General features: G+C 42.7%; 1 protein-coding gene across 1 annotated transcript; it reads right to left on the minus strand.

Annotated features, from left to right (window-relative positions):
* Positions 1-8622: 8622 nt before the first annotated feature.
* Positions 8623-54206, minus strand: trhr2 (thyrotropin releasing hormone receptor 2). The gene is made up of 6 exons (XM_075470770.1): positions 54072-54206; positions 40147-40862; positions 36346-36478; positions 31322-31473; positions 29092-29215; positions 8623-9894 (listed from the first exon to the last, which is right to left on the minus strand). The coding sequence occupies exons 2-6, from the start codon at positions 40527-40529 to the stop codon at positions 9325-9327; spliced, it is 1362 nt and encodes a 453-aa protein (XP_075326885.1). The 5' UTR covers positions 40530-40862; positions 54072-54206; the 3' UTR covers positions 8623-9324.
* Positions 54207-72089: the final 17883 nt, after the last annotated feature.

A 72089-nucleotide genomic window follows, 5' to 3' on the forward strand; every position in this document is an offset into this window, starting at 1 on the left:
GTTGTGATCATTTCCGGAATCACTTTTCCGGTTTAGCTCCTTCCTCTCAGAACAACAACACCGCCATTTCTGAAAGAGTTTACTGTGTGCCGGTCAACATTTGGTCAGAATTATTTGCATTTCAACATCAACGAGCTCCAACTCCAACAACAGTCTTTCTCTCTCGATCGCCATCGTTCGCTGTGAGGAGTGGAACGGAGCCAGAAGGTGAACAATCAATCAACCACTTACATGATAGACGTCGCCAGATTGGGTCGTCTAACGTAGCGCCGCCTACTGATCGGGAGGTGAACTGCCTTGGGTATGCGACAGCCCGACGGAGAACTCTATACTTTCATTACCCCCTACCCGAACCAGGGTTAGCATCCCCACCCCGCTGTGACTGGTGTGCAGTTGGTGAGAGGCTGAGGTAGTTTGTGGCTGTAAAAAGATGGTTGTTGTGGTGTGAGGAGCAGATCTATATAGGGAGTATAGGGAATTACTCACTGAGTCTGGTCCTTTATTTTATTATTTATTTTTTCGTTAGCACAACTTTCTTGTGTTTACCTTGAATAGGGATGGCTCAGGTAATCCTGAAACATCCCATAGTTAAGCTGCTATAGGCCTAGACTGCTGGGGGGCCTCATCTGTCACACCTTTCCTCACTTTACTCTCTTTATGTATATGTGACATTATTGTGGTCATTAACTCGTGTTTCCCTGTTCCAACAGATATCCTTTGAATGGTGTTACAGTGCCGCCGCCGCCGCGGCCCCCTTCCCCCCCTCCCCCCCTTTCTGTCTTCTCAAACCCCAGCTGGTGGAGGCGGATGGCCACCCTTCCTGAGTCTGGTTCTGCCAGAGGTTTCTTCCTGTTCAAAGGGAGTCGTTTCTCTCCACAGTCGCCTCAGGCACGCTCAGGCCGGGAGATTGGACCGAAAAACAAAAAGTTTTCAGTGCAATCTGTTGGTTTTCTTAGCTAGGAAATTGTTTTTGAATTGGCTCTATATGAACGAATTGGATTATTTTATGAATTATGATTATTATTAATTAATTGAATTCCAATTGGCTTGAATTGGACTTACTATCTAAGTGCCTTGAGATGACATTTGTTGTATTTGGCGCTATATAAATAAAAATGAATTGAATTGAATTAGAACTTCGAAAGGTTTAACAGCCTCTGCGTAACCACGGAGACGTATTGGCCGATAGCGACGGAGAAGCATACTGAGGCCTTTAGGCAAAAAGGGTTCCTGGTTCAACTCTGGACCAGGTTCTTTCTGCTTGGAGTTTGTTCCTGCACCTGTGTGTCCAGGTGCTTCCTCTCAGAGTTAAAACAAAGGATTTAACAGCTAAATCCCTTGTTTTAACTCTGATGCACCGGCCACCTGCCACTGCACCCGGCCTCCTGACTACGACTAGGACAGCCGCCTCCTCCCCTCCAGCCCTAAAGAGGATAAAGTGTGTGTAAACAACGAACGGATGGATTAAAAATCACAACAGCCATGAGCAATCTGGCTCGTAGATGAAAGGATTACATTGAATTAAAATGCATGGAATTCGAAACAATTCAATCTACGATAAAGAAAGATTATTACAAAATGTAAATGGCCTACCCAGCATACATATTAATGTAATAATCAGTGACATCCAGAAATAAAAAAGGGTTTTATCACATGGTTCCTGTTTGAAAATGCATCACTATCAATCCAGAAACATTATATCCCAACCTTGAACAGCACAAGAACTGAGAAAAAACTGAGAAATACGTGGACCGGTTCAACAAATGCTTCTTTATTGACTTTTACAAAGATGCTGAAAGAAAGCCACAGCACTGCACATGCACGCCATGAACCCACAGAGCAGCGCACGTTGCATATTTCTTCCAGCGATCAAACATCATCTCACTGCAACAATACAGATAAAAGCTACATTTAAAACCGATGAAAATCTACGATTACAACACACTCAAGAAAACACAAACCAGCAGCTCTCCAGGGCCGAATAATTACAGAACACACACACACACACACACACACACACACACATACATCGAGATGCACATCGCTGCCACGATCAAATCCACAGAGCGTAATTATCCAAAATGAGAACATGTAATATCCAGTGTAAGTCATTTCAGTGTATTTTCAGGGCTATTAACACTTTAAAAATCATTACTTTCATTCCACTGCTGCTGTCAGATGAGCGAACCTTCCCTCTGCTCACGCCTGCTGATCATAAGAGATGCATGCACACACACACACACACACACACACACATCCAGACACACAGTACACCAGCACAAACACATTTAAAAAATACATCGACTAAAGAGTCAGAGATCACGTCACAGTTTACAAAGAAAAGGTTGAAACAGAACGTCGTGTTTAGCTCCACCGTTACATCAAGCAATCATGTCGAAGTGATGAGTTTCCAACCCAAACCTGCAGCTTATACATGTTATCCGGCTCCATTTACAGCCTCCCGCGGCCCCATTCCAGGGTCTGCACGTCCGAATGAGCATGTTAGGCACGGCTGCGTTAAGGCTGCATTTGTTTTCTAAGCGATGGATCAAATCCTTCATGCATCCTTCAACAGTTTCTGTTGCGATTAGGGATGGGAATCGAAAACCGGTTCTTGTTGAGAACCGGTTCCCAGTGTTTCAATTCCTTGGAATCGTTTGGCGATTTTGCAAACGATTCCCTTATCGATCCCAGTGGGCGCGAATGACGTCACCACGCAGCGTTGCGTGGCGAGTCCAGCGCAGCCAGCAGCCAACAGTAAACATGGCGCCCAAGCGGTACAAACGCTCGAAAGTTTGGTTCCACATCCCTAAAAAAGACGACAACAGGGCAACTTGCAAAGTGAATATTTCACCAAAGGGAGGAAATACTACCAACATGCAATAACTATGAATGAATGATTAACGTTGGTGAATCTGAACCCAGCAACGTTAGCAACGTTAGCATGTCCTCGGCTAACACTGCAGGTAACTAACTAACTAACACTGCCTATCATGTTAGCACCATTTGCCTGATTGTAAAAGCTGCTGTTAGTAACGGTTAAGGTTAAATGAATGCCTTCTCAGGCATTACATTTAGATGAAATCATGAGAGACAGAGCCTGACTGGCTCAGAGCCAGAGGCTGGTGGTACTACCCCCAGTTCACCTCTACCTCCAGCTTCTCCTTTCACCAGAGCAGGAAGAGTTCAATTACCCAGGCCAGGATAGACCAATGTGGACCTCACCGTTGTTGGGTTTGTGAGGTCATGACTCGTGTTACTTCTAAATTAAACAAAGTTGATGCTGATCGACCGGTTTGTTGTCCTTTTTCTCCAAATGAGAATCGATAAGGGAACCGACAAAGAACCGAATCGTTAAGCAGAATCGAAAATGGAACTGGCATCGTAAAAATCTTATCAATTCCCATCCCTAGTTGTGATTAAATCAAACCACAAACTCCCAACTCATGAAGCTCATTTCATGTGCAGGCGGCCGCTGCGATAAACAGACATTCAAAGTTCACTCGAAAACAGCTTCACAACCACAAAGCGTTGAAGAAGCGGTTCAAAATCGCAGATTCAGGTTTTAATTTGCCAGTAAATGTTCTTAGAAATATAAATTCCTGCAGCACGTTTCATCCTGGAACTTTCTCAGTTGTGCTAAAGCAAACGTTTGGGAGCATGAAACCACGAATGAAAGGATTTTGCAGCAGGATCAGTGTGTTTCAGATAAACTGAATGAATCAACACCCTGACGCCACAATTCACAGTCAAGTTAACAAAGAAACTCTCCTTAATTAAATATTTACACTCATGAACATCTTCATACTTATAAGATGATTTTCTATCATTTACAAACAAACCAGAAAAGGTGATAAAAAGGTTGTCATAGCGACCGTGATGGCAGAGCCGAGCATCAGTTAAAGGGAAAGCTGACTTACTTAATAATTCCCTTAAATATTTATTTACATAAGTAACTGAACGCCTCATCACACACTGAGATCAAATATGGAAAGTCGAGCGTTCAAGCTGTATTTTATTCAGTGAAATGATCTAAACCGATGGTGGAAATCATCACAAAATAAACACAATAATCTATTGTGCACCATAAACTCAACACAATGAAATACTATATACTGTCACTATCTGCTTCCATGCTAAGTTCCCCAAACATCTGATGTATTCCTCAAAAAAGTTCTGATAAGAATCTAAAACTGGTGTCAGTTCTACACTTTTTAAAGGATATTTACATTCTCAGGCTGCGCAGAACCTGGTCTGTGAAGGTTTGTGTTGCTTGGTTTTAAAATGCAACGCAAAAGAAATCCTAATATATATATCTATACAAATTATTTAAACAAAACGTGTTCATTATTCCTCATCAGTACAAAAACTAAACTATTTCTGGTTATGAGACTGCTTTTCCTTTTCTTTACAATCATTATGTGTTGAAAATGATCAGAACGAACAGTTCAAAGACCATCAGAACATTTAGAAAACCTACCTGAGAGTCTTTTTATCTAAAATATGGACCTTTTTGCTCAAGTATGACATGTGTTGGTGTTCCTTTTCTTAAAGCTGGACAAGGAATGACTGATTATAAAGCATCCGTACAGTCACTGGATTCATGAAGCCCCCTTTTAAAGGAGAGGTTTGGGTTTTTTAAACCTGGACTTTATTTCTGAAGGACGCCGACTTTCACCAAACTGTTATCGGTGAGGAGAGAAATAAGGTCCAGGTTAAAAAAAAAACGAACTTCCCTTTAAGACCTGTAACTGAGACCAAAAGTATGTCTGAATGACTGATTGATGAAGTCATAAATGTTACATGTCACTACGAGTTACGCTGCGTACATCTCCGGCTTGGTCCATCACTGTTGATGAGAACACCAGTTTTAAAATCTTTACACTGGCTTCCAGTCAGTCACAGAATAGATTTTAAAAGCCTGCTGATGGTTTACAAATCCCAGAATGGTTTAGGCCCAAAATACATCTGTGATATGTTCAGAGAATATAAAGCCAGCAGAGCTCTTAGATCCAAGGACTCAGGTCAGCTGGTCCAGTCCAGAGTCCAGACTAAACATGGAGAAGCAGCATTTAGCTGTTATGCTGCAAACAAGTGGAACAAACTGCCAGTGGAGATTAAACTTTCACCAAATGGAGACATTTTTAAATCCAGGTTAAAAACATTTCTGTTCTCATGTGTCTATGCATGAAATATCTTTGAACTTATCTGGACTGTTGCCTGATTTTAAATTCATTTAAATGATTTTGTTTGTTTCTCTTTATATTATTTTATGTATTTTTAATGCTTCTTGCACTCCCTGCTGCAATGCTTTTATTTTATGTAAAGCACTTTGAACTGTTTGTACATGAAATGTGCTACAAATAAATTTGATGTGATGATTTGATTTGAGAAAGCATTGTTTGCTAGCGTCTGCTGCTAGCTTACTGCTACGCTGCTAGCTTACAGCTACGCTGCTGAACTATCTCCCTCTGGGACCAACAGAGGAACTATCTGTATCTGTATATAGAGCTGGAGGGTTGTTGGTCTGACTGCAGGAACAGCTTCATCATGTCTGTGTTTCTGCATAAAGTCACACAGCAGGTGTCCAGGTGTTGATGACAGCTAACATATGTAAACACAGTGGCCCTCATTTATCAAACTTGCGTAAGACGAAAAACATGCGTAGGTCGTGTGTACGTTCTTTTCTGCGCAAAGGTTGGCATTTATCAAATCCATCGTGAGCGCAGGAAAGATGAAATCGCCACGACAGGTCTGAAGCAGTGTACGCACTTTTCCATTTTGACTTGCGGTGACTGCAATAGCATACATAAACAGCACCGTCACTAGTGCGTGCCTCATGAGTCGCAACAAATCCCTAGGTTAAAATTACAGACTTATCACTTCAAAGAAGGCCCATGTTTTATTTGACTTCAACATAAATATAAACATAAACAAATATAAACAAAAAAACATAAAAATATCCTTCCCCAAGTGGAGGAGTTCAAGTATCTCGGGGTCTTGTTCACGAGTGAGGGACGAATGGAACAGGAGATTGACAGATGGATCGGTGCGGCGTCTGCAGTGATGCGGGCTCTGCACCGGCCCGTCGTGGTGAAGAAGGAGCTGAGCCAGAAGGCGACGCTCTCGATTTACCGGTCAATCTATGTTCCTACCCTCACCTATGGTCACGAGCTGTGGGTAGTGACCGAAAGAACGAGATCGCGAATACAAGCGGCCGAAATGAGTTTCCTCCGCAGGGTATCTGGGCTCTCCCTTAGAGATAGGGTGAGAAGCTCGGTCATCCGGGAGGGGCTCGGAGTAGAACCGCTGCTCCTCCGCATCAAGAGGAGTCAGATGAGGTGGCTCGGGCATCTGGTTAGGATGCCTCCTGGACGCCTCCCCGGTGAGGTGTTCCGGGCCCGTCCCACTGGGAGGAGGCCCCGGGGAAGACCCAGGACACGTTGGAGAGACTATGTCTCTCGGCTGGCCTGGGAACGCCTCGGGGTCCCCCCAGAAGAGCTGGAGGAAGTGGCCGGGGACAGGGACGTCTGGGTCTCTTTGCTCAAGCTGCTGCCCCCGCGACCCGATCCCCGGACCAGCGGAAGATGATGAATGGATGGATGGATAAATATAAACATAAACGCAAATTAAATAAATAAAAAAATTAAACAAGTACAACTCCGTAATTGGAAGAGTGATGGCTCATTATTCAACCGCCTATTTAAGAGGTGATTCTAGCGGCGCGGTAATGGCGAAACGATGGCAGATCTGGCTTTGTTAGAGGACCTGAACGCGCATCAGGCGCGAGAGAGTGTTCCGGGACCGGCAGAATTTCTTTCGGGAAAATGATGAGTGGCTTATGAGCCGTACAGGAGAGGCGCTTTAACACTGCGCATACGCAAAGACGTAGCTTCGATCAGGCCAGCCACCCTCTCCTCCAAGGCACTCAAATCCAAACCTGGATCGGAGCTCTCCCCCCCCCCCCCCCCCCGTTTGTGACATGCTGCGTCGGAGAGCTGCAAATTTCATATCGGACCACTTCTTCCTGATCTTATTGGAGAAAAAGTAAAACATCGTTCAATTTTAGATTTCATTTAATCTGGAGTTTATCACATTTTATTGACCATCACAGTAGGGGAAAATACATAACTCGTCCCGTCTGCGATTTACATCGCCAACGCTGTTGACAGCCGTCCCAGCTGTCAACAGTGTTGACAGCGTTTCTTTGCCGCCTTTCGTCTTTCCATGTCGCAAATTCTAGAGGTGCAGCCTTTTGTAGAAGGCGTGGTTAGGATCATTACGATGGGATTGGTGTGGTACGCATGTTCTGTAAATCTCACTTGAGCCTCTGCGTACGACGAGTTCTCCGCTCATATCAACGATGTTTTCTACGACGGCTTGATAAATGAGGGCCATTGTATGGTGTAAACTCGTGTCAGCAAGCAGCATGACAGTGTGGCCTTACGGTGCGTTCAGACCGGAATCTTTCGCGCGACGTGATTACATACAAAGTCAATGCAAAGACGCGAATTGGAGCCGGCGGCGCGATTGACGGTTTTGAGGCGGCGCAAATGAGGCGAATACCGCCTCGCGAGTGACAAGAAATATTCGCGTCACGACAGCCTATCAGCGTTGAGATTCTGGACGACAGTGACGTGGAGACAGATGGACAGGCGCTCCGCAGCTGAAATGGAGCGCCTGTAGTTGGTGTCCTGCCGAGAGATCACGGCATCCTCCCGAGCAGGTCATCAAACTGGGTCCTGGTGAGCCTGAAATACCACTGGAAGCGGCCGTCATCCAGACGCAAATCCTGGAGAAGGCGGTGAAATTCTCCGAGCTGAATGCACCTCCGGATGATGTCACTGACCCAGTCACGACGGCGTGTGCGTTTCCATCAAATCTCGGACTGCCACAGCAGGTACAAGGACGCGATGGTACTTATATCAGCCATGGTTGATGAGAGAATGAAATGGATAGCCCCTTGAGTGAAAATTCGCTCGTTGTTTACTCGCGTGAATAACGCGAGTAAATTCAACTACACCCGCGGCAACACTCGCGCGAGTAACTCGCACCGCGTCCGGTCTGAACGCACCGTTAGGGTTAGGGTTCAAATATTCAGAACAACTAACCCTTCACCAACTTTCTACTGAAGCCTTGATGGTTGTGTTCAGGGTCTGACTCCAGTTCAAACTGATATAGTTGTTCAGAGATGATCTATCTGTAAGTAATCTCAGGCTGTGTACCAAACCGCATACTTCTCCCACTACTCCTACTAACTTTAACTTTTTTTAAGTTCCCGGATGCATACTAGATTCTCCTAAATGTTGGGTATGCATCATGAGGTTACTACTCATACTCAAACTACCCAAGATGCAACGTAACGTGACGTCGCCGATCGTCATTTCCTGTCAAAACGGCAGTTTCAAGCTAGCTACAACGAGGGTAGGTTCACTTCCTGTTTTCAAAACAAAAGCACCAATTGTATCCTAATGCCTTTCCCTATGATAAAAGGCAACGGGTATTTTATTTTGTGAAAATAACCGGAAGTGCGTTGCTCACTGCGGCTAGCTTTAGTAGCGCCGAATTCGTGGGAACAAAATTGTAAACAGCCGGTATTTTGTCAGGTTTTCAACACGTTGGGGATCTAAACGACTACTTTCTCACCTGAAAATGTTTCAAATGTTGCTAAAGTTTACAGAGTTTAGAGCTTAAGAGAAATCAGCTTCAGGGCGGCTGATTTCGGCTCGGGCAGGAGCGAAATGCATTGTGGGTAAAAGCTCTGCATACTGTCTGATCGATGAGTATGCAGTATGTAGTATGCAGTATGCAGTATGCAGTATGTAGTATGTAGTATGCAGTATGCAGTATGCAGTATGCAGTATGCAGTATGTAGAATGTAGTAGGCGATTTCGAACACAGCCTTACTTTCTCAATGCAGCTAGCTTAGCTGTGTCTTAGCTATTATTGTCACGGTGAGGCGAATCCTTTGCATTTGTCAACAACGATCCCAGGAGGGAAAGTAGGACGGCGTTGCCCACAATCTCCACCCCTGAACAGCCTGTTCTCAGCAGAGCTGTTGCACAGAGCCACTGTGCTTAAACCAACAGATATTTGGACCAAAGCTTGTCTCATACGCCTCAGAAAGATGGAAAAAAGGGCATAGTATTTCACATTTAAATTAAACATGTTCACCTCTCTTAAAGAAAACCGTGAAAACATCAAAATTTTTTAAACAACACTCCCAAAGATAATCTATACATGAACTTTCATCTCTGTACATGTGATGTTTTGTCTTTGCGTGTTAATATTTATACAGTGTACAACATGGTAATGTGGAAGTATTTACATGTTTTCCTGCTGGTTGTTTCCTGTATGTTTGTCTGCAACATTGACAGTGGTGTTATGTATCGTTGGCCGATCTAACTCCTCATCAACAGCCTCGTTAGGAAGCTCTCCAGATCTGTGGGCAGATGGGTCAATATCAGCGCCAAAGTCAGCCGTCATGCCGTTAACCATCGCTGCCTCCTGATGTCCGCTTCCCTTCGGCTTTGTGGTTAGATCAGTGGGAGTCCCCAAGGTGGCGCCCCTCGCCTTCTCATCCGTTCCATTGCTATTCGCCTGGGCGGGGCGCAGGTCTCGGATGGTGCCGAAACCAGGTGACAGAGTCCGCTGATTTCCATCCAGGCGCTGGCAGCTGTAGAGGCCACGAAAGGCTGAGCGGAACTTCTGAGACATGGCGTTGTATATCACAGGGTTTATGGCGCTGTTGGCGTAGATGCACATTCGACAAAACAGGAGGAACCAGGCGTCCAGGTAGGGTGTGGCCACAAAAGAGTTGATCAGAACTAAGGTCCGGTAGGGCATCCAGAGCAGAGCGAAGAGGATCACCACCACAGCCAGCATCTTAGTTACCTGCAGGGAAGAAGCAGAGACAAAGCCCATTAAAACTCAGTCTGTGAATCAAACATGGTAGCCTGGCTGACGCGTCCACATCTGGATGAGATGGTGGTCTGGGAACTAGGTGTGCATTTTCTTGTATTTGAGGCGTGGTTTACGAATGCCTAGAGCCGTTTATTGGGCGCTATGAATGTCTATCAAATGGCGTCTGGTTCTTCCCATGCTGCTTTGCGCGCGATTCATAGCCAATTGTATCACTTATACCAGATGACGTGTGTAGAGCGACAGAAATTCAACGAGGAAGAAGAAGAACGTTGCTCTTTTTTAAAAGTAAACTGGCTTTCTAAGCCACTTAAAACACTTTCTAAGGCTGCATCGAACGGTAACGTTGTGTCCGCTGCCATGTTGGATTAACACTCTACAAGCTTCGGTGTCGCGCATAGACGTCGTCATCGTCTTGCTGCCCCTAATGTCAGGTTAGGTGGAGATGCAGATGGAAGAGATGGAAGATTCTCCTGCAAATCAGAGCGACTCACAGAACGACACGTTTTCAGATATATGTTGATGATGTTCATAGTTTTGATGGCTCTGCTGTCTTGTTTCATGCCGTCAGTTATCTTTAAGTATCTCTCTGTGTTGTTGTAGCTACTTCTGCTCTGAGCTGCCTTTCATAGCCAGAACATCCCTGAAAAAGTGGCTTTAATCTCCAGGTTAAGTACAGATTTAATGAGAAAACCAAAATGTTGCAGAAATGTTGAGCTGGGAGGGACTTCAGACTACATCCAAATAAAATGCTCTCAGATCAAAGTGATTTTCCATAATTGGGCTCTTTTAAGTTGAACATAAATCAGGAAACAGCTCATTTACATATTGACAAGAACCCAGAATATGAAATTAGAGCAAAAAGCAGAAATGTAGAGTTAAAGCCCAAAGGAATTACTTTCATGAAAAACTCTAAATATGATATTTTAATTTGAGTTTAATTAATGGCAGAGAAAGACTGAAGGCAGCTGCTCCAACCCCACAGACTGCAGCTGAGAGGATGCTTCCTGCCAGCAGCAGCAGACTTTGACTTGAGCAAATAGCTGGTGATTAAAGCCGAGCATTTATACCAGAAAGTGAGAGGCAGCGATCTTTCAGACCAAAGCTTTTGGAAAGAGGCACTTGTAGCAGGCTTCAGATCCATTCGCTTCACAAATAAGAAGGAAAGCGCATCCTCCATCATCCAGTGACCCACATTAACTCAACCAAAGGAAAGAAAGTGAAAAAATGAATAAATGTGGAAGACACGAACACACAAACAACCAGTGCGAGCCGGAGAGGACGCGGTGGTAGAGTCAAACTTAAATCTAATCAGTTTAATGAAATAATTAGATAGATAGATAGATAGATAGATAGATAGATAGATAGATAGATAGATAGATAGATAGATAGATAGATAGATAGATAGATAGATAGATAGATAGATAGATACTTTATTGATCCCGAAGGAAATTCAAGCATCCAGTAGCAGACATAATAAAGCAATAAAAATGTTTATACACTAAAAAAACTTTAAAAACAATCTAAGAATTTAAAAAACTGTTTAAAAATATAAAATATAAAAATATAAAGTGATCAGTGAAGTGAGACGAAAGTGAAATATAAAGTGATCAGTGAAATTCAGAAGTGCCATCACAGAGCTGTTGCACGGCCTGATGGCCAGAGGAACAATAATTATGGCACGTTTAACATTCTGCACTGGATGAAGCGTTCGCTGCTACAAAGCTGCAGACTGAGTCACTGGGAAACCACTTTGGATCGGTCTGCTCTTTCCGATGGATTACATCATCGCTGAGAAGACACCAGTTTCAGTTTATTGTTGTTAAAAACTGACGAGTCACGCTGCCTCAATCTTTGCAGGTCGGATGAGTTTAAAAGTTGTTTTCAATCCCCTGATGTGCATCAAGTCTTCTCAGATAAAGTCTTTAACGCTTTCCATCCACCGTTTCTTCTTGACATGTTCTAAATCAGAGGTGGGTAGTAACGAGTTACATTTACTTGAGTAAGTTTTTGAAAACATTATACTTCTAGGAGTAGTTTTAAATCTCTATACTTTTTACTTTTACTTGAGTAGATGTGTGCAGCAGAAACTGTCCTCTTACTCCGCTACATTAGGCTACAATGAACTGGTTACTTTTCTTCTTACCTCTTTGGTATTCTACGCCTCATTATTTTTATCCCCCCGCGTACGCCTCATTTTAATGTTTTATTCTGACAGAGAGAGAGACTTCCGCCAAAGGCTCTACCACCTGACTGTGTTCCACCAATCAGACGCAGCCGTGCAGTCTGGTCACGTGACCATACTCGATCTCAGCGGCGGGACGGGTTAGCTTTAGCATTAGCAGTCGTAGCAAACAAAGAAAGAAACAGATGAAAAATGTCAGAACCAACGGTGGGAAATGAAGACGCAGACGAGGCCTCATACTGAAAGCATGTTTACCTTACAAAGAGTGAGAAACAGCAGCTACATTATGTGTCTTCTGTGTCAACCAAAACAAACGCACATTTCAGCAGAAACTCAACATCTAACCTGAGGAAACATGTAGCGCTAAGTTTCCTAAACTCGTTTTTTCCCCCATGGATAGGTGAATGTTTGTTTTTTAGGTTACATATGGGTTACATATGTTTTAAACATTTCCTAAGTCTCTTTTATTTTTAATTGAAGTTCTTGAATTTACCTGGATTATTTTAATTTAAGCCATTTTGTAATTAATTAATTTATTTTAATTTATTTTATCTATTGGATGAACTCTAATTTGCCTAAAGATGATTATTTAGTATTTTTGTCTGTCTGATTGAATGCTTGTGTTAACAAATAAATCAGACGTTACTCAACAGTTACTCAGTACTTGAGTAGTTTTTTCACGTTTTTTACTCTTACTCAAGTAATCATTTGGATGACTACTTTTTACTTTTACTTGAGTCACATTATTCTGAAGTAACAGTACTTTTACTTGAGTACAATTTTTGGCTGCTCTACCCACCTCTGTTCTAAATGCAAATAAATAATAAAGAATGAGAGAGGATAAGATAAGAGAAATAAATGCCTTTTTTTTCGGAGGATTGCTAATTGCTGCTGCCTGCATCAACCTTCAGTTACCTTCAACTCTCCTTAACACTTGACTTTTCAGCTTAACGACATCACCAAACAAAATTCCAGGTATCCCATTCTTCAGCTGTGCAGGGTTTGTTTACATCTGTCTGTCTGAATCATCGGCTGCTGTTAGCTCCAAGGTGGCACTTATCAGATCCACTCGACTCCAACGGTGCATCATAAACGCACAGCCGTCAGCTTCTGAATATGTTGGAGATGCTGAGGGTGTTGCCAGGTAACAGTGACAGTCGCCTGTGTTTATAATAACGTGTCACGATTATCTGATGTGACAACCACAGGCTTTCTCAGTGAAAGAGACGGTCACTAAAGGTTTACAGCCTGTAATTGGTGAAAACAAACACGCAGAGATCTGGAGATAGTTTGGAAAATGCAATTGATATTCATCCACAATGAATCAACACACCGCGCAGAAAAGAGCGAGCAGCTCTAACCTTAAAGGCCCAGCGCAATATGGCTGCGGCGGCCTTATAATCTGTGTGATTAGCTGTGATTGCTTTGTGATTATTGGAGTCAGCGGCGTGTCACATGAAGCACGAGCAGACAGAGTTCTTGTCTGTGTGAAGACGTTTGACACCGATTCTTAATATCCTGCGTGTGCCTCCGACAGCGCGTCGAAAGGTGGTTAACTAAGGTTTATTGGTTAATTGAGTCATTTGGAAAGCTAAAGACAAAAGAGAGGAGAGGTCAAATATGAGGGCGATAAAGTAAATTAAAGTTCCCCAAGTTAGATAACAGGTGCAAAATTAAGCCAAGCGTCTATCAAAAACACTCATTGGTCGAAGAAACACCAACAGGTGTTTAATTTAAATCTCTCAGGGGTCTAAACCTCTCAGTTTCTGGATCTGGCAGAACCTGACAGGCGTGCATGAATCTCTATGATGACCCAAAGCTCACAGAAGCCTCAGAAACACAGACAGATGTCAAGATGGTTGCTCCAACAAGGCTGCAACGTGAGCAGGGAGGCGTCTCACGAATGATTTGGGCTGGAATACTGGGATGGTTGCTCCCATTAGGGCCGCTGCACGGAAGGAACTCACAGGAACTAAACCAAGATGTGAAAAAAAAGCTGATAAAGGGAAAAAAAGGCTAACGGGGGCTCAAAAAGCAAAGATTTAAGATCAGATTTCATGCACGAGGGTTGATAAAAGCTCTTATAACAGCTCATTTAAACTGTTTCCAAAGGATGGAGCCTTTAAAAATGCTCTGCATGAAACAGTTCACTGTACATGCAGGAATCAGAATCCAAGTTAACTGTTAAAGATGTGATTGCATTAATGTGCAGAACCCTGGATCGGATCAAATGTGCAACAAGTTGCTCGATGGTGTGATTCTAAATCCAAAAGTCATAGAGTCAAAGTGAGATTTCCTCATCGACCTCGTAATAAAATGATGGTGCGTGATGTTCTGCACCGTTTGTACCCAGAGTGAGAGTAGTCTGGATGCCATTAAAGCCCCCCCACTCAGATCGAACAAGAAAAGCAGCTTATTATTATATAAGCCTTCAGAGATTTCAATCAGATTCTAATTTCCATCAGAGATTTGGGTTAAAATGCAACAAGTCATCAGAAAAATAGCTGAAAGGCTGCTGTCCTCCTCCTTTGGTTTGGCTTTATTATCTGTTCATGTTGCCAGCGGAGTTCCCCAGGGTCCCTTATTTGGCCTCCTTATTTTTACCCTCAACCTTTTCATCATATTTTCAACATGTCTGGTTTTTAATATAATTTCGAGACAGATGACACCCGGCTCTCTCTCCATCAACAGAATCGTCAGTTCCACGACAAATTAATGCAACTGTTTAATCTCGAGGGCCTTTCAGCACTGATGGAGCCAGATAACATACCACGTAATATCTCACACAAACGTATTTTGTATTTTCTTTTATATTCCTGCGATATAAACGGTAATATTTGCACTAAGGCTGGGCAACGATTAAAATGTTTAATCTAATTAATCACATGATTTCCCTGATTAATCACGATTAATCGCATTTGTACGCAGAATCCAAAAATGAATCCAAAAGTAGCGTATAGCTTTTAGCATTTAGTTTTATTTTAAATGTGCTGCCATATGAATGAAAGTGCCATAACATTTGTTGTGCAAACACACTTTTAACATCAGCGTCTTTCTGTAGTTTTTATGTAGAAGCCTCGCTCCACTGTCTGTTTCCTTGAATGACTTGCTGCTATCAGTTGTGTGTTTTGCCTTTTAAGTGATATTTTAGACTGGAACTACTACGCTGAGAAGACAATTCAACTTGGCAGAGTTTACAGATGACTTTGGTTCTGTCGACTCCGCCGTCTGGAAGAACTTTAAAATGAAAATGGCCGAGTAAAAGTTCCGTACCCTTCTCCATGTTTGGTGGATCCGCCGATTACTTTCTTTTCCTGTTCCACAGCAGACAGCAACAGACTTTTACAAAATAAAATCCTGTAAAAAATGTTTGGAAAAAAAAAAATGTTTTAATAAAAAAATAAAACCGTTAAAAGCGTTAATGCGCAATAAAATATTTATCGGCGTTAAAAAAATAACGAGTTAACTCGCCCAGCCCGAATTTGCACCCAGAAAAATACTGATTACTTTAGGACAAAAGACAGCAGAGTGTCAGCGAGATGAGTCTGTGCACGCCATCGCTCTGCGTGCCATGACCCTCCGTCTCGTCCTCCATCTCCACTGCCCGGTGACCATGGTAACGGCCAAGACATTTCTGAACCCCTGCGAGACGGTGGAGGGCGGGGGCCAGAATAGAGCCAGTCGGCCGGTAAGACTCAGGTGATTAGTCTTATCAGCCTCCAGTAATGCAGCACACCTTCCCCCTGCCATCTCCGGCTCCCTCCCATCCATCAGTCTGGGGATACTTCTACTACGTGACAGATCTGCCGGAGCGTGGCGGCCCGTGTTTTCCACATCAGAGCAGAGAAAACTGAGGGCGGCAGGCTTATTCCAGGTATCATGAGCACACCTCTTGGCAAAATGCTGTTTGAGATAAGGCTCCGTGTCCGTGCCGAAAGCCGTGAGCCGGCGGATGGAAAATTTTAATCTCTGCGCAACAAACCGTTTAATTGCTGAGGAGGCGGAGAGGACAGGTTCCTAATTATCTCTGTGCTGCGACAGCAAAACAGCAGTAACAGTGATGACATTTAGAGTATGCGCCGTAATCCTGTGGTGGCAACATACTTTAACTCCAACATCACAAAGAAACGTGTTGCCCGACAGCAGCACCGGTCGTCCCACTGAGCCGAAGCTTTAACATTTACCCTGGGATGCTATCAGCTCCCCCCGTGCTACAGCTGATAGCATCCATCTTTATCAACGTGCATTTAAGGAGATCAGAGACAAGCAGAAACTCTCAGAGATTAAAACTGCTCAGTAATCTCACGCCCCACGGTATTAATCTACAATCATAAAAGAGCCATTCTCTGGCAAACACAAGTTTATCAATCTTCCATCAGATTCAGTTGGTTTATCAAACGATGAATGAAAGAGCCGTGAAGTGTGTGTTGAAGAACTGAGAGGGGGAAATCATCCTCAGCACGGAGCGCACTTCAATGTAAACCCTAAAACACATTATGCAAATCTTCGGCTCTTAGATGGAGCCCCTTGAACGGGCGAGATAAGGATCTTTTCTGCTCTCGAGTTCAGTCTCAAAGAGGCAATCACACACGGGAACGACCCGTGTAGAAGTTTGCAGGCTGCAGGCGAAACGTGAAGCACTCAAGACCCATTAGATTCAAGGGCCGCTGGCTTTAAAGTGTGGCCCTGAGCCCCTCTTCTATGCGGCCACAGACACAGCTTATATCTGCAGTCTGTGACGGATACTAATTGTGTTTTCTGCCAGAACATTGTTAACTATCAGCTGAGGTTTTTTCACATCAGCCTGGACATAAAACTCAGCCAGCTGAACCGAAAAGCTGCAGCTGCAGCGTCTGTTCTGTTCAAAGCGCTTCATTCAGCACTGAGTCAGCCCCTGAGAGTCAAGTAGATCTCTGAGATTTAAGGCCGGCGTCTGCGCTGAACCTTTGCTGCTGTTTCCTATCAGAGAGCGATGATGGGTTATAGGGATGGGAATTGATAAGATATTTACGATTCCAGTTCCATTTTCGATTCTGCTTAACGATTCGGTTCTTTATCGGTGCCCTTATCGATTCTCATTTGGAGAAAAAGGACAACAAACCGGTCGATTAGCATCAACTTTGTTTAGTTTAGAAGTAATACGAGTCATGACCTCACAAACCCAACAACGGTGAGGTCCACATTGGTCTATCCTGGCCTGGGTAATTTAACTCTTCCTGCTCTGGTGAAAGGAGAAGCTGGAGGTAGAGGTGAACTGGGGGTAGTACCACCAGCCTCTGGCTCTGAGCCAGTCAGGCTCTGTCTCTCATGATTTCATCTAAATGTAATGCCTGAGAAGGCATTCATTTAACCTTAACCGTTACTAACAGCAGCTTTTACAATCAGGCAAATGGTGCTAACATGATAGGCAGTGTTTGTTAGTTAGTTACCTGCAGTGTTAGCCGAGGACATGCTAACGTTGCTAACGCTGCTGGGTTCAGATTCACCAACGTTAATCATTCATTCATAGTTATTGCATGTTGGTAGTATTTCCTCCCTTTGGTGAAATATTCACTTTGCAAGTTGCCCTGTTGTCGTCTTTTTTAGGGATGTGTAACCAAACTTTCGAGCGTTTGTACCGCTTGGGCGCCATGTTTACTGTTGGCTGCTGGCTGCGCTGGACTCACCACGCAACGCTGCGTGGTGACGTCATTCGCGCCCACTGGAATCGATAAGGGAATCGTTTGCAAAATGGCCAAACGATTCCAAGGAATTGAAACACTGGGAACCGGTTCTCATTAAGATACGAAGGGAGAGAAAATAGGGCCAAGCGATTGTGAGGTCTGAGTTTTTCCTGGAGAACCATTCTGTGATGCAAATGTATTACTCTGTTGAACGCATATTGTTCTGAGAAGCAAAACGCTTTATTTTTTAAACCCCAGCCAACTAGCCGGACTACCTTCATCAACACCAAAACGAGGCTGGAACTCTGCTCACAGGACGCAGCAGGGGGTAAGAAGATGTTCACTTTTAATTGCTGATATAGAATAGAAATAGAATAGAATAGAATAGAATAGAAAAATACTTTATTCATCCCCCAATGGGGGAAATTCAAATTAGTCCAAGTAGCTAAACATTTTTTTTAAATATTTGCAATGATTGTATTAACAACAATTAAACCACAATAATAATACCAATTCTAGTAAAAAAAAAAATACTACTACTAACTAATAATAGTAATAAATGACTAAATGGCTAAATAAACAAATAAATAAAAATCAATCAATCAATTTGAGAAGAACTCAGCAGTCACTGTTATAATAATCAGTCCTCTGCTCCTCAGGATGCTGTGGAGAGGATGTTTATTATTCTCCAAAACAGAATCTAATTTCCTCCTCGTCCGTTTCTCCACCACAGCACTGAGAGGGTCCAGCCTTCTGCCTACAACAGAACCAGCCTTTTTCACCAGTTTGTCCAGGCGCCTACAGTTTGTGTCTGCAGTGCAACTCCCCCAGCAGACAGCAGCATAGAACACTGCACTCTCCATGATAGTGTGATAAAACATGCACATCATATCACTGCAGACATTGAAGGACCTGAGCCGTCTCAGGAAGAAGAGACGGCTCTGGCCCCTCCTGTACACTGCGTCTATGTTGGCAGACCACTCCAGTTTATTATCCAGCACCCCCCCAGGTATGTGCAGGTCTGGGATGTCATACAGCTTCATGTCAAAAGAGGCGAACTATCCCTTTAGGTGATTTCAGTTGTTCAGAAAGAAGCTCAAAACGATGATGATGATGAGGAGGAGGAGGATAATTGTCTCTTTACACCAGATCAGATGGAGCCGTTATTTACTGAAAAAATGGCCGCTGACAGGGCTGGACTGGCTATCTGGCCGTTCGGGCATATCCCGAACGGCCCTCCCGCGATTTGGGCCCTCTGGGCCCTCCGAGGGCCGTAAATAAAATATACATATATATATTATATTTTTTATTGACTGCGACGGTAAAAAAAAAATGACACGTCGGGGCCCATTGGATGTTTCTCCTGACGCACAGAGCGCTAGTCCAATGAGAATGCCTAACGTTGTCAAAGGCCCGCCCTCCCTACAGGCCCACTTGACCCAAGTCATCATCATCATTATAACCCCAAGTTTAGCTGACTTCACTTGGCTATATTCGGCTAAAGCTCTGGTGGAAAGAGGACGCGAAATGGAGAAACAAAAGAGTGACCATGACAAACGTAAAGAAAAGAGAAAACAAAAACCAAGAGACGACGCAGTAATGCGCTAAAATCACCGATATGTTTTTTAAAAGCTCGAGCTCAGGTTCGGTAGTGGGCCGTGGGAGATGCGGAACCTGGCTGCTCGACCTCAGGTTGGGGCAGCAGTGGGGCCGCCGCCGGTACATCATCAACGAGCGCACAGGTGGTGGAGAATGAACAGGAGGAGGCGGAGGAGATGGTTCCAGCTGGGGAACCAGAGGAGGAGGAGACGGAGATAGGAGACGTGACCCAGCAGGGAGAGATTGAGGTTAGAATTCATCTCAACACACCCGCTAGCTAGCCAATGCAGTGTAGCTATTGGGCGCTTCAGCGTTTCGTTTCCCATTGGCTGAAAGTTTGAAACCGAGACCAAGTTGTCATCCTGACTTCATCAAATCAGTCACAAAAATACCCATTTGGTATAATTTTTTGGTTTTGCTGTAGTGAAAAAAATGACGTGTCCGAGAAAAAATACACAGACATAAGCACTATCTTAGGCTCTTTTGATCAGTGTCAAGTGTGTGGTGCTGGTGCTCCTTTTCTATACAGTGTTGTGTGTGTTGGTGAAATATTGCTTTGCTTATCCCTGGCTTGGGTCTGTGGGACCCACTTTCAGGTTTTGCTGAAGGAAAATGGTATGAATACTTTTTTCACAATGAGATTCACTGGCCAGGGCTCATCATCTGGAAAATAAAGTTAGTTATCCTCCTCTCTCTATCTCTTATCCTCAAAAACAAAGATACTCAGAACTTCACAAGCAGGATGAAGGGAACATGAGGGTGCACAGCAGCTTTTTTCCCCTCCTTTAGTCCCAGGTTCACTGGGCCAGAATATCTTCTATGTAACAAAAACATGAACACCTTACAAGGATTAAATGGAGGATTAATGATAATTAGACAGAAGTGTGTGTATATATAAATATACATATATGCACGCTGGGCCCTCAGTGATCAAAAAGTGCCCGGGCCCTTTTCAGATGCCAGTCCAGCCCTGGCCGCTGACCCCTGAATATCCCGAGCAGTTCCCGGGAACTGTGCCTCCTCTTCTTCCCGGGATCTGTTTGAGTCACACTCCCAGATCACAGATTACTGCTGCCTTCCATTCCCACATCTTTTCTCCTTCGGCCCTTTGGTATTCCTCCAGCTTCTCGTGTTCCTGTCACGTAGAATTACTCCATCCATCCCCACCGCCGCCTTCTGTATTCTGTCGCCCACCACCATGTCCGGCTGGTTGGCCGCACCGTCTCAGCTCCGTCATTCTTCACCGCCTTTGTAACTTTCTCCTATTTTGACTTTGGGACTTCCATACTCTTCCATACTCTAAAACCATTGCTTTGGTTCAGCTGACGGGGATATTTTAGAAAATGTTTCGGACCCGAAGGATATGACGCTGAATATTTCATCTGTGGGAAAAACTCATAAGATTTACTTAAAAAACCCTTTGTAAGTATTTGCACTCAAATGATTTAAGTAAGATTTAATGCTGCAATATCAAGTAAATTTTACTCACCATAAAACATAACAGTTTTGAAGGTAACATTTACTTAATTACATCTACGTTTTAAGTTATATTTATCTAAACAAATTAAGTAAAGTCTACTTGTTTTTCATAGGCAGGAACATCATTTTACTCAAAACTTTAAGTAAATGTTATATATCTGTAGTATTTGCTGTTATGAAGTAACTTAGTAGATTTTAACGATACACTTTCAGAGTAAAGTTTATGTAGTATTTCTAGGTTTATGTACATACAACTATTAAACATTTAAATTGTATGAGGAAACCTAAGTAAAACTTACTCTTCCCCCATAATTCATGTATTACGTTAATAAAATGTTTAATTTTACCTAAGAAGCTCGAGTTCTTACTCGAATCTTAAAAATACAAGGTAGAAATGATGACAGTTACTCTAATGGAGTTTACTTCACCAAAATGTCACTTTTTTCAGTGTGAATTAGGAGGATAAAAAGTCAGCATCTCCAGCTTTGATTTTAAAAGTGTCGCTTCAGATAAAAACGTTGAAGCACATAAAAATGTTGATGTTCCTGTGCAGTATGGTTGGTTATACTTGGTTATGCCTCCCTGCATCTTGGGCTGTCTCTAAAGGTCTTTGCACAGTCTGCAGCTGGAGTCTTATCGGCTGAGGTCCGCCTGTGGAGCCTCTGTTGCTCTTGTGCTTATCTCATTTAAGCAGTCTGAGCCTCTGCTGCTCACACTTTTAATCCACTTCCACTCGATTTCCCCTTTTCCGTTCCGTTTCTGACCTGTAATATCTGTCATCACATCTGTCATCACTTCCCGTCCCTGCCTCTGACCCCACGCACATGGCGGTAGAAGTACAACCCCTGGCAAAAATGATGGAATCCCCGGCCTCGGAGGATGTTCATTTCATTTTGTAGAAAAAAAGCAGATCACAGACATGACACAAAACTAAAGTCATTTCAAATGGCTGAAGAAATACTAAAAGAAATCAAGAAAAAAAATTGTGGCAGTCAGTAACGGTTACTTTTTTAGACCAAGCAGAGGGAAAAAAATATGGAATCACTCAATTCTGAGGAAAAAATGATGGAATCACCCTGTAAACACACCCTGTAGACATCAAAGCGTCAAGACAGAAAACTTAAAGAAAATGCACAACAAAACAAATGAGGAATGAATGGGAGGAAACTGGAGTCAACGTCTGTGATCGAACTGTAAGAACGCGCCTTAAGGAAATGGGATTTACATACAGAAAAGCTAAACGAAAGCCATCATTAACACCCAAACAGAAAAAAACAAGGTTACAACGGGCTAAGGAAAAGCAATGGTGGACTGTGGATGACTGGATGAAAGTCATATTCAGTGATGAATCTCCAATCTGCATTGGGCAAGGTGAGGATGCTGGAACTTTTGTTTGGTGCAGTTCCAATGAGATTTATAAAGATGACTGACTCCACAGTCATTGATGATATGGGGCTGCATGTCAGGTAAAGGCCCTGGGGAGGTGGCTGTCATTACATCTTCAATAAATGCACAAGTTTCCGTTGATATTTTGGACACTTTTCTTATCCCATCAATTGAAAGGATGTTCGGGGATGATAAAATCAATTTTCAAGAGGATAATGCATCTTACCATACCATACCATACCAACTTTATTTATAAAGCACTTTATACACCCACAGGACCAAAGTGCTATACACAATCATAAAATAGAAGGGTCAAATATAAAAGCAGTACTAAAGTAATTAAAATGTAAACACAATAAAACGAAGTCAAACATCTCAGATTGTGCCAAAAGCCAAAGAAAAAAGATGGGTCTTAAGTTGGGATTTAAAAACAACAAGTGAAGAGGCCTGTCTTATGTTATCTTATCTTATCTTGCCATAGAGCAAAAACTGTGAAAACATTCCTTGAAAAAAAGACACATAAGATCAATGTCATGGCCTGCAAATAGTCCGGATCTTAATCCAGTTGAAAGTCTTTGGTGGAAGTTGAAGAAAATGGTCCATGACGAGGCTCCAACCTGCAAAGCTGATCTGGCAACAGCAATCAGAGAAAGTTGGAGCCAGATTGATGAAGAGTACTGTTTGTCACTCATTAACTCTTTCGGTGCCATTGACGTCTATAGACGTCAATTAAAAAAAAAACGTTCACTGCCAAAGACGTCTATAGACGTCAATTGCGTTTTTTAACGGAGCGGGCTGGGGGACAATCTAGCGGAGTTCGTCACTAAATCTTAGGCTTGTAAACACTAAACAGAGAATATACTGGCAAAATTACCCGCAAGGTGGCAGCAGTCCCACTTTGCACAAAAAAAAAGAGCTCGTTTTCTCCATTTTTTGGGTCAAACAGCTGTTTTTGGTGAAACCAACCTATGTTCTACTGTCTATTACTAAAAGACTGAAAATGGTAGAAACAAACTTTTTTTCCTGATCAAAGAAGAGAGTCTACTCTTTCTTTTGGTAATTTCAGTGTGTACATAGTCATAAGACACACTTTTCTGTGGGTCTTGGAAAATCAGTCAAAATACTGAAAAACACTTGGCAGTATGGGTGTCTGCACTGAAAATGGCTGGCAGCCAATGAGTTAAGTCCATTAAGGCCTCAGAGACTGCGAGCTGATAGAAAAGCCAGAGGTGGTGCAACAAAACACTAGTGATGTGTTGGAGCGTTCTTTTGTTTTTCATGATCAAATCAAATCAAATTTATTTACATAGCACATTTCATGTACAAACAAATGATGCTAAATGATTTTTCTTGATTTCTTTTAGTGTTTCTTAAAGCCAGAAAGTTGCCATTTGAAATGACTTTAGTTTTGTGTCATGTCTGTGATCTGCTTTTTTTCTATAAAATGAAACGACTGAATGAACATCCTCCGAGGCCGGTGATTCCATCATTTTTATTCCAGGGGTTGTAGATCCCAAAGCAGAGAAAGAGCCCAGAGGGTTTTCTGTTGCAGACTGAGAAGCGTTGAGAGTCCAGAGAGCGAGCCGTGGAACTCTCTCTCTGCTGCTTGTGTATTTTTCTTTCAGCTCAAACGGGGAATCATGACGAAAAGATCGGGAAGGAAAACGTGTTGCGGTGCAGCTTCAAAGCACCGTTTGGTTCGGGGTCAGAACTCTTTAATTCAATGAGCCTTTTTATTTATTTATTTTTTTTACATATATATCTTTATTAGGTTGTCAATATACAATCCAAGATCAATCTGAAAGGATACATTTCACCTATTTTTCCCCTTTTAGAACTCCCACAACCACCTCCCCCAACCAGTCACATTTACTTGACTTGGTCACATAACAATGGGTAATAATGCTAATAAGCAAACACAACTCTATCCCCACCCCAAAGGAAAAAAAAAGAAAAAAAAAGGGGGGGGGGGTGGTGAACAGGAAAAATAAATAAATAAATAAAATAAAATAATAATAATAATAATAATAAAAGGGAACATTCAGAGGAGTCCAAACTACATTGAATCATAGACACACTGGCTTCTTACAGAACTCTGACAGGATATATACACACCAATGTCTTAATTAGCACCAACCATCTTAATCATTAATCATCTGGAGATGGAATGGAATCAATCAAAGAAAGAATGGGATTCCAAGTTTTATAGAATTTGTCAGAGCCCCCCCTAATACTGTACTTGATTTTTTCTAAGTATAGGAATGACATTTAGTCCTTTAGCCAAGAGTTAGGGGAGGGAGGATTCTTATCCTTCCAATGAAGTAAAATACGTCTACGAGCTCCCAAAGATGCAAAAGCGATACCATTATTTTCCCTGTTGGTCTGCCTTTTTATTTTTAAAACCCGTGCAGGGAAGCAGCTCCAGTTCCATGGAATTACGTTTACCGGCCCCCTCTGGGTTTATTATGGCAGACATGAAGAAAAACACCGAAGGAATGTCCTGCAGCTCAGGTGTTGGGTTTCAGCCGACTCCCTGGCTTCAAAGCTGGGGTTTGAAGTTCAGAATTGTCTCGAATATTGTTGAACACATCAAGCTTCCTTTAACCTACCGGGGCCCTTCATAGCTGCCCTTAAGATGTAAACAGATGTGATGAATCTCTCTCCTTTCAGTCACTCAGCATGTGGAAATGTTGAGGAAATCATTATATCATTCTAACTTATAATACTATTTGTAAACAACTTAACACCGTTAAGCTTTCTGCATGTGTACCAAAGTAATAAAGTAATAAAGTACCAAAGTACCAGAGTACCAAGGTATCAAAGTACCAGAGTACCAGAGTACCAAAGTACCAAAGTACCAAAGTACCAAAGCACCAAATTACCAAAGTACCAAAGTACCAAAGTACCAGAGTACCAAAGTACCAAAGTACCAAGGTACCAAAGTACCAGAGTACCAAAGTACCAAAGTACCAAAGTACCAAAGTACCAGAGTACCAAAGTACCAAAGTACCAGAGTACCAAAGTACCAAAGTACCAGAGTACCAGAGTACCAAAGTACCAAAGTACCAAAGTATCGGAGTACCAGAGTACTAGAGTACCAGAGTACCAAAGTACCAAAGTACCAAAGCACCAAAGTACCAAAGTACCAAAGTACCAGCGTACCAAAGTACCAAAGTACCAAAGTACCAAGGTACCAAAGTACCAGAGTACCAAAGTACCAAGGTACCAAAGTACCAGAGTACCAAAGTACCAAGGTACCAAAGTACCAGAGAACCAAAGTACCAGAGTACCAAAATACCAAAGTACCAAGGTACCAAAGTACCAAAGTACCAGAGTACCAAAATACCAAAGTACCAAGGTACCAAAGTACCAAAGTACCAGAGTACCAAAATACCAAAGTACCAAGGTACCAAAGTACCAAAGTACCAGAGTACCAAATTACCAGAGTACCAAAATACCAAAGTACCAAGGTACCAGAGTACCAAAGTACCAGAGTATCATAATTAAATAATCATTAATCATCTAGAGATGGAATGGAATCGATCAAAGAAAGATAATAATTAATCTTATTAATTAATTAAGATTATTTAATTATCTTTTCCTTCTGCATGTTCGACCTATGGCAGGCTCATGGAGCACAGAGATGTGATGCAAGATGTCTGTGAGCTGACGCTGGAGTTGGTTTGCTGATGTTCTGATGTTCTACAGGTCAAGAAATGAAAGATTGGAACTGGCATCCAGACAGAGTGAAAGGTCTGGAGTCATAAATGTTAACCCGTAAAATGATCCATGGTTCAGTGTCACATTAAACATCTCTTTGCTTGTAAACTAGTCAGAGTTCTTCAGATTACTGCATGATGGAGCTCAGTCTGAACACGACTTGCTGGGATTAGCAGGCCGATTAGCACAACGCTAGCTCTGGTTTTAAAATGTAGCGCTCATAAGGTTTTAGTTGGTGACCATAACTCTGCAAAGAGCTGGTGCTGACATGAAAGACCAGCTCTCCTTCCAAAGGGCCAGTACTTTGGTACCTTGGTACCTTGGTAATTTGGTTCTTTGGTGCTTTGGTACTTTGGTACTTTGGTACCTTGGTACCTTGGTACTTTGGTAATTTGGTGCTTTGGTAATTTGGTTCTTTGGTACTTTGGTACTTTGGTACTTTGGTACTTTGGTCCCTTGGTACTTTGGTACTTTGGTACATTGGTACCTTGGTACTTTGGTACTTTGGTACTTTGGTACTTTGGTACATTGGTACCTTGGTACTTTGGTACTTTGGTACTTTGGTACATTGGTACCTTGGTACTTTGGTACTTTGGTACCTTGGTACCTTGGTACTTTGGTACTTTGGTACTTTGGTACCTTGCTACCTTGGTACTTTGGTACTTTGGTACCTTGCTACCTTGGTACTTTGGTACTTTGGTACTTTGGTACTTTGGTACCTTGCTACCTTGGTACTTTGGTACTTTGGTACTTTGGTACCTTGGTACTTTGGTACTTTGGTACTTTGGTACTTTGGTACCTTGGTACCTTGGTACTTTGGTACTTTGGTACTTTGGTACCTTGGTACCTTGGTACTTTGGTACCTTGGTACTTTGGTACTTTGGTACTTTGGTACTTTGGTACTTTGGTACCTTGCTACCTTGGTACCTTGGTACTTTGGTACTTTGGTACCTTGGTACTTTGGTACTTTGGTACTTTGGTACCTTGGTACTTTGGTACTTTGGTACTTTGGTACCTTGGTACCTTGGTACTTTGGTACTTTGGCACTTTGGTACCTTGGTACCTTGGTACTTTGGCACTTTGGTACCTTGGTACTTTGGTACTTTGTTACTTTGGTACCTTGCTACCTTGCTACCTTGGTACCTTGGTACCTTGGTACTTTGGTACTTTGGTACCTTGCTACCTTGGTACCTTGGTATTTTGGTACCTTGTTACCTTGGTACCTTGGTACATTGGTACTTTGGTACTTTGGTACTTTGGTACTTTGGTACCTTGCTACCTTGGTACTTTGGTACTTTGGTACTTTGGTACTTTGGTACTTTGGTACCTTGCTACCTTGGTACTTTGGTACTTTGGTACTTTGGTACCTTGCTACCTTGCTGCTACCAGCTGCTGGATCAGGGGTTCACTTAGTTTCTCAATCACTGCTGCTACTAGCTGCTGGATCAGGGGTTCACTTAGTTTCTCACACACTGCTGCTACCAGCTGCTGGATCAGGGGTTCACTTAGTTTCTCACACACTGCTGCTACCAGCTGCTGGATCAGGGGTTCACTTAGTTTCTCACTCACTGCTGCTACCAGCTGCTGGATCAGGGGTTCACTTAGTTTCTCACTCACTGCTGCTACCAAAAGGGGAACCAGAGAGACGCTTACCAAACACGAATGAGTCAGAACAGAAACCTGAAGCACCTCCTTCATTTCAGAGCACAGAATCAGCAGCTGAGACTCAGCAACATTTACCAGAAACCTGTCTGACCTTTAAATACAGCACGAGTGATCATACAGAAGTAATAAAGTTCTACTGGAACCATTCATGACTAAAGTCTTAAAGGTGAAGTTTTTTAACAACGTGTAAACATCAGCTAAATATGTTTATCTTGGAAAATGCTGCATTTTCAGCTCTTTATAAAAGGAAATGTCTGCATTTTCATTTTAAAAAGGTAAACAAACAAACCAAAAATGTTTCAGTTGGGGATGTACAAATGCCAAACAACTTTTAGAAGAACTAAATGTGGACATGAGACAATCCCCTCTGGATCAGAGACTTCTGAACCCAAAGTGTGTGAAGGCACATGATGGCAGATGCTTTCATGAGCAGAAAGCCTGAGAGAATAAATGTGTTCTGAGTGCGAGAGCTCAGAGACAAAGCAGCCCTGCAGAGCAAAACCAAGCAATCTGAAGAGAGAAAAGCCTCTTTGAATGCTGTCCTGACCAAAAGAAGCCATTACCACCACGATTGCCTTCAGGGTTCAGAACAGCTGGGACAGAGTGCTGACGACACGGAGCTTTTCAGAGCGAGTGGACGGCAGGAGGAAATTATGACCGGGGGAAAGCTTAAAGGGACAGTTCGCCTTATTTGACATGAAGCTGTATCACATCCCATATCAGCAACATCATTTATGAACATCTTCTTACCCCCTGCTGCGTCCTGTGAGCAGAGTTCCAGCCTCGTTTTGGTGTTGATGAAGGTAGTCCGGCTAGTTGGCTGGGGTTTAAAAAATAAAGCGTTTTGCTTCTCAGAACAATATGCGTTCAACAGAGTAATACATTTGCATCACAAAATCGTTCTCCAGGAAAAAGTCAGACCTCACAATCGCTTGGCCCTATTTTCTCTCCCTTCATATCACTGCCTGTTGGTTTCCACCTGGTTTCCAACTAGTTTCCAACTGGTTTCCAACTGCTGTTTGCTGCTCGGTCTGCGCTTCGGTCTGCACGGTCTACACAGCAGGCAGTGATACGAAGGGAGAGAAAATAGGGCCAAGAGATTGTGAGGTCTGACTTTTTCCTGGAGAACCATTTTGTGATGCAAATGTTTTACTCTGTTGAACGCATATTGTTCTGAGAAGCAAAGCGCTTTATTTTTTAAACCCCAGCCAACTAGCCGGACTACCTTCATCAACACCAAAACGAGGCTGGAACTCTGCTCACAGGACGCAGCAGGGGGTAAGAAGATGTTCATAAATGATGTTGCTGATATGGGATGTCATACAGCTTCATGTCAAAAGAGGCGAACTATCCCTTTAGGCAGCACACAGCAGTAACTCGCAGTTACTCAAAGGTTCGGGCGAGATGTGACAACAGGAAAGAGGGCACAGAAGGGTTAATGGGAAGCAGCCGAAGGTGAAATGAGGCTCAGACCTGTTTCCTGGAGGAGAGCGCGCTCTTGGGCCGACCCTGGCGACCCGTCCTCGCTGCCTCAGAGGGATCCCGGCAGCTCCTGCGCAGCGTGGTGGCGCTGGTGTCGGGGTGGGTGGACAGCGGGCTGCAGAGACATGTTTGGATTCAACAGGCATGTTACACACGTTCTTTAATTCCTGAAAAAGTTTCTCTCAAATCTCTGTAATCTATAGTAAAATTCTGTGATGATAAAGATACAAGAACAGCCTCTCTGCTTTGGTTCATGCTGGCGGGGATATTTCAGAAAAGGATATGATGCTGAATATCATCTGTGGGGACGCACTCTGAATTAGGAGGATAAAAACTTGTTTTTAAAAGTGTCGCTTCAAATAAAAACGTTGAAGATTTGCGCATCAAGAGGCAGATCTTATATGACAGTCGGACAGAAATGAACATGCCGACACTGGCAGGGTTAACAGATACGACTACAGCGCGAGCGGCACGCCATCAAAGAGGATTATTGTGTCTGTGATTCACCTGAAGAGTTTCAGATCATCGACTAGAGTGAGCACAGTCAGAGGTAGATGAAAATACTAGGGCTGGGCGAGTTAACTCGTTAATTATGAACGGTGAACGCCGATACATATTTTATCGCACATTAACGGAGGTTTTATTATCTATTTTATTAATGTAAAAGTCTGACGCTCACAGGCTTTTATTTTGTAAAAGTCTGTTGCTCACAGGCTTTTATTTTGTAAAAGTCTGACGCTCACAGGCTTTTATTTTGTAAAAGTCTGTTGCTCACAGGCTTTTATTATTGTAAAAGTCTGTTGCTCACAGGCTTTTATTTTGTAAAAGTCTGCTGCTCACAGGCTTTTATTTTGTAAAAGTCTGCTGCTCAAAGGCTTTTATTTTGTAAAAGTGTGACGCTCACAGGCTTTTATTTTGTAAAAGTCTGTTGCTCACAGGCTTTTATTTTGTAAAAGTCTGTTGCTCACAAGCTTTTATTTTGTGAAAGTGTGACGCTCACAGGCTTTTATTTTGTAAAAGTCTGTTGCTCACAGGCTTTTATTTTGTAAAAGTCTGTTGCTCACAGGCTTTTATTTTGTAAAAGTCTGCTGCTCACAGGCTTTTATTTTGTAAAAGTGTGACGCTCACAGGCTTTTATTTTGTAAAAGTCTGCTGCTCACAGGCTTTTATTTTGTAAAAGTCTGTTGCTCACAGGCTTTTATTTTGTAAAAGTGTGACGCTCACAGGCTTTTATTTTGTAAAAGTCTGTTGCTCACAGGCTTTTATTTTGTAAAAGTCTGTTGCTCACAGGCTTTTATTTTGTAAAAGTCTGCTGCTGTCTGCTGTGGAACAGGAAAAGAAAGTAATCTTTGGATCCACCAAACATGGAGAAGGGTACGGAACTTTTACTCGGCCATTTTCATGTTAAAGTTCTTCCAGACGGCGGAGTCGACAGAACCAAAGTCATCTGTAAACACTGCCAAGTTGAATTGTCTTCTCAGCGTAGTAGTTCCAGTCTAAAATATCACTTAAAGGCAAAACACACAACTGATAGCAGCAAGTCATTCAAGGAAACAGACAGTGGAGCGAGGCTTCTACATAAAAACTACAGAAAGATGCTGATGTTAAAAGTGTGTTTGCACAACAAATGTTATGGCACTTTCATTCATATGGCAGCACATTTAAAATAAAGCTAAATGCTAAAGGCTATACGCTACTTTTGGATTCATTTTTGGATTCTGCGTACAAATGCGATTAATCGCGATTAATCGGGGAAATCATGTGATTAATTAGATTAAACATTTTAATCGTTGCCCAGCCCTAGAAAATACACTCTTTCATATATAATATATATATATATATATATATATATATATATATGTGTGCTTTTTAATTCAAAGGTCTTGTGACATAAGCAGTGTTTTAGTTGGTGATGTTTAGAAATGATTGATAAATGCAACAATACGGAAGGTAATTCAGGCTGAAACACCTAAAAGAGAATCACAGCTTTGTAAAAATGGGGAAAATAAGGCGAATGTGCATTTCTGCCTGTGTGAAAACAGACTTATGCTTTCTGCCTCTGTTGTTTATAGATGTGTTGGTTGTTTGGGAAGCAGCAGCTGCTTATTTGTTCCAGTAATCAGTGAAATGAAAAACCTCCTGTGGCCCAAAGAAACCACATCTGCAAAGAGTCTGCTTCATCACATTGAACCTTAGAAGTTTGATGTGTGGCGTGCAGTACCTGAGGTAGAGGATGCGTGCGATCAGAGCGTACAGCACGATGGCGAGGAGCAGCGGTATGACGTAGAAAACGGCAAAGTCGATGAGGTAGATGGGCAGGTAGAGCTCCCGCTTCACTTTGTAGCCGCACAGCACGTGACCGTCCTGCTCCACCTGAACATGATGGAGCAGTGATGGAGGTAATGATGCTTCACATCTCAGCAGAGTAAAACCAAACAGCTCCTAAACACCAGCAGCGTGGGCCCCTGAGAGCTCCTGGAAATCACAGATGTTTCACACGTCTGCTGCTGACACTGGGAGCTCCCTGTAATACCTGAGTTTAGCCTAAAAAACACAGCAATTCAAAACCCATCTTGTTTTTTTAGTCTTTAGACATGAAAGACGATCCTGATGGACAGCGTTGGCTCAGCTGGGGGCCGTCTGATGATGAATGTCAGATTTCTTAGAGCAGAGATACTCATTGAGCGGCTCCTCAAGCTTTAATTGGTGGCTCGCACTTGCATAGTAGCTTATAACAATATGGTAACAATAACAATACATTTTTTTCAAATAACAGGAAATACTGCACAGTATTAGGTATTTTTATTAAGTTTGCGTTTTTGTAGTATTAAGTATTTTTATTAAGTATTAATTAAGGCTTAATGGTGTTTCCTAAAGGGGTAAATATTAAACCTGGCAACGCAGCCCCCTTAAACCACAATGGATCGGTTTTTAATCAAAAAAGGGCAAAAACCAGCACAAAAACCAACACAAAAACCAGCACAGAAACCATGCTCATCTTGAATGTCTCACTATGATTACAACAACAAACTACAAATACAACATGAAGAAAGTCGAGGACATGCACGCCAGCTTCCGCTCATCCCAGTATTAAGGTAAATGTGGTCTTAATTGAAAATGTATTGGCTGTGTTGTTTCTTTTTTTTGTGGGATGTTTTATATGTAGAAATGCGGAGATACCGCAGTTTACAACTTTGGTTTCCAGCCCTGCATGACACCGTTTTGCTTTACGGTAGGGCTGCGATACTGCAAAATGTGGTATCGATCCAATACCAAGTAAACACACTATTGGCCAGTTTTGCCGATAGCGATACCAATTCCAATACTTTTTCCTACTACCATCTACTTTTGTGTAGGGGAGACCAATGTATCATAATTAATTAAGTGAATGCATAATCAATATGCAAATTTGAATTTTCATGATTATTTATTTATTATTATTTTTATAATAATATTATTTATTATTAATATTTATTTTTTTTACTTTGTTTATTAAAGGGGTCCCATGTAGCATGAAACAAACTGGTGGAACCTCTACAAGAAAACCTCAATTTCTCTGTTTTGAGGTTGTAGAGCACTTCTCGCACCCAGCGGACATGTGAAGGGGAGTGAGAGACTTTCCAATTCAGTAAGATCAGCCTTCGAGCAAGTGGAGTGGTGAAAGCTATGGCTTGTTTCATTGCTTTCGGCAGATTAGAAACAGGGGGGATACCAAAAATTGCAGATATTGAATTAGGAGCAACCAGAAACCCATATGCTTCGGATAGGGGATTTGAAAATTTCTGTCCAGAATGGTTTCAGCTTAGGGCATGACCAGAACATGTGTGAATGATTAGCAGGGGAAAGTTGACATCTGCCACAGGCATCATTACAGAGGAATACATTTTTGCTAGCCGTGAATTGGTATAGTGAGCTCTGTAAACAACTTTGCATTGAATTAGTCTATGCCGGGCACAGATGGAAGTTGAGTGCACCAGAGCCAGTGCAGAAGTCCATTGTTGTTCTGTAAACACAATGTTAAGATTCTCTTCCCAAGCTGTTTTGACTGCATTTGCAGATGTTGATGTTTCTGATAGCATAAGCTTGTATAGAACCGAAATACATCCTCTAAGACTGGGATCAATTGAAAGGAGAGAGTCTAATAGGGTTTCTGGAGGGCGATTCGGGAAGTAAGGAAACAGCTTCTTAACATAGTCACGAATTTGAAAAAAATGAAAAAAATGATGTTTTGGAAGGTGGTATTTGACAGATAGCTGTTCAAAAGACGAGAATACATTTTCAGTATAGAGATCTACAATTGATTTAATTCCATTATCATGCCAAACTTTGAATGCTGAGTCCTGTGATGGTCCAAACATAAAGTTTTTAAACACTGATGTCAGGGCAGATGAGTGCAAAAGGCCGAGCTGTTTCCTAAGTTGGTTCCATATTTTTAAAGAAGTGGATACAACAGGGCAATTAGTTAAGTGCGGGAGAGGAAGTTGTGAGCACAAGACTGAGCGAAGTGAGAACTGGGAGGACTTTTTCTCTAACTGAACCCAAACCGGTATAGTGTCTTCTTCATCATTCATCCAAAATACCAGTTTCTGCACATTTGCGGCCCAGTAATAATACCTAAAAACTGGGATTATTATTATTATTTATGATGATAATAAAACACAGGAAAAAGTTTTCAGGCAAATAAAAATACTTTTATTAAGTAGCTCAGGAATGTTTATAGAAAACTCAAAACTTGCTAATCTGCATTTGCAATTAACAAGCTCAAGATTTTGAAATGTACTAATTGAGCATGAGAGAAGAGCGGTGTTGTACGGCCAGTCGGTCACTCTGTAAATGCCTGGAGTTGTACAGAAGAGAAATAGAAACTTAAGAATCCATCTCTTCACACAGGTATCGATCAATACCCAATACCAACGTTAGTATCGATACTATCGATATTTTAAATCGATCCGCCCAGCCCTACTTTACGGGTCACATGACATTTTTGTGGGCTTTTGATGGTGTCTTTGTGATCTCTTCAAACAACACGTTCATGTGGATGGCTGCGCATGTACAGGGCTCACACACATGTTTTTGTTCGTTTTACACTGGTTTTACATCCCGTAACAGTAACCAAAGAGCAAAACATTATTATTTTATGAATAATTATGATTACAATTAATTTAATTCCAATTGGCTTGAATTGGACTTTATTATCGAAGTGCCTTGAGATGACATTTGTTGTATTTGGCGCTATATAAATAAAAATGAATTGAATTGAAAACATTGGCCAAATTCTCTCGGGTTACTTCGAACTTACTTTCCCTGAGCTGATTTTTGTTCCTTTTTATTACGTAATAAGATGCAACCGTGAATCCAGCTTCATATTCGCAGCTTTTTGACTTGACAGTTAAGGGTAAAGGCAGAAAAAGGGGATCATGCGGCAGTATTAAGACTAGGGATATCCCGATCCGATCACGTGGTTTCAGACTCGATCGGAATCGTCAAGAAAAACGTACATTTCCTTCTGTACAGCCAGAGGAGGAGAGTAAGAATTAGGAGTGCAGTTAAAGCACATTACTGCCTTACTTTAGAACACTGGGGAACTTTTATTTGCTCATTTGTTGACATGCCTGCAGGTATTTCAGGTTGAGCTGCTGCTCGTTTTTATATCAGACATTGTTGCATTAAACTACAACGTGAAGAATTAGTTTACAGTATTCCTTTTTTTGTTCAAGCTACCTCACACAAGGCAAGGCAAGTTTACTTGTATAGCACAACTCAACTACAGGGTGATTCAAAGTGCTTTACAGAGACATTAAATAAAAAGCATGATTTAAATTTTAAACAAAATAGAAAGAAATAAGAACAATAGATAAAATCAGATAAAATCAGTAGTTAAAATGTGATTAAGTTTTGAAACTCAAGCTTCAGATTTGGAGCTTTATTCAAATGCTATAAGTGTTAAATGATAAATTGTTGTTGTTCAATTGTTTTTAAAACTCAGACAGAGGGGTGTCCCCAACAGTATAATTAGGATCCTGTCATACTGGTATGCCAACCAGACCATGCAATTCAAATGGGGGGAGGTGCTCTCTACCATTTGGGGTGGGAAATGGGGTTCGACAGGGTGGATTACTCTCTCCCGCTCTTTTCAATATTTATATGAATGACCTGTCTGAGCAACTGAGGGCCTGTAGGACAGGATGCATGGTTGGGAATGCACTGCTAAACCATCTCATGTATGCCGATGATCTAGCCATCTTCTCCCCCAGCAGTACTGGGCTGCAAGAAATGCTACATGTTTGTTCCAATTATGGATTGACTTTTGATGTTAAATACAACTGCAAGAAAAGTGTTGTGCTTATATGTAAAAGTAAGGAGGAGAAGGATCTCACTTTTCCTTCTTTTTATTTGGCGGGGCAGGCTTTACCTGTAAGTAACAAAACAAAGTATTTGGGACATATAATTACTGACCAAATGTGTGATGATGATGACATCTTAAGGCAGCGCCGCATGTTATATGCACAAGCTAACATGCTGGGAAGGAAGTTTCACTGGTGCACTGATAGTGTTAAAATTAGCCTCTTCAAGGCATACTGCACCCCCCTGTATACTGCCCCCCTGTGGGCTAAGTATAGAAAGGGTAGCCTGCAGAAACTTCAAGTTGCATATAATGATGGGCTGCGCATTCTGCTTAAGAAGCCCAGGTGGAGCAGTGCAAGTGAATTGTTTTGTGGTGTAGGGGTCAACACATTCCATGCATTGTTGAGGAATTTAATGTATAAATTTATCTGCAGATTGGATGGTTCATGTAATCAAATTATTATGCTGCTGTCAACTCCTGCGCTTAGTGCAGTGCGATACATACATGTCATACATGTGGAAACACTGGTACAAGTGTCTTTTATAAGTGTGTTTCTGTTTGTCTTTATGTTTTGTCTATGTACTGTGTTTTGATTTTTGAAAATGGACCCTGAGTCTGGAAATAAAGTTGATGATGATGATAAAATAAGTGAATAAAATAAAAAATCAGGGACATCCTGGATCTGTTTCTTCGCCGTTCTTCATTTTTTTAATGTACTGTAGAAGTATCGGATCGGAACTCGGTATCTGACTCGGACTCGGGGGGGCAAAAGAACCTGATCCGGACATCCCTAATTAATTCTAAGACCATCTCAGAGGAGGTCCAGTTTAAAACCATCAGAACCACAGCTGGAGATGTGCACAAACAGTTTCTAAAGAGGCTCCGTATCATCATCTTACCTGAATGTCCACCAGGAAGAACCACTGCATGCAGTAGACACAGGTGAAGATCCAAACCCCAGCAATGATCCGCTTGGCGCGCGACACGGTGCACACGGTGTGAGCTTTCATGGGGTGGCAGATGGCGATGTACCTGCGTATGACGAGAAAACGGGAGGTCACTTTTACCTTTTTTATATTTCAGTTCAGCAGTGAGCTGCTAATGCATGTTGTGTGAGAGGCATTTCATTCATTATTCATCCATGAAAAAGGAAAATGCACGGAGAGGTGCTGTGAGGATTTTTCTCTAATCTCTTTGAGTTTCCGCTCACACAGAGACGACCAACATGGAAACCGATTGGATGTGAGAGGCGTTTAATCATTGTTGGTACTTTCCAGACCTGCATCTGTTATCAGGGAGAATCCCGGGGCAACTGTTCAAAGATTGCAGGTGTGGCAAACTGAGCATTTTTAAAATGATAGCGCAGGGCTTAAGAGCTTAACCTGCCATCACATTAACAGAAAGGTTTAGTCTGAAAAAAAAAAGAAGAAGAGATGTTCCTCTGTCACAGATACGGTTCAGATCGGATTGTTGATCAGTGGCCAGTCAGATGAGATTTGTTTTCAGTGGTAAAGCAGGAATTTAAAGGTCAAGACGGTGGTATTTAACGCATGTTGTTGCTGCATCGTGTATGTTTGATAAATGATGGATCAGCTGTAGGTCCCAGGTTTGATTTTCTGCTTCAACTTAAAATATTAAAAGGGTGAGACAGTTAAAATAATCCATTTATTCACCCTAAGCTCTTATTATTTACCCATTTATTTACCCTAACTTCTGAGGTAAATGCTGTACTGTGTCCTACCACCACTATGCAGATGACACTCAGATCTACGTGTCACTGACGGCAGGAGAACACGGGCCTGTAGATACACTGTGTCGCTGCATCGAACAGATCAGTGTGTGGATGCAAAACAATTTCCTCCAGCTAAACTCAGACAAAACTGAAATCATTGTCTGTGGCCCACAGAAACAAAGAGAAAGTGTTATCAGTCACCTTGAGACTCTCTCTCTAAAACCTAACTATCAAGTTAGAAATCTCGGGGTAATATTGGACTCAGACCTGAACTTTAACAGCCACATTAAATCTGTAACATCAGCAGCTTTTTACCATCTAAAAAACATTGCCAGAATCAAAGGAATAGTGTCTAAACCAGACTTAGAGAGACTGATCCATGCGTTTGTCTCCAGCAGGTTAGACTGCTGTAACGGCCTGCTCACTGGGCTCTAAACGGGCTATAAGACAGCTGCAGTACATCCAGAACGCTGCTGCTCGAGTCCTGACTAGAACCAGGAAATACGACCATATTAGTCCAGTGCTCAGGTCTCTGCACTGGCTTCCTGTCGCTCAGAGAATAGACTTTAAAACAGCTCTGCTTGTGTTCAAGTCTCTTCATGGTCAAGCACCAAAGTACATCTCTGACATGTTAGAGCCATATGAACCAACTCGGGCTCTGAGAACCTCAGGGAGGGGTCTCCTGCCCCAGGGAGGGGTCTCCTGCTGGTGCCCAGAGTCAGGACTAAACAAGGTGAGGCTGCATTTCAGTTTTATGCCCCTAAAATCTGGAACAGTCTTCCAGAAGATGTGAGACAGGCCTCAACTCTGACAATGTTTAAATCCAGGCTGAAAACAGTTCTATTTAGCTGTGCATATGACACCTGAAAGTGTTTTATCTGCACTCTTCACTTTTTAATTAATTAATTATTTTTAATGTTTTTTTTCATTTCTGTTATTATTATTATTATTATTATTTTCTTTTTAATGATTTTATTGCCTTCTTGTGATTTTATGTAGCTGTGAAGCACTTTGAATTGCCTTGTGTACGAATTGTGCTCTATAGATAAAATTGCCTTGCCTTATTATTTACCCATTTATTTACCCTAACCTCTTTTTATTTACCCATTTATTTACCCTAACCTCTTATTATTTACCCATTTATTTGACATTTTGTACTGGTGCTGCCCCCGCGACCCAATCCCCGGACCAGCGGAAGATAATGGATGGATGGATGGATGGATGGATACTGGATGTTCGTTGATATTACTCCGCCATCGCTAAGAAAATAGTTCGAGCATGAACGAGCTGTCAAATAAAACACGCCAGAAGCAACTTTTCGCAACGAAATTTGATATGGATTACCAGTGCACACCAGTAACCACTCCAGTGAGTACATGATTTTGAAAACGGACGTTTATGGTGCTTTTACGGACCTTTAAGGACATGCATATGACTTGCCGTTCTGAAACAGGTTGAGAAGAATCAAAATTAGGCAAATACCGGAGACAGCAGTAAACATCAAAAAAGCGGTGAGGGGGGTTCTAAAACATTGCAGACGACTCAGAAAAGAGGCTTAATGTTGAAAATACCGCAGTTCCCCTTTAACACTTTCCCACTGAAAGCTAAATTCAAAAGGAGTTTGCAGCAGAGAATGTTAAAACCTGCTGCTCTGTAAGGATCTCTCAGTGGGACACGTCTACGCAGCGTTAGCTTTGAACTCAGAAGAAAAGGGCTGGGCAGATCGATTTAAAATATCGATAGTATCGATACTAATGTTGGTATTGGGTATTGATCGATACTTGTGTGAAGAGATGGATTCTTAAGTATCTATTTCTCTTCTGTACAACTCCAGGCATTTACAGAGTGACCGACTGGCCGTACAACACTTCTCTTCTCTCGCTTCTCTCACGCTCAATTAGTACATTTCAAAATCTTGAGTTTGTTAATGGCAAAATCCAGATTAGCACCCCAATAAAGCACCCTATAAACATTTCTGAGTTACTTAATACAAGTATTTTTATTTGCCTGAAAACTTTTTCCTGTTTTATTATCATCATAAACATGATTAATTAAAGGAAAATTTACAAAATAATTAAATGATCATGAAAATATTGATGATGCATTTACTTAAATAATTATGATACATTGGTCTCCCCTACACAAAAGTAGATGGTAGTAGTAAAAAGTATCGGTATTGGTATCGCTATCGGGAAAACTGGCCGATAGTGTATTTACTTGGTATTGGATCGATACCAAATTTTGCAGTATCGCACAGCCCTAGTTTGCAATTTTAGTGCCTGAATTAAAACAAAAAGCAATTAAAACTGGAAGTAAACACAGTGTAGTTGAAAATAAGGAAGTGGAAAATGGCGGTCCGAAGTCGGCCTGTTGGTCTCAGCTCCAGAATCCTGTTTGCTCCATCGATGTATTTGCCATGGTTGGAGTCCCTGAACTGTCAGTAAATCTTGTGCTAACTCCCAGATGCAGATGATAAGATAGCATCTTCACCAGGGGAATGAGAACTTATTGCAACGTTGCACCGTTTCTCCTTGTGCTCACATCTTAATGTTTCGACGGACACTTTCAGGGGTTTCGTTCTCTCAACATAAACGTCACAGCTCTTCTTCAGCCTCGTCGGGTTCTTAAGTCATCAAATCATGCGAAAACAATTTCAGAAACAGTCTTAACATAAATTCTTCTCTTTATATTTGCAATGGTTTAAAAAAAAATGGGCATCAAAATAGGCCAAAAATGATCATTGGCTTGTATCAGACAGGTTTTGACATATCCCAGATCTTCATTTCTATTCATGGTCTGTTTTATCTGCCAGTGTTCACGCTGCTTTGCTCTTCAGCGTATAATAAAGGGCAAAGCACTTTTTAAACTCTTTTACATAAAATTTCAACTCAAAACATTCTGGAATGAATGATAAATGTCATCCACTCTGAACAACACAAGCCAGTAAAAGCTGGTGTAACATCCTCACCTCTCCACGGTGAAGGCGGTGATGGAGCAGGACGACACGTTGATTCCCAGGTACTGAAAGTAGGTGATCCCAAGGCACCCGGCGTCTCCGAATATCCACGTGCCGGTCAGACTGTCGGCCACGTTCGGCAGCCCAGCCGCTACCAGCACCGTCAGGTCGGCTATGGCCAGACTCACCAGGTAGCAGTTGGTAGGCGTCTTCATGTGGCGCGTGGTCAGGACCACCACGACCACCATGATGTTGCCTATGATGCCCATCCCACATACGAGCAGCACCAGGAACACAGACACCGTCTTATACTCGAGTGAGTCAGAGACGGCGATGTTGGAGCTCAGAGAGATGTTGGTGGGGGTGTCGACTCTAGAGCTAGCGTTGTCGGTCATGTCTGCTGCGCTTCTTAATCGAAGGTGAGATTCATTTGATAAGTGATGAGGGCCCTGACTCCGAAGTGTTGGCGTGTTTTTTCTTCTTCATTTAGAACTATTTTTCTCATTTAAAGTGTTGGGAGCTTTGATGTGTAGCAGATGTATCTGATGTATCCCAGCAGAGGAAGCTTGGGATGGCTGCTCGATCAGTGGAAACGTCCCATTCTGGTTCTCTTGTGTTCCTCCATCGTTACCTTTCACTGGACCCCTCACCGCTGTCCTTTGGACGATTGGAGGTGAGTCGATTTATCCCAGAACTTCCAAACTTAACTCGGTCCGCCGATCTGCCACCTATAAATAAAGAATGAGTTTAGTTAATTAAACAATTGGAGGATTTACATTTAAGGTAAACACAAGAAACTTGTGCTAAAGAAAAAATGGACCAGACTCAGTGAATAATTCCCTATAATATAGACCAGTGAGCATTGGGGTCATCAGGTGGGAACCTCCTTTCATCAGTGTTTCGTCTAGTTGGGCCCACGACACCTCCAGGAGGCTAAACAATGATCACTGGCGTCCCAGAGTCACCCCCATAATGCCAGCCATCACTGCTCCTCACACCACAACAACCATCTTTTTTTCCACAGCCACAAGCTACCCCAGCCTCTCACCAACTGCACACCAGTCACAGCGGGGTGGGGATGCAAACCCTGGTTCGGGTAGGGGGGAGAAATAGAAGTGGTAAAGATAAGTAGGAATGGGATTCAAACCCTGGTTCGGGTAGGAGGTAGAAATAGAAGAGGTAAAGATAAGTAGGAGTGGGATTCAAACCCTGGTTCGGGTAGGGGGTAATGAAAGTATAGAGGGTGCCAAAGGTGGAGGCAGGACAAGACACACCAGCAGATTCAGCAGACAAACTCACCTAAACAGTCCTAGAGTCACTAACGATGCCAGCAAAACAAAGCAATACAGGCCAACTCACCTAAAATGGCCGCCTGGTTTCAAAAGGCTCACATGGGCTGCACCCGCCACTTAAATATCTGGAACTTCTTCTTTGCTTTTCCAAAAGTCTGTTTACCCTAAGTGCTGCCCCTGCTGGGCCCCCAGCTGCTATTGCTTCTTCTAATCCAGATCCACTGACTGGACTTTACTGACTCATCTGACACTTCCTTCACTATTTTCCTCACACTCTGTCCACTTACACCGAGCTCCCTCAGCAACGAGACAACAGACTTTGCAACAAATCCTCTACATCCTACTTCCACTGGACAGATTCTAACCTTCCATCCTCGCTGCTCTGCTTCTGCCCCCAACTCCACATACCTAAGCTTTTTCCTTTCATATGCTTCTGCTACTAAATCCTCCCAAGGAACAGTCAGCTCTATGAAATACTCTCATTCTACTCCTACACCACAAGACTATATTAGGCCTTAGATTTGTAGAGGCTATCTCCTGGGGAACAACAAGCTTATTTCCTAAATCTACCTGCATCTCCCAATCACAAGCATCCTCCATATTTACCTTTCTCCCCCTCTTGAACAAACTGAATTACACAGAAAACACAGAAAAACAGTGGTTTCTTTTCACATTCTGCATCTACGCTGGCCTTGGAGTGCCAGTCTCTGGGTTGTGCACAGGCTTCCATCGTCTTGGTTTGACTGGCTGCTCCGGTGAAGATAAACACATGTCTGACAAGGCTTTACATCTGGTTTACTACTATTAAGTTACCTTTTCAGTCCAATAAAAGGTTTATATTTCTAAACTCATGTGGGTTTCCATTTAAAGTCAGGCTTTAAGATGGGGGCTCGTCCAGGATCATTTGAAACATCTTGTGGAAACTAACCTTTGTTTTTTGTTTTTTCTGTAGGTTTATTAAAGGTTGACACGGTAGTGTTCACTGAATGAGTCATCGCACTTTAACTGAAAACTGGGTGACTTTAGCTCCTTCAAATACTTGTTAATTATTTTGCTTTGTCTCGTCTTATCACATTTTTCTCATCATCCCAGCTGAGGTTTCGCTTCAGAGTTTGGTTGTGGATTTTTCCTCTGATCTCCTGTTTCAACATCGAAAACATCATTAATTCTTGGAACTACTTTGACTATTTCCTCTCAGACGGTATGAAGGTAAGATGCTTCATGTTTTGTCTCATGAATTTCTCTTAATTTACAAATAAACATCCATGTTTACATCTCAGACCTGCAGCACATTAAAAACAGTCACGTTTCCTTCTCCCACTCTGTGATGTTTCCTTCTGGATGCTCCTTTGGCTCTTTGCTCCATTTCTTCCAACAAAGATCTGGAACACTGATGGCTCTGACCACAGCACACGTTTCCACCGTGTGACGCTCCATCTCAGACGCCTCCGAGCCCAGAGAAGTGGACGCCGCCTCTGGACCGGGTTAACATCAGGTTTCCAGCTTAGGCTTGCTCCCTCGTCTTTTACACTGAAACTCCTCCAGATTCCCTGAATGCTTTCATGATATTCTGCTCTGCAGAGGGAGAAATATGCAGATCCCTTCCAGTCTTTCTCTGAGGAACATTGGGCCTCATGCAAGAACCGTTCGTACGCACAGATTTGTTCTTAAATCGTGCGTACGAGTGATTTAAGAGAATTTGGGCATTCACCAATCTTTTCGTATTTTACGTTTTCTTTCAGGTAAGAACAGAATTCACGAGTGATCCAGAGCCGTCGTAGGAGTTCCCTAAAATAGTCCGCTGTTATTCCAATCAAGTTTGCTTGACTAATGGATTGTATATTTAATTACTTTGAAGCAACATAAATAAATATACATTATACCCCATAATGATGCTGACATTATTCTGTTTGACTTAAATTATGCACTAATGGAAGGTTAATTTGAATCTGTATATAACAAGGTTAATGGGAAGCGTAACCAGCGGCTGATTTTCTACTTTCGGATGCCTTAGCGCGTCAGGCTCTTGGAAGAGACCGTGTGGAGACAGATGAATGGCTGAGATCGCGATTTAGATTGCCAAGGACTGTGCTGCTGCAAATATGCAGCTTCCTAGAGCCACGACTCCAGAGAGAAACACGCCGATCAAACCCAATTCCACCACACATACAGGTCCTCACCACCCTTGGATTTTTGGCCACTGGAACCTTTCAGAGGGAGATGGGAGACAGATCGGGGGTGTTCCAGTCCTCTGTGAGTCGTGCGCTCCCCTTGGTCATCAAAGCTCTCATCAGTTTATCACCCATGGTACATCAGATTCCCATACACCGCTGTCCAACAAGTACAGATTAAGAACGACTTTCATGCTGTGGCTGGACTGCCAAACATAATCGGAGCACGAGACGCATATACGCATCAAAGCACCCGTAATTCCACTGCTGACACTGCTAAAAATGACAGATTTTCCTTTTTGGATCTCAGAAAGCAGAACTTCAGTCTCAGAGCCCGTAAAGTTGTTCTTTTTGCGCCTTGATGCCGTTTTCATGACTCAACATTCAACACTGCCTGGCACAGGAGAGAGGAAGCACAGCTCCTAATATGGTATAATTTTGGGTGTGGAGTATGCAAATCTACTATCCTCGTGCCCCTTAAATACGCACACGTGGGATTCATCATTTACGCAGGTGGTTTACACACTTTTTCCGAAGATAAGAGCGTTTGTTGAATCGGACGTGGCGTGTTCGTACGAGACCTTCGTTCGAAAAAAGTAAGAGAAATTTAGAATAAAAATACGAAGATTTTCTTGCATGAGGCCCGATGTTTTAAACACATTTGTGGACAAACTGGAGATCCTCTGAACATCTCTGCTCCTCACAGACTCATCATGGAGGCTGTAGGACCAGATCCTGGTCACAGTCAGCTGTCTGAAATTACATCTATATCTTTTTATACTTATACTGGAATGTGTGAAAGGCCTGAAATGGAAAAATGGATGTTTGTCACTAAATTAAATCACGTTAAGAAAAAAACATGAAACATGGAATCCATTTTCTCTGAAATGAAATGAACGTAAATCCTGTTCTTTAATCATTTTTATTATTTTGCGTATTCCATTCCGTCCCAACCTTTTCTGATTTGCTGCTGTTTTTTCCCCTCTGGTGTGATGAATTATTATGATTGTGACACAAACACAGCCTTTTCATTCTGACCTGGGTTGAAAAGTGTCTCGGTTCTTGGATTTATGGCTTCTAAAAGATGTTGGAGCCTTCCTTTCATTCTGCTTCATGTTGACCTGATTTAGAGCATTTCAGCACATCCCTCAGTGACACATTCCCTGTTCTGACACGCACCCAAAGGTATTTAAGATTAGCTGAGGTCCGCGGCCTGTTCCGGCTCGAGGAGGCAGCCACTACAGGATGGTAAACAGCATTCATGAAGAAACATGCTGTGACATTTAAAGGATGATTGATTGTTATTGACGTTCTGTCAGCTCCAGCCGGTCAGTGCACTCTTAACTCTCTCATCAGCAGAGTTTCCTTCTGCAGAGCCACTCACTGAATGCTTTTACTTTCTCCCCACTCTGTGAGAACTCATGAGGCCATTGTGGCTGGAGTTCAGGGGATCAGATTCTGCAGAACAATGAGACGGTATTTTATAAGTAAAACTCCTAACCTGCATCTGAAGGCTCATTAGATAACTTCGCTGATAAGGAGTCGTACAATTCTTCTATTCTATTCTATTTGTACATTTAACAATAAAGGTAAAAAATAAATTTAACTGAGCAGACTGAACCAATAAGAAATATAGGGTATATGGATAATTACCTCCACCAAGGAGGTTATGTGATCGCCCGAGTTTGTTTGTTGCTTTGTCTGGATGTTCGTCTGTTCGTGCTGCAATCTTGCGACCTCCACAAGGTGGCGCGACCTCCACAAGGTGGCGCGACCTCAAGGTGCCAAAGCCAGACAGAGCCAAAGCCAGATAGAATACATAGTGTGCGGATTGAATGCATATTGCGCGGATTTGCTGTAATTAGCACAACAAAAGATTGCAACGGCAAGCCAGTGTGCATAACTGCATATAGCGTAATGAGAACGGCGAACACTGCTTCCCCACAAAACATTATAATAATAATAATATTAATAATAATAATATTTAATAATAACGGCGAACACTGCTGTTCAATAATGAATAGGGAGAAGGGAATGCCTCTTCTGCTGACAGCGCCAAACAACAAGTAGCCCACATCAGGAACGTATGTCCATACATGGCTCGCTATCCACAGGTAGGTTGGCGGTTGGCGGAGGTCTGCACTCTCTGAGTGCATTTCTTGTTAACATTATATTGTACTGTGATGATATTTGTGCATATTTAAACTTGATGGTAATCTGACAGAACGATGGTGCACAGAGAGGAGGGAGTCACACGTGAAGCTGTTGGGATCAATTCTCTCCAATCAATTAAAAATATCAGGACATGATGGAAATCCCATCATTACATTTGAATCTGTACATGGCTCCATTCTTTGGGCCTCAGTCCATCATTAAAAGACAAGACTGTTTTTTTGACATTGGGCCCTTGATTTCACATTATAACATGATGTTCTACTCACCCCTGCTTGTTGTTGGTCATTTGGAGCTGTTCCGAAGATATTCGAGAGGCGTCTGGCTGCTCTCTTGAGATATTCGGCCATGAAACGGTTTCCTATGGGCAAGCTTATACAGGCACAAACTATGCTGTTTATAATTTATTAATTACTGTACACTAGCACTGATAACGTGGAGGTGCGTCGCTTACTTAAAAAAATCCGGGTTACTGTAATTTTGAATTTTTGTCGTAAAGTGGGTGTTACTGACGTCCTCGTCGTGCTACTACCACAGACAGCCCACAGACCCACTTTACGACAAAAATTCAAAATTACAGTAACCCGGATTTTTTTAAGTAAGTGACGCACCTCCACGTTATCAGTGCTAGTGTACAGTAATTAATAAATTATAAACAGCATAGTTTGTGCCTGTATAAGCTTGCCCATAGGAAACCGTTTCATGGCCGAATATCTCAAGAGAGCAGCCAGACGCCTCTCGAATATCTTCGGAACAGCTCCAAATGACCAACAACAAGCAGGGGTGAGTAGAACATCATGTTATAATGTGAAATCAAGGGCCCAATGTCAAAAAAACGGTCTTGTCCTTTAAGGATAATCTAAATCATTAATCCGAAGACCTTTTTCCTGCCGATAAGAAGCTGCGATTAATGGATGTCTAATAAATCATTCTGCAACACTTTGCTGATATTAACTTTTGGGTTAAAAGGTGGTGTGAAACCTGACATTTTGTGTTCTTTTGTTCATCTTCTGATTCATTCAATGCACTCCTGAACTAGCTGCCCTGTGGAAATGTGCTGGAGGACACTTATTAATATTTACGGCTACTTTAATGGGTCACTAATGTTCCTGTGTTTCTAAACTGTCTTGTTGTGTAACTGCAGCGTTTAGCAAAGAAAACACTGAGCAAAAACGAGGGGTAGGAACTGAAACTCAGCCTTTGATGGGAATTAGATAAGGATGTTTCCTTTCCTCTCACCATTGTGCAGCAAAAGAATGAGTCCCGATCAGCCTCATTTCTGTCTGTTTCCTTCCCAGCAGCCAGACTTTCTTTAATATTTCTGCCCTGATCAACAGTTCTGCAGCTTCCTGAAGCTCTTTGACAGTTTTCCTGCTTCTTCCCTCATCTTCAGTCCAGTCCTTGTACCTGAGCATCTTCAGAGGAATGTGTTTTTTCTTTGTTAAGCCACTTAACTCTGAGCTATGAACCATTCAGGCAGGAAAAAGGCTCCTAACTCAAGGGATGAACCAGTGTTGTGTCCAACTGAGCAAAGAAGCCGTTTTAAACTGGATCTTTAGGCACTTTGTTCCCAGCAGCCTGTCACAGAGATACATCATTTGTTCCCATTTCTTTAGCTGCATCTGTGAAAAACAGCTTCATAGTTTCAACGTTTTTGTACATTTAAATTAAAACTGCTTTCAGTTACCAAAAGAGTCAAATTAATATAAGAAAATCAGTTTAAAAAAAATCCTAAACCCAAAATAATAAACGTTATCACGTCTCAAAGTAGAAAAGTAGGGAAAAAAACGACAATAATAAGAATTATATGTTATTCAACATCAAGAAAAAGTAAATAAGATTAATTTTACAGCTTAAAAAAGGAATATGAGATATAATCTAATGACTAATTATGGAACAATTAATATAAATTACATGATTAAACTGTTTTATGCCACCAGAAATGAATAATCTAGAAGCTCTTTGTGGGTTTTAGACTGGAATTAAGATTTGTTCCCATTTCTTTAGCTGCATGTGTGAAAAACAGCAAAGATAACACAGTGTGACAGACAGAAAACAGGATTTCTGCAGCAACAAGGTGATTCCCAAAGAGCTGTTAGCTGAAAACTTGGCATATCTCATTTGAGGAAATTGGAACTATTGCCTATAAATGCAAAAAAGAAATGAAGAGGGATTCAGGACGTTTGTAAAGTAATTAAGTGTGTCTGTGGGTCTTTGTGTTGTTTTTTGACAAAATAATGTGTTCCTGTTCACAACACACCACATTCTGATCAGACACTGAGTGTCTGGATTTCTCATTTCAATGAAAATCTTCTGACTGGATGACTCTCCCCTCACATTTTTCAGGTGAATGAAGGAAATGTGGCTGCAGTTACCTGAGACGTGTCTTTTATCGGGGACGAATGTGTTGTCAGAGTACATGTTTTATACCAGAGAGCCAAAAAAACCAGCAGAAATCATCTTTTTACATGAATCCCGCAGAGCTCAGATTCAGAACCAGAGCTGAAACTGGCTTTAATGACATCTGGAGTGCTTACTTATGAAGACACAATATTCAAATGTAGCTTTTAGGCACCCCACAATAGTGCACTCAAGATGCATTTGACATAATAATCTGAGAAAACACAGAAAAGCGTGTGATCATTTCTGCTCTCACGCTGCACTTATGATGCCTCCTGGTGCATTTCTGGAACAGCTACAGCCACATTTCTGAAACCCTGGATGGCAGGAGAAGGAACGCGTGGAAGCCATTTCTCACACTCTCACAGCTGGAAATGGTTTTCAGGTTACTGGGGAACAAAGCGTTCAGGTTTAAAGACATTTGTTTGGAGTTTTTTACGCTAATTAAGCAGCGTGCGACACAGTGAAACTCTTTTCCTCCAGACAAACACACGTGCAGCGGGCCTGCCCTCCTGAGGGCTTCCTCCAATAAATTGAGGTGGACACGAAATGAAAAGTAATCAAGTTCCACTGTTCTGCCATCAGTCAGACCACAACCACTCTTTGTTCCATTATACGTGCACACAGGGTGATTTCCTCTAACCAGCGGAGGCGCTTCGGGAGCAGCGATTGGCTCCTGAGGTTCAGCGGTTTGCACTCAGAGATCTTCAAGATGAGAAATGGGAGAGGAGGCAGCTTCCTTTATGGATCTGACATAAACCTGCGTTGGACTTATCGATGGCTTTATGTCTCATTGTGAAGGCAAACAGAGGAAGATGATTCCCCTGGGAGAGAGAAGAGAAAAGCAGCTTCATCCCACAGGATGAAATGCAGCTCCAGCATTTATAAGGACGCACTGGAAAAAATCTAAATCTTACCAAGTATATTTGTCTCATTTCTCGTCAAAATATCTCATTACACTCAATATCAGACACAACTGCCTAACAAGCACCATTTCTTTTGCCTACCGATGTTGAACGCACTTATTGTAAGTCGCTTTGGTTAAAAGCGTCTGCAGAATGACTGTAATGTAATTTCAGCCAGATATAGGGACTTGTTTTAATACAATACATCTGGAATATCTTATTAAATGAAAAAGTCTTGAAAACAAATTGTTTTGAGTAAGATTTCATATGAAACAAGCTTTTTTTTTTACATTTGAAGAAGTTTTTAAGCTAATTTCAAGATCACTTTTATCTCAAAAATCACAAATATCACATCTTATTTCAAGAAATCTTGACAAGCCGATTTTCACTAGTTCCATTGGCAGTTTTTTTTGCTTATTTCAAGCAAAAACGTCTTTTATTTGTTGTTTTTTTACTTATTTTTGGAGGGGCATTTTTTCCAGTGCGAGCACTTCCACGCTCAGACGCTTCAGCTCTTCACAGAGAATGGACAAAAGTTCCTGACAGTCAGAGATCTGTGGCAGTGAGGCACATGGAGGTTAGTTCAAATACTCGGACCATATTGGGTCTGGTTGGGCCCATATTCCCTCAGCTGTGATGTCATTGTTCACCTCCTTCTACCTCCTTATCAGCAACATGTTATAGACGTGCACTAATACACTGCTGACAGTATGCAGACATGTTAAAATATGCAAAGGAATCCGTAGAGATGGAATAGAAATAGAAGAACAGAATAGAAAAATACTTTATTCATCCCCCAATGGGGGAAATTCAAATTAGTCAAGTAGCTCAAAAAAATTATAAATATTTACAATGATTGTATATTAACAACAACAACAATAACACAAATTCTAGTAAAAAATACTGATACTAACTAATAATAATAATAAATGACTAAATAAACAAATAAATAAAAATAAATAAACGTTTTGGAAAAAAATTGTTATTGGAGCCGTGAAAATGTAGTAATTTACAACCTTTAAAGCTGTACTAAACATAGTGTTTCAGTTTTATAAAAGCAGACGTAGGTACCATATACGGGACGATTTTTAGCCCATTTTTTATTTTTCTGTGGGCACGTAAGACAAAAAAAGACACAAATATAAGGCACTCTTAAATCTGTGTCTTATAATGATGCTGAATCGCTGAAGTCGAGCAGCAGAAGACGACAGACATCGTGTGAAGACTGCCGGACCTTTTCTGGATGAACTAAATGTGTCAGAGTGGTTTGTGTCACTGTTTATGAGACAGGCTGTTTATTCTCAGCATGCCGCCCTGCTGGAACTTAAACCTGATCATTAACTGGGTTTCCATTCAATGGACAAACAAAGCGAAAGCACTCTTTAGAAAAAAAAAAAGAAAAGAAATCTGAATCAGCCGAGTGTCCTTCAACTGTTTTCCAGAGAATGAATATGTAAAACATCTGTAGTGTCATCAGAGAGCTGAGGATGTCCTGACAGCAAAAAAACAACTCAATGGAAGTCCATTAGAGGAACATCTGGAATATTATATCATATCTGGAATATTGTATCATATCTGTAATATTGTATCATATCTGGAATATTATATCATATCTGGAATATTGTATCATATCTGGAATATTATATCATATCTGGAATATTATATCATATATGGAATATTGTATTATATCTGGAATATTATATCATATCTGGAATATTGTATCATATCTGGAATATTGTATTATATCTGGAATATTATATCATATCTGGAATATTGTATCATATCTGGAATATTATATCATATCTGGAATATTATATCATATATGGAATATTGTGTCACATCTGGAATATTATATCATATCTGGAATATTGTATCATATCTGGAATATTATATCATATCTAGAATATTGTATCATATCTGGAATATTATATCACATCTGGAATTTTGTATCATATCTGGAATATTGTATCATATCTGGAATATTGTATCATATCTTGAATATTATATCATATCTGGAATATTGTAGCATATCTGGAATATTATATCATATCTGGAAAATTGTATCATATCTGGAATATTATATCATATCTGGAATATTGTATCATATCTGGAATATTATATCATATCTGGAATATTGTGTCACATCTGGAATATTGTATCATATCTGGATGTTGTCATATCTGGAATATTGTATCATATTTAGATGTTGTATCATATCTGGAATATTGTATCATATCTGGAATATTATATCATATCTGGAATAATGTATCATATCTGGAACATTATATCATATCTGGAATATTGTATCAAATCTGGATGTTGTATCATATTTGGAATATTGTATCATATCTGGAATATTTGATCATATCTGGAATATTATATCAAATCCTGATATTGTATCATATCTGGATGTTGCATCATATCTGGATTTTGTATCATATCTGGAATGTTGTATCAAATCTGGATATTGTATCATATCTGGAATATTGTGTCACATCAAGAATATTACATCATATCTCAAATATTATATCATATCTGGAATATTGTATCATATCTGGAATATTATATCATATCTGGAATATTGTATTATATCTGGAATATTATATCATATCTGGAATATTGTATCATATCTGGAATATTGTATCATATCTGAAATATTATATCATATCTGGAATATTGTATCATATCTGGAATATTGTGTCACATCTGGAATATTGTATCATATCTGGAATATTGTATCATATCTGGAATATTGTGTCACATCTGGAATATTATATCATATCTGGAATATTATATCATATCTGCAATATTATATCATATCTGGAATATTGTATCATATCTGGAATATTATATCATATCTGGAATATTGTACCACATCTGGAATATTATATCATATCTGGAATATTGTATCATATCTGGAATATTGTGTCACATCTGGAATATTATATCATATTTGGAATATTATATCATATCTGGAATATTATATCATATCTGGAATATTATATCATATCTTATTATATAGATATTTTAATCTTTGCAGGTCAGATGAGATTCACAGAGTTGATTCGTTTTCTTCAAACATGCATCAAGTCTTCTTTGAAATGGACTAAAACAAAGTGAGTGTATGAATATTTAGTTTTATTTTTGTCATTTCATTTAACTTTTTGTTACTGATATCTTCTAAATGTGAATAAAGATGGTGATGGAATCCAGTGCACTGCTGCCAAAGGCTCAAAGTGATCTAATGAACACTGGACAAAATGAACCCAAGACCATTAAAGTGATTGTATCTTATCTAATCCCACGTTGCCTATCGGTTTCGGACTGTTACTGCGTGATTCCCTGAGGCCAGGCCCCGTAATCTGCAGCCTCTTTCACACATTGTTGCGTCTTACAGGCAGAAATAAAACGTCCTTATTAACACACTGCTGTTCTCACACAGATGAAGCCAGCACCTAGGGATCAGCTGTCTGTTTCTACATTCCTTCCCATCTCAGACGTGTCACACAGGACATGATGCGCAACGGGGGGGGCATCAGTTCTGTCTTTAAAAGGCGGAAAGATACATGTGAAAGAGGCCAGTAATTCACCCTCAACTGTCACTGTGCAAATTAAAAAAGATAATTAACGAATTACAGGATTTTTTCCAGAAACGTTCCTGTCCATGCCTGTCTTTGCTCTCAGCTGTGACTCACGACGGGCCGTGCACAGACGATCATCACTGAACTTATTGCATCTCTAACAGCTCAGAAACCTGCAGCTGAGATCAGGAGAACGCCACCGCTGTTGAATTTCCTGATCCAGCCCTTATTTCTTTATGTGTTGCTTCCAGGCCGCCATGTGTTGCTTTTTCTAATCTTTAAAAGTAGTTCTAAAAGCCGCCTGAATTTCCTTCAAGAAGCCTGGAGAACTATTCCTGAAGACTCCTTAAAGAAAGGACAGAAAGCTCGTCTGAGAGGGTTCAGGCTGTGCTGGAGGAGAAAGGAGCTCAGAGCAGATATTCACTTTAAAGCTGCTCAGAACTGAACTAACTCTGCTTCTGCCTTATAAAATATACCCATATTGATGTTTCAATAAATCCCTGCATCTATCTCCTGTTTTCCTGGAATTATGTAAATAAATGAGGGCTGGATCAGGACCATCTGCTACATTTTGATCATTTTATCAGCTTTTCATCCACACAACAATGAAAGATTAGAGATCCCGAGTCATAAACTGCTCAGTAACACAATAATTAAAACACTTTAATAGAAGAAATAATAACTTGACAGTGAACATACACACAGTCCTCCCTGTCGATCCATCAAATCTGAGCTTTTCTGATAAACATTTGCAGGTTGCAGCATATTTCAGCAAAGAGGGGACACAGATTTCTTCTTCATTTTTGGCCAGAGCTTCCACAGAGGAACCCAAATGACACAAATATACCAAACTGAGAGGAAAGACTTGTTCTCTTCCTTCAGTTCTCATTTCTTTCCTCCTCGCTGTGCAAAATAAGACTGAAAATCATCACTCGGCTGCACTGTTTCCTGCCTCAGTTGGAATAAAACTCACTCGCCTCCTCCTGAGAGAGGGTGATGAAAAGAAAAAGCCGGTTACAGACGCAGCAGCCGGGGGTCAGCAGGCGGGCTGAGCAGCCAAACCAAAAGGCAGAAGCAGGTTGGCGAACCTGCAGCTGCTGCACTGCTCAGCCCGAGTGACAGTGAGGCAGCTGAGTGCTCGATGTTTAGTGAATTTCACTGAATCAGCAGCTCGTCCTGAGTGGAAAAAATAAAGAGAGCAACAGGAAGGTTTTGGTTGTGTGGAGGGTCAGTGATCGGCTGAAGCTAAACACCAGAACAAAAGAATGCAACTCCCTTTTTTTTACATTTCACTCATAAAAACTCATCTGAAAGAACAGATATTATGAAATAAAATCATCTTTCTTTCCTCTGCAGAAGCAGGAAGGAAACTTCTAATTCTTCTTTTCTCCTTCAAGGGAAATAAGACCAACTTACCTTTGCATCAGCTCCATCCAGGATGTTTTTTAATCCTCATGAAGTAAACCTCCCCGGTGAGTGTGAGCGGCTCCGGTGGCTGTTTACAGCAGCAGAGCCATGCTTTAAGTGTGCACACACAGAGCGCAGCTACTCCAGCTACTCCTGCCCGAGCGCTGTCACTCTCATGCACACGCACACTGGAGGCAGCGCTGCTGCCTTCAACATAAAAGCACACCAACACCTCTTTGGTGACGTCACATAAATCACATTCTGGATGAATATCTTGCTGCTGCAGCTCCGCACATGTTGTTTACTTCTTTGTATCTATTGGAATTTTTCTCATGAGATTTTTTTTCCCGTGGAAACACACATTTTTAATTCATAACGCTGGTTTGCATGCTGTGCTGCTAGAAGTGGAATCTGGAAGTTGTTTGCATGTGGACTCAGCGAGCTGAGCTTTCCACACTGGAAAAAAAATCAGTCTTACCAAATATATTTGTCTCATTGAGTATCTTATTACACTTAATATAAGACACAACTGCCTAACAAGCACCATTTTAGCCAGATATAGGGACTTGTTTTAATACAATACATCTGGAATATCTTGTTAAATGAAAAAGTCTTGAAAACAAATTGTTTTGAGTCACATATCATATGAAACAAGCTTTTTTTTTTCATTTGAAGAGGTTTTTAAGCTAATTTCAAGATCACTTTTATCTCAAAAGTCCTAAATATCACATCTTATTTCAAGAAATCTTGACAAGCAGATTTTCACTAGTTCCATTGGCAGATTTTTTTGCTTATTTCAAGCAAAAACGTCTTTTATTTGTTGTTTTTCTTACTTATTTTTGGAGGGGCATTTTTTTTCCAGCGCAAAGCCTGAGAAAGCCTCGGTACAGATGAGTTGAAGAGGAGACGTCGAGGATGCAGAGCAGGAACTAAATAGAGAAAAAGGAGGAGGAAGTTTAAAGCATTTCTTCTGAATGAACTGAATTGCTTTAGATTAAATGATTATTTATGCCTTGTTCATGCAGCGTTTACCAGAACAGCAGTTTCAAATGTTTTCACAAATAAAAAATGAATGTAATGAAAACTCAAATGAACAGCTTCACACACACAAAGCAGTGAACATGTGACCACTTCATGGTGATATCTGATGAAACTGAGCTGAGAGCATGGAGGTGGAAAGGCCACCGGGATGCATGGGAATCTGTCTCATCTCTGTGGTTAATGCTCATCTCCGACAGAAAGTCGGAGTGGAGCTGGACAGAGTCCATGTGGAAGCAGCTCAGAGCTGCCCGGCCTCTCACGCTTTCTGAAGTCTGCCCTGGAAAGACAGAGCTGTGCCAATCATCTCGGTTAACATGTTCCTTCAGACTTCATCCCAATCACAATCCTGCTCGTATCTGTCATGACGAATCTGTTCAGCGATGCCTTCCAGCCTTTCATCAGAGTCTGCAGCAGCTCGTGGGCGACCGTCTACTCTGGCCTGACCTCCTGTTCGGGTGTCATGCGGATGATTTTCTGCAGACAGGTTTTCACCCCACCGGACAGGCTTGGATTCCATGTCTCACTTTGCATGTTTGGTCTGTTTTCATGAGATCAGACCTGAATGGTCACGACTCTCTGATCTGCCTCATCCCAGATCCAGTTCCTGTGGATCTCCTCATGATCCTACACAGAAGAACTGAAATCTTATCCTCTGTTTTGAGTCATAAAACAGTGAAGAACTATTAAATCTTGGTGTGTTTTACTACAAAAACCCAGAGACAACGATAAGGTTTAAACCAGTGATACTCACTATTGTTTTCACCAGAGCCACATTGGCAGCAAAATCAAGGGTAGAGCCACTTTTATGGCGACATACTAAATTTCCCTTTTGCAAATATGCATTTCTACATATAAAACATCCCACAAAAAAAGAAACAACACAGCCAATACATTTTCAATTAAGACCACATTTACCTTAAAGGGACAGTTCGCCTCTTTTGACATGAAGCTGTGTAACATCCCATATCAGCAACATCATTTCTGAACATCTTCTTACCCCCTGCTGCGTCCTGTGAGCAGAGTTCCAGCCTCGTTTTGGTGTTGATGAAGGTAGGCCGGCTAGTTGGCTGGGGTTTAAAAAATAAAGCGTTTTGCTTCTCAGAACAATATGCGTTCAACAGAGTAATACATTTGCATCACAAAATGGTTCTCCAGGAAAAAGTCAGACCTCACAATCTCTTGGCCCTATTTTCTCTCCCTTCGTATCACTGCCTGCTGCCGCCTGCCGACAGCCGCGCCTGTTACTGTGTTTGCTGCTCGGTCTGCACAGCAGGCAGTGATACGAAGGAAGAGAAAATAGGGCCAAGAGATTGTGAGGTCTGACCTTTTCCTGTTTTTTGCCCTTTTTTAATTAAAAACCGATCCATTTGGCCTGCATCTGGCGCTGGCTAAAGGAGCTAGCGTGCTCTGCGGTTTAAGCGGGCTGCGTTGCCAGGTTTAACAGAGCCCCCTTTAGGAAACACCATTAAGCCTTAATTAATACTTAATGAAAATACTTAATACTACAAAAACGCAAACTTAATAAAAATACTTAACACTGTGCAGTATTCGCTGTGTGTTATTTGAAAAGATGTATTGTTACCTTATTGTTATAAGCTACTATGCGAGTGCGAGCTGCCAATTAAAGCTTGAGGAGCTGCGCAGTGAGTATCTCTGGTTTAAACAGTGGTAATATGTGGTTAGTTGTAGTGTTTCGTTTATCTTTTTTACCGACATACAGATCAAATGATGAATACGGTGAAATCTGTGTGCTGAAGGGAGGATTGAGCTTTTCTTTGGCAGTGACAGCATTGTTCTCCATCATCAGTGAGCAAAGATCAGCAGGGGGCCGGACCCCCGGACCTCAGGATGAAAAAGGATGCGAAGCAGGTTTTCTTTTTATTTCTTTTCTTTCCTTTTTCCTTTCCTTTTGGGGCCATGGTGCTGGCACTCCTCTTCTCTTTGGGAGGGAGAACAACACCTCGCACGTGCATCGTCTGATTTTAAACGTCTTCGCCAAGGGAGTAACTTTGATTTTGACATTGGTGGGGACACAAAAGTGCTCCACGACAGTTTTTTTTTTTTTTGCATTACCAATCATAAGTTAATGGCATGCAGATGCTGTTAACGAGCCATCCTAATGTTTAGGGAGTTGGTCTTTAAATCACAGGGTTGCAGGCTCAAATCCCACGATTAGGCTACCTCTGTTTACAGTGACCTTGAGCAAAACAACTAACCCAACATTGCTCCAGAGACTGTAACCAATAATGTGTTCTTAGAAGTCGCTTTGGATAAAAAAAGTCAGCTAAGTGTTATGTAATGTAACTCATATAATGCAGGGTATCTGCACATTTTTATCAACAAATTTAATGACTTTTAAGACCTCTAAGAATAAAAATTAAGACCATTACCACGGCAAAAATATATGTAAAAACTACACTCTAGGCTGTTCGGTGTTGAAAAAAAGTCCAGTGTGAAATGTGTGCTTCAGTGATACTGAATCAGTGTGTCAACATGATCGCATAAGATTCGAACGCACAAGGGAACACTACACACTACAGGACAATCGTGCCCAATTGTCACACATCTGCGAAGGAGCGTGTTTTCGCTGCCATTTGTCTGTCTGTTTGTCTGAGGCTCTGAGCAAAATAAATCCATAATTGAACCTAATTTTTGAGTTATGTCTACTGTGCTTTTACCACTAGGAAAACGATTTTACCACCCAAGTTAACTTAAACCAGAACTTTGGACAACTCACGTGAAGCACAGACTATGGACAGTGACTTTGCATTGCATAAACCACACGACAAAATCAAATTTCCTTCGGGATTAAGAAAGTATCTCCAATCTAATCAAATAAATAAAAACGAGCACAGACCGCTCATACAGTCAATGGCACGTAGCCTACCCATAGAAAAAATACACACTCTCACACACATCACACAACCTGACTATCGACTGCTAACAACCATGATCAGTAACCTACACAAACCCAGACACATAATGGCTCGGCGGCCAGCAATCGGATAAACCAATGAAGTGAATCAATCCTGTGAAAGAATGAAAACAAGTGAATGAAACCTGCACTCACCCATTATGAAGTTAACTCTGCCAGCCCCATAATCTTGCCCCTGCTCAGCCAACTCCTTGACGTCGGGTATGGTTGGTAACATTACGGCGGCTAGCATTAGCAACGAGGCTGCTAGGCTTGCTAAATCGGTAAGCATTAGGCTACTGAAGAAAGCTAGTCTTTTTAGCTACGTTATATTATCATCTTTCTTCTCGGCTATAAGTTAACCTTTGTTTACGGCCACTGGCCCTAACCTGACGAGTTAGCTGTCAAATCACCGGAAGTTTTCACCGGAAGTACTGACGCACACACAAAACGTCAGCAGTCGCCATTATTGTGCACAGAGCGATAGAAAATCGTCTCTCCAGACATATCTTTCTTTCATTTCGCCCAGATGAAATTTAATGCCACTCTTCGAAAATCGGCGAAATTTAAGACATTTTAAGAACTTAAAAAAGTATTTTTTATTTAAGACTTTTTAATACTTTTTAAGGATCCGCGGAGACCCTGAGTAGGGGGCTGAATATTGGTAGGGACATGACCCTAGCGTCCCTACCCAAAATTACGCCCTTGGTCTTCGCGGCTTCTTGAGGCTTGATGACGTGACGTTTGTGCGGCCTCACCTGCACATAACCTCACATTCCTCTCTGAGCCTGTCAGGCCAAACAGAGGTCATCACGTGTTTTTCCTGGAACACAAAGACACAAGTGATGGTGAAGCTGTTAAATCTAGAACAAATGAGCATTGTGGCAGCTGCTGTTAGATAATGTTGAGGATGCGTCCTCGCCATCTGTCAGACGCTCCCTCTGACTGGGAGGTAATTAGGATCTTTGCTGTTAAAACCAGGACACACCTCCACAATCCACTGAAAGAGCCTTTGTCTTTGAGGCAGAACTTAGCACACAGACCATGAGCTAAAGTAAAGCTTCTGTGTAACTGTAGCTGGTCACGTGAACCCCTCTCGGCCCATCGAGAGCCCAAACTTTAGGCCGGTATCCCACCTGCAGATTCACTGCTGTGCAGCGGTAATCTTTTCCAGCACGTCTCTCCGGGGTTGAGCCCAAGAACTGGGATCAAATGCACACGACTCCTGCGTAACCAGCTCTTTCCTGACAGCAGCGGCCCCAGACAGACGGACGCCAGCGGCTCCGTGTTCGTCCTTCTTTTCTTTCAAAGAAAAACAGCAACCCTTATCACACAAGTCTTTTTCTTGTTTGTTTTAATCCAAATCAGACAGAGTTAAAGCTGAAGCCGACCTGCTCAGGAGATGTCAGGAGAGAAGAGAAGGATGAGAGAACTGAGGAATGAAAAGTATGATCAGAAAAGTCGGGAAGCTCTCAGTAATCCAACAAATACATGAATCTGAAAGTTGTTCATTTGTTTAAACTTGTAACAGACACAATGATAGACTAAAGGCGCGAGCATGGTTGACGCGTCTGTCACGGCGGTGGCGGACCGTGACGTCAAAATGGCGTATCAGGCCTGGCGCTTCCCTTGAAAAGACGGCGCAGCGCGGTGTCGTGCACCAGTCGATTTTTGTAACTTGGCGGCGCCAACAACGACAGACCGGCTGGACCGATGTGAGACCGGCTCAGTCAGGAGGTGCGTTTGTACAGGCAGCTGTACGAAACTGCAGTGAAACAGCACAGGGAGCACGTAAACTCCCCAAACTGGTGCACAGAGATGGGCAGAACTTTGGGGAAAGAGGGAGAGTTCTGTAAGAATGTGTGGAAGAAGCTACGGGACAGATACGTGAAGGCAAAGAAGAGGGCAGAGACCATGTTGATCCCGGGGGCTTCAAACCTTCACCTCTTTTAACTGAATTAAAAAATTAAAATTATCCGAATACTGCAGCAGCATCATTAATGACAGTATTCCTGCTCTTCATTGTTTTCTTCTCCACTTTCTTCGTTGTAGAGTAGCGGTAACCTTCACGTAGCAGCGCCACCTCTGTGATGGAGAAAATTGCAACGACTGGCACATTGATTTGTGCCGCTGTATATTGCGTGCACGAAATCATGACGTCATCAACACCGCTCGCGCTTACAGACGCGGCAACCATGCTAGAGCCTTAGCTCAGTGAAAGTTGTTCTGGAGTCCCAGAAAGTTTACAGAATCTACAGGAACAGCGTTCTGGAAGCTTCTCCAACCAGCAGGTTACCTGCTGACAGGATGGGGTATAACAGCAGCATCCACCAAAGGTTCAGCCTCTCCAACAAGGATGGTAGTGGCTCACCGCTTAGGGCCAAACTCCGTCAGAGAATCATCAAGAAGTTCAGCAAATGTTTCTCAGGAAAAGTTTAGCAAAAGATCAGGAAAAGATCAGGAAAAGATCTAATGTTTCTCAGAGTAAGATTGTAAAGAACTTTGGTCTCTCAGCATCTACAGAGCAAAATATTGAGGACAGATACAGATTCATACGGTCTGATGATCTGGAACAGGATGGGAACAGGACTCTGGAACAAGACTCTGGAACAGGATGGGAACAGGACTCTGGAACAGGATGGGAACAGGATGGGAACAGGACTCTGGAACAGGATGGAGACAGGACTCTGGAACAGGATGGGAACAGGACTCTGGAACAGGACTGTGGAGCAGGATAGGAACAGGATGGGAACAGGACTCTGGAACAGGATGGGAACAGGACTCTGGAACAGGATGGGAACAGGACTCTGGAACAGGACTCTGGAACAGGACTCTGGAACAGGATGGGAACAGGACTCTGGAACAGGATGGAGACAGGACTCTGGAACAGGATGGGAACAGGACTCTGGAACAGGACTCTGGAACAGGATGGGAACAGGACTCTGGAACAGGATGGGAACAGGACTCTGGAACAGGATGGGAACAGGACTCTGGAACAGGACTGTGGAGCAGGATAGGAACAGGATGGGAACAGGACTCTGGAACAGGATGGGAACAGGACTCTGGAACAGTATGGGAACAGGACTCTGGAACAGGATGGGAACAGGACTCTGGAACAGGATGGGAACAGGACTCTGGAACAGGATGGGAACAGGACTCTGGAACAGGATGGGAACAGGACTCTGGAGCAGGATGGGAACAGGACTCTGGAACAGGATGGGAACAAGATGGGAACAGGACTCTGGAACAGGATGGGAACAGGATGGGAACAGGACTCTGGAACAGGATGGGAACAGGACTCTGGAGCAGGATGGGAACAGGACTCTGGAACAGGATGGGAACAAGATGGGAACAGGACTCTGGAACAGGATGGGAACAGGATGGGAACAGGACTCTGGAACAGGATGGGAACAGGACTCTGGAGCAGGACTCTGGAGCAGGATGGGAACAGGATGGGAACAGGATGGGAACAGGACTCTGGAACAGGATGGGAATAGGACTCTGGAACAGGATGGGAACAGGATGGGAACAGGACTCTGGAACAGGATGGGAACAGGATGGGAACAGGATGGGAACAGGATGGGAACAGGACTCTGGAGCAGGACTCTGGAGCAGGATGGGAACAGGACTCTGGAACAGGACTCTGGAACAGCATGGGAACAGGACTCTGGAACAGGACTCTGGAACAGGACTCTGGAACAGGACTCTGGAGCAGGATGGGAACAGGATGGGAACAGGACTCTGGAACAGGACTGTGGAGCAGGATAGGAACAGGATGGGAACAGGACTGTGGAGCAGGATGGGAACAGGATGGGAACAGGACTCTGTAACAGGATGGGAACAGGATGGGAACAGGACTCTGTAACAGGATGGGAACAGGATGGGAACAAAACTCTGGAACAGGACTCTGGAACAGGATGGGAACAGGACTCTGGAACAGGACTGTGAAGCAGGATAGGAACAGGATGGGAACAGGACTCTGGAACAGGATGGGAACAGGGTGGGAACAGGGTGGGAACAGGACTCTGGAACAGGATGGGAACAGGACTCCGGAACAGGACTGTGAAGCAGGATAGGAACAGGATGGGAACAGGACTCTGGAGCAGGACTCTGGAACAGGATGGGAACAGGACTCTGGAACAGGATGGGAACAGGGTGGGAACAGGACTCTGGAACAGGATGGGAACAGGACTCTGGAACAGGACTCTGGAACAGGATGGGAACAGGACTCTGGAACAGGACTGTGAAGCAGGATAGGAACAGGATGGGAACAGGACTCTGGAACAGGATGGGAACAGGACTCTGGAACAGGATGGGAACAGGACTGTGGAGCAGGATGGGAACAGGATGGGAACAGGACTCTGGAACAGGACTCTGGAACAGGATGGGAACAGGATGGGAACAGGATTCTCGAACAGGACTCTGGAGCAGCATAGGAACAGGATGGGAACAGGACTCTGGAACAGTATGGGAACAGGACTCTGGAGCAGGACTCTGGAGCAGGATGGGAACAGGATGGGAACAGGACTCTGGAGCAGGACTCTAGAGCAGGATGGGAACAGGATGGGAACAGGACTCTGGAACAGGACTGTGAAGCAGGATAGGAACAGGATGGGAACAGGACTCTGGAGCAGGACTCTGGAACAGGATGGGAACAGGACTCTGGAACAGGACTGTGAAGCAGGATAGGAACAGGATGGGAACAGGACTCTGGAACAGGATGGGAACAGGGTGGGAACAGGACTCTGGAACAGGATGGGAACAGGACTCTGGAACAGGACTCTGGAACAGGATGGGAACAGGACTCTGGAACAGGACTGTGAAGCAGGATAGGAACAGGATGGGAACAGGACTCTGGAACAGGATGGGAACAGGACTCTGGAACAGGATGGGAACAGGACTGTGGAGCAGGATGGGAACAGGATGGGAACAGGACTCTGGAACAGGACTCTGGAACAGGATGGGAACAGGATGGGAACAGGACTCTGGAACAGGACTCTGGAACAGGATGGGAACAGGATGGGAACAGGATTCTCGAACAGGACTCTGGAGCAGCATAGGAACAGGATGGGAACAGGACTCTGGAACAGTATGGGAACAGGGTGGGAACAGGGTGGGAACAGGACTCTGGAACAGGACTGTGAAGCAGGATAGGAACAGGATGGGAACAGGACTCTGGAACAGGATGGGAACAGGGTGGGAACAGGGTGGGAACAGGACTCTGGAACAGGATGGGAACAGGACTCCGGAACAGGACTGTGAAGCAGGATAGGAACAGGATGGGAACAGGACTCTGGAGCAGGACTCTGGAACAGGATGGGAACAGGACTCTGGAACAGGACTGTGAAGCAGGATAGGAACAGGATGGGAACAGGACTCTGGAACAGGATGGGAACAGGGTGGGAACAGGACTCTGGAACAGGATGGGAACAGGACTCTGGAACAGGACTCTGGAACAGGATGGGAACAGGACTCTGGAACAGGACTGTGAAGCAGGATAGGAACAGGATGGGAACAGGACTCTGGAACAGGACTCTGGAACAGGATGGGAACAGGACTCTGGAACAGGACTGTGAAGCAGGATAGGAACAGGATGGGAACAGGACTCTGGAACAGGATGGGAACAGGGTGGGAACAGGGTGGGAACAGGACTCTGGAACAGGATGGGAACAGGACTCCGGAACAGGACTGTGAAGCAGGATAGGAACAGGATGGGAACAGGACTCTGGAGCAGGACTCTGGAACAGGATGGGAACAGGACTCTGGAACAGGACTGTGAAGCAGGATAGGAACAGGATGGGAACAGGACTCTGGAACAGGATGGGAACAGGGTGGGAACAGGACTCTGGAACAGGATGGGAACAGGACTCTGGAACAGGACTCTGGAACAGGATGGGAACAGGACTCTGGAACAGGACTGTGAAGCAGGATAGGAACAGGATGGGAACAGGACTCTGGAACAGGACTCTGGAACAGGATGGGAACAGGACTCTGGAACAGGACTGTGAAGCAGGATAGGAACAGGATGGGAACAGGACTCTGGAACAGGATGGGAACAGGGTGGGAACAGGGTGGGAACAGGACTCTGGAACAGGATGGGAACAGGACTCCGGAACAGGACTGTGAAGCAGGATAGGAACAGGATGGGAACAGGACTCTGGAGCAGGACTCTGGAACAGGATGGGAACAGGACTCTGGAACAGGACTGTGAAGCAGGATAGGAACAGGATGGGAACAGGACTCTGGAACAGGATGGGAACAGGGTGGGAACAGGACTCTGGAACAGGATGGGAACAGGACTCTGGAACAGGACTCTGGAACAGGATGGGAACAGGACTCTGGAACAGGACTGTGAAGCAGGATAGGAACAGGATGGGAACAGGACTCTGGAACAGGATGGGAACAGGACTCTGGAACAGGATGGGAACAGGACTGTGGAGCAGGATGGGAACAGGATGGGAACAGGACTCTGGAACAGGACTCTGGAACAGGATGGGAACAGGATGGGAACAGGATTCTCGAACAGGACTCTGGAGCAGCATAGGAACAGGATGGGAACAGGACTCTGGAACAGTATGGGAACAGGACTCTGGAGCAGGACTCTGGAGCAGGATGGGAACAGGATGGGAACAGGACTCTGGAGCAGGACTCTAGAGCAGGATGGGAACAGGATGGGAACAGGATGGGAACAGGATGGGAACAGGATGGGAACAGGACTCTGTAGCAGGATGGGAACAGGATGGGAACAGGACTCTGGAACAGGACTCTGGAACAGGATGGGAACAGGACTCTGGAACAGCTTTCAGTGAGTGTTGATGCTTCAGATTCTGGATGATAAACTGATCAGGAAATGAACACCTACAGAGAATGTTCCCATCGGTGTCTGCTGGTCCATCGGCCTCCCCTCAGCCGGGCAAATGGTCATTAAGTCCTTTCTCCCCACAGCAAAGCTTTGAGCAGATTAATTAACCATAGATTTAAGTTTTGGATGTTTACACGGGTTTGGTGTGAAGCCAGCTCAGGCTTGAGCGACGTTTCCCACAGCCCTCCATTATCTACATGAGAATCTGCATAACTGTTGACAGAACCGGCATCAGGAAGACTGATGAGCATGTGTGGGAGCAACCCCAGAGGCGAGAAACATGAGAAGTCACCACCTTTGAGTCCGGTGTCCGGTTCTGCTCAAACACCTCAGCGCAGGTTTTCTGCCCTTCGGACATAAATAGAGGTGTCGTCACTCGTGCTGCAGGGTGAGACGTTCTATATCTGTCGGGGATCAGCTGCTGGGTCCAACAATGGGTCACGTTTCCCAGAATGGAGGGCCGGGGCAGCTCCAGGCAGCAGGGAGACGCAGGCTTTAATCACTCTCTGAGCTGCAGATATCTGTCAGAACATTTAATCAAGTTCACCTTCCATAGAAAGATAGATATTCAATCTAAACACAGATGTGATTGTGGATTGTACAGCAGCTGTAGAGGCCTTTTGGATAACTGGTTAACAGTAAATGACTCCACACTCTCAGAAAATAAAGTACAGAATTGTTCCTTTAGGGGTACGATGGCTTGTCCCTGGGGCAGTACCCTCAGAAGGTATAGCTTTGTACCCTTGTGGTTTGTACCTTACAGAGACCAATCTTGTACCTCTTCTGGCAGTTTTGTACCCTTATACTGAAGTGGCCTAACACCACGTCCTGACTGAAAGCGAGCGAAACTGACGCGAAGCGACAACGAAATTTGGTGAGGGTGTCCTCATATGCAGCGTGACGATTTTGTCACGAGTGATTCTATTGGTTCACTTGAAACACCGAGTTCTCCGGCTCCCTTGGGTTCAGATCTTTGTGGTTCGGGTGTTTGGGGTCATAAACCATCGGTTGCTGTTCCACGGTAAAGATCAGCTTCTCCTCGTCCATCATTCCCTGAGTGATGCTAAGCTAGTTAGCTAACCTGTGGCTAACGAGCTCCTCAACAGGAAGCAGCGTGTTAATTTCAACCAATGAGAAGTGTTTAGGGGCGGGACGCCGCCGCAAAATGTCGTCCAGATAGAGACAGCGCGGGCGAATTTATAAGGGGTCGACGTCATCGCTGGACGGAGCGACATCGCTCAGGACAGGCTGATTGAAAAGTAGCTTTCTGATCACTTTTTTATCAATCGCTCGCTCTTGTTTAGTCAGGACGGGGTGTAACACAGACTGTCTATTGTACCCCAGCATGTAGAAAAAAAGGTATATATAGGTACTGAAGTGGTAAAACCTTTTACCACTTCAGTACCTATAAATGTCAGGTTGGGGTGGTGGGTAGGACACGGATGCGGACTCAGAGGATGTAGAAAAGCAAACTGGGTTTATTTCACAAAAAACAAAGTTAAATAAACAAAAGGCGCGGCTGAGCCGGATGACAAAAAGCCTGTGGAATAAATACTTGAGACAAAACAAAAGACTTGACATAACATGGAAAAACACTTAACTTGGGTTCCTGGGTTCGGGGCATGACGGAGGGGGGGGGGGATCAGGAATCATAGCAGGTAGGTAAAGATCTCACAAACAGAAAGGGAAAACCTGGAAACTAAATAGTGAACAGAGAGAGATGGGTGAGTGAGTTCAGCTGGGACAGGTGAAGGGAATGAACTAATGATCAGGCATGGGAAGTGAGGGGAAAAACAATGGCAAGACTAAAACCAAGGGCTGTGTTCGAAGCCGCCTACTTCTCCTACTACTCCCACTACTCCTACTAACTTTAACTTTTTTAAGTTCCCGGATGCATCCTAGATTCTCCGAAATGTTGGGTATGCATCATGAGGTTACTACTCATACTCAAACTACCCAAGACGCAACGTAACGTGACGTCGCCGATCGTCATTTCCTGTCAAAACGGCAGTTTCAAGCTAGCTACAACGAGGGTAGGTTCACTTCCTGTTTTCAAAACAAAAGCACCAATTGTATGGTAATGGCTTTCCCTATGATAAAAGGCAACGGGTATTTTATTTTGCGAAAATAACCGGAAGTGCGTTGCTCACTGCGGCTAGCTTTAGTAGCGCCGAATTCGTGGGAACAAAATTGTAAATAGCCGGTATTTTGTCAGGTTTTCAACACGTTGGGGATCTAAACGACTACTTTCTCACCTGAAAATGTTTCAAATGTTGCTAAAGTTTACAGAGTTTAGAGCTTAAGAGAAATCAGCTTCAGGCCGGCTGATTTCGGCTCGGGCAGGAGCCAAATGCATTGTGGGTAAACGCTCTACATACAGTCTGATCGATGAGTATGCAGTATGGAAGTATATAATAGGCGGTTTCGAACACAGCCAAGAACTCAAAAACCAAGACATGAAACCTAAAGCATGATAAAACATAAAACTAAAAACATGGGGGAAATCCCATGGGCGTGACAATATATACCTTTTGGACACTCAAAAAGGTACATATAATTAGGTCCTTTAGGTCCAATAATTAACCCTAGGGGGTACATTAGTATACATCGTACCTCAGGCCTCAAAAAGGACTCTAGTACTGTACCCGTATTTCTGAGAGTGCGGTCTGTTTGGACTCTTTTAATCAGCAGGACACTTTGGTTTGTTCACCTGTGTGGGTTAAAGAGGCATTTACAGTTTGTGTGCAAAAGTTCTGATTCAGACTGAAAAGATAATCAGCTTGTTCAGCGGTGAGTTTTTTTCCTTTTTCTCCTGCTTTTATAAGAGAAGCTGAAAGAATATTTATTGAAAAAACTAAACAGCTTTATTGTGAAATGTGTGACAGGAAGTCCTGTTCTGTCAGGGCAGAGATTGATGTTTTGTCCTCTGCCTTCTGGCTGCCACTCCTTCCTTCGCTTCCCATTCCTTCACTCCCGCGGGGCTCATACCTTCAGGGGAAGCAAAAAAACTCTTTGTGTGAATCTACAGCTGAGAACCAAAAACATCAAGAGGAACGGAAGAGGTCCGTGACTGAGGTGAAACACAGAGTGCAGCGAGCCGTCCGCAGCTGATGTGCAAACTGAGGCCGGGTTACAGCACTGTGACAGCTTTGTTGGCATTCTTCAGCCATGCCATCATCTGCATGCCGGTCGCACTGAGTCACCGGCTTCATGGGAAGCCCTCTGCTGATGCTTCCTGCGTATTTCACTCTGCTCACTGACCGCTCCGGAGCAAAGTTCTGAGATTTACTCAATTATGAAACAGACAAAAAAAAGCTAAACGTTACTCCTAAAATAAATGCAATGAATAAAAAGTTTGCTTCATACAAAATCAATTGAAACAGAGAAAAAATCTTCATCTAATCCACATATTTTACAAAACTCGGTCGATCGTCTGACACAGAAGTGAAAATGTGAACAAAAATGAGGGTTTTGACCTTATTAATATCTCTGACTTTGATTCATATTGGATAAGGACATCTCTCTTCATTCTTCCTTCATTCACAGTCCCGATCAGCCTCATTTCTTCCAGACTTCTCTGTGATCTTTAAAGTGTCCTGGTCAGCAGTTCTGCAGCTTCCTGAAGCTCTTTCAGAGTTTCTCTTTGGACATTTTCTGCTTCTTCCCTCATCTTCAGTCCAGTCCTTGTACCTGAGCATCTTCAGAGGAATGTGTTTTTTCTTTGTTCAGCCACTTAACTCTGAGCTATGAAGCATTCAGGCAGGAAAAAGGCTCCTAACTCAAGGGATGAACCAGTGTTGTGTCCACACAGAACTGTTCTGAAATGATGTTTGGGTTTTTCTGTCCTGCAGGAGAAGGAAGGAAGGAATTCAATCTGATACCTTTACCATGATGTTGGGCTGAGAAGTTACCCAAACTATCTAAATATGGTTTTAAATTCAAACTTATGTAATGTCATGATGATTGATTATTATAAATGTATGATGAAGATTGAGAAAACTTTGTGGGCAATGAGCATTTATGACTATATTTACATTTCATGTTTTAGACATTAAAAATCCCTCAAACACAGTCATCGAGTCACTGCTGCCACCTAGTGGTCGGAAGCTGGAAAGAAGCAAGAATTAAAAGTGCCACAAACTACTGAAACTGTACAATTAATGTTCATTAATTATCAATGTATGTGTTGATGTTCACACTATAAAGAGCTTTGAATAATAAATATGAGATAATGATGTTCTTACAGCACATATTCCTGATGAAAACAGCATCTTTAACAGGAAAGGTGTGTATTCAGAGGTCGAAAACGTTCCATAATATGATTGTTGGTTGCAAAATTACCAAAAGGTTTCCCAAAAATCTTTCTGGTTTATATGGTTTATGAATAGTTGTTTACTCAGCTTGCTTACAATCCGAACATCATGATCTTCACCTTTGGATTTAAGTTTGTGTTCAGAGGAAATCACATCATGAGCTCCTCTGTTAGGTAGAAAGAATCAGCTTTTCTTTTACTTCAAGTCGTCTCTTTTACAGCTACAAAAAAGAGAAGAAACATTCCTGAATATCTTATTCAAATGAATGTGGGTAATAACACTCAACACTGATTTTAATTATTATCATTATACAACACCGATTAACAGATGCACAACACAAAATAAAGAAAAAAAGAATAAATAAACACATATGAAATTCTTACACTTATTATATTTCCTGTAACGTTTCCTCCTCCCACTCTGTGACGTTTCCTTCTCCCACTCTGTGACGTTTCCTTCTCCCAATCTGTGACGTTTCCTTCTCCCGCTCTGTAACGTTTCCTTCTCCCACTCTGTGACGTTTCCTTCTCCCACTCTGTAACGTTTCCTTCTCCCACTCTGTGACGTTTCCTTCTCCCACTCTGTAACGTTTCCTTCTCCCACTCTGTGACGTTTCCATCTCCCACTCTGTAACATTTCCTTCTCCCACTCTGTGACGTTTCCTTCTCCCACTCTGTGACGTTTCCTTCTCCCACTCTGTAACGTTTCCTTCTCCCACTCTGTGACGTTTCCATCTCCCACTCTGTGACGTTTCCATCTCCCACTCTGTGACGTTTCCTTCTCCCACTCTGTGACGTTTCCTTCTCCCACTCTGTAACGTTTCCTTCTCCCACTCTGTGACGTTTCCTTCTCCCGCTCTGTGACGTTTCCTTCTCCCACTCTGTAACGTTTCCTTCTCCCACTGTAACGTTTCCTTCTCCCACTCTGTAACGTTTCCTTCTCCCACTCTGTAACGTTTCCTTCTCCCACTCTGTAACGTTTCCTTCTCCCGCTCTGTGACGTTTCCTTCTCCCACTCTTTGACGTTTCCTTCTCCCACTCTGTGACGTTTCCTTCTCCCACTCTGTAACGTTTCCTTCTCCCACTCTGTGACGTTTCCTTCTCCCGCTCTGTAACGTTTCCTTCTCCCACTCTGTAACGTACAATGTGTTCGGTCCATTTAAATGACAAGTAGAACAGTCAGAAGTCCAAAGTCAGTGTGTGTTAGAGGTGTTAGGTGTGTTAGAGGTCATGGGAGAGTAGGTGTTCTCTGAAGAGGTGAGTCTTCAGAGGTTCTTGCATGGTATTTGCACAGTTCTGCATGGTATTTGCATTTTTCTGCATGGTATTTGCACAGTTCTGCATGGTATTTGCACAGTTCTGCATGGTATTTGCATGGTTCTGCATGGTATTTGCATGGTTCTGCATGGTATTTGCAAGGTTCTTGCATGGTATTTGCATGGTTCTGCATGGTATTTGCATGGTTCTGCATGGTAATCGCATTGTTCTGCATGGTATTTGCATGGTTCTGCATGGTATTCGCATGGTTCTGCATGGTATTTGCATGGCTCTGCATGGTATTCGCATGGTATTCGCATGTTTCTGCATGGTATTCGCATGTTTCTGCATGGTATTTGCATGGTTCTGCATGGTATTTGCATGGTTTTGCATGGTATTTGCATGGTTTTACATGGTATTCGCATGGTTCTGCATGGTATTCGCATGGTTTTGCATGGTATTTGCATGGTTCTGCATGGTATTCGCATGGTTCTGCATGGTTTTGCATGGTTCTGCATGGTATTTGCATGGTATTTGCATGGTATTTGCATGGTTTTGCATGGTTTTTCATGGTATTTGCATGGTTTTGCATGGTATTTGCATGGTTCTGCATGGTATTCGCATGGTTCTGCATGGTATTCGCATTGTTCTGCATGGTATTCGCATGGTTCTGCATGGTATTCGCATGGTTTTGCATGGTATTTGCATGGTTTTGCATGGTATTCGCATCGTTTTGCATGGTATTCGCATGGTTCTGCATGGTATTCGCATGGTTTTGCATGGTATTCGCATGGTTTTGCATGGTATTTGCATGGTTTTGCATGGTATTTGCATGGTTCTCCATGGTATTCGCATTGTTCTGCATGGTATTTGCATGGTTCTGCATGGTATTCGCATGGTTCTGCATGGTTTTGCATGGTTCTGCATGGTATTTGCATGGTATTTGCATGGTATTTGCATGGTATTTGCATGGTTTTGCATGGTATTCGCATGGTTTTGCATGGTATTTGCATGGTTTTGCATGGTATTCGCATCGTTTTGCATGGTATTCGCATGGTTCTGCATGGTATTCGCATGGTTTGCATGGTATTTGCATGGTTCTCCATGGTATTCGCATGGTTCTGCATAGTATTTGCATGGTTCTGCATGGTATTCGCATGGTCCTGCATGGTATTCGCATTGTTCTGCATGGTATTCGCATGGTTCTGCATGGTATTTGCATGGTTCTGCATGGTATTCGCATGGTCCTGCATGGTATTCGCATTGTTCTGCATGGTATTCGCATGGTTCTGCATGGTATTCGCATGGTTCTGCATGGTATTTGCATGGTTCTGCATGGTATTTGCATGGTTCTGCATGGTATTTGCATGGTTCTGCATGGTATTCGCATGGTTCTTGCATGGTATTTGCATGGTTCTGCATGGTATTCGCATGGTTCTTGCATGGTATTCGCATGGTTCTGCATGGTTCTTGCATGGTACTGCATGGTATTTGCATGGTTCTTTATGGTATTCGCAATTCGCATGGTTCTGCATGGTATTCGCATGGTTCTGCATGGTATTCGCATGGTATTCGCATGGTTCTGCATGGTATTTGCACTGTTCTGCATGGTATTTGTATGGTTCTGCATGGTATTTGCAT

Source organism: Odontesthes bonariensis, chromosome 7 (genome assembly GCF_027942865.1).
Source record: "Odontesthes bonariensis isolate fOdoBon6 chromosome 7, fOdoBon6.hap1, whole genome shotgun sequence".
Classification (NCBI taxonomy): domain Eukaryota; kingdom Metazoa; phylum Chordata; class Actinopteri; order Atheriniformes; family Atherinopsidae; genus Odontesthes; species Odontesthes bonariensis.

What these genes read in the sequence shown, in the direction of transcription:
- trhr2 (XM_075470770.1), bottom strand. Translation starts at nt 40,529, where the DNA reads ATGACCGACAACGCTAGCTCTAGAGTCGACACCCCCACCAACATCTCT. An exon ending in TCTTCCTGGTGGACATTCAG is followed by an intron (nt 31,474 to 36,345) that starts GTAAGATGATGA and finishes CATCATGTTCAG; the next exon opens with GTGGAGCAGGACGGTCACGT. An exon ending in GCACGCATCCTCTACCTCAG is followed by an intron (nt 29,216 to 31,321) that starts GTACTGCACGCC and finishes ATGTCTCTGCAG; the next exon opens with CCCGCTGTCCACCCACCCCG.